This window comes from Lissotriton vulgaris, chromosome 3_1, assembly GCF_964263255.1.
Source record: "Lissotriton vulgaris chromosome 3_1, aLisVul1.2, whole genome shotgun sequence".
NCBI lineage: Eukaryota > Metazoa > Chordata > Amphibia > Caudata > Salamandridae > Lissotriton > Lissotriton vulgaris.
Window position 1 is genome coordinate 1,155,978,046 of NC_141689.1, and position 72,089 is coordinate 1,156,050,134.

At 45.9% G+C, this 72,089-nt stretch overlaps 1 protein-coding gene across 1 annotated transcript; it reads right to left on the reverse strand.

Moving 5' to 3' along the window:
* Positions 1-12,488: 12,488 nt before the first annotated feature.
* Positions 12,489-56,315, reverse strand: LOC147727605 (thioredoxin-like). Its single transcript, XM_086961640.1, has 5 exons — positions 56,222-56,315; positions 48,679-48,783; positions 26,682-26,741; positions 25,408-25,473; positions 12,489-12,955 (listed from the first exon to the last, which is right to left on the reverse strand). The coding sequence occupies exons 1-5, from the start codon at positions 56,243-56,245 to the stop codon at positions 12,893-12,895; spliced, it is 318 nt and encodes a 105-aa protein (XP_086817766.1). The 5' UTR covers positions 56,246-56,315; the 3' UTR covers positions 12,489-12,892.
* Between the last annotated feature and the right edge of the window lie 15,774 nt (positions 56,316-72,089).

A 72,089-nucleotide genomic window follows, 5' to 3' on the forward strand; every position in this document is an offset into this window, starting at 1 on the left:
GGCAACAGCTGATATGTTGTCCATCTTGAGGACTGATTTCCCTCGAAGGGATTGCCTGAAACTCATTAGGGCATAAAGTCCGGCGGTCAACTCCAGAAAGTTTATATGGTGTAAGCTCTCCGAAATAGGACCATAAACCCCCGGTGCTCTGATTCTTAAAACAAGCACCCTAGCCATGAAGGCTGGCATCAGATTCCAGTATGTAATCCGGGGAGGAACCAAATATAGCTTTCCCTTTACAAACATCTAGATTCTCCAACCACCAAGTCAGTTCTTCTTTTGCTTCTAGATCTAGGTGAACCTTGTCTCCGTACCAAAATCTGTAGCAGAGGGCTCTGCCTTTGAGTTTTTGGAGGGCTCGGTAATGGAGAGGGCCCGGAAAGATCGCTTGGATAGATGATGACAGGAGGCCCAGGAGTCTGGCTAGTTCGCTTAAGGTTAGAAGATCTGATTTTCTCCTTGCGAATCTTGGATATCTTCTTGTTGGGAAGTAGAAGCAGAGACTTCATCATCTCCACCATGAAGCCTAGGAATTCTAAAGACCTGGAGGGAGTCATGATTGATTTTTCCGTTTATAATCAAGCCTGTACTCTCGATCAATTCCACAGTGGTGCATAGGTATTTCAGAATAGGAGTGGACCTGAGACAGGATTAGAATATCATCTAGGTAGATTATCAGGCGGACACCTCTTTCCCGGAGGACTCTGGTAATGGCTTTCATAACTTTGGTGAAACACCAGGGGGCCGAAGATAGGCCAAAGGGAAGAGCTTGAAATTGGTAAAGACGGTTGTGCCATGCAAATTAAAGGAAGGATTGAGATTCCTCTGCCATAGGAATCGTGAAATAGGCGTCTTTTAGATCTAATTTCACTAGCCAGTCTTTCTCTAAGAGCATGACCTTGAGGAGATGAATACCTTCCATCTTGAAATGATTGTAAGAGAGATACTTGTTTAACTCTTAAATTTATAACCGGTCTCCACCCTTTGTCCTTTTTTTTTTTCGACCAGGAAAATATTGCTTATGAAATTCTTGCATTCCCAAGGAACTTCTAGAATGGCACCTTTCGATAACATTGAATTTACCTCTTCCGCGATGATAGAGTGTTGTTCTACAGTCAGGTTTAAGACCTGGGGGGGACTTACACCTGGAAGGGTCTTTCCGTGAAGTCTATTTTGAAGCCTTGAACTGTCTCTAAAACCCAAGGATCGTGTGTGATTTGCTCCCAAACATGTAGGAAATGTTTTAGGCGACCCCCCACTCTTTGAGTCAAGGAGGAAGAATGAAGAGGAAGGGTACTTACTTGTCGAGTTAGTTGTTGATGCCTCTGGCCCTGAAGCCTCTGGAGCGGAAGGAACGTCCTCGTTGTGGGAAGAATGAGGAGTTGTGTTGGTAAGCTCGATCGAAGCCTCTTGATCTTGAAAAGGGTCTCTGGAAAATGCGGCCGGCAAAACGACCCCTTCGGCTGGCCCTTGCAAAAACATTAGGGTTGAAGACTCTGCGCATGTTGGCTTGCACCTTATCAAGAGCGGTAAACTTTGCTACATATTTCCCCAAACCTTTAATTGAATCTTCCTCAAAGAGTAGGCCGTTAAGATTAGAAGAGGATTCTTTCTCTGCTATGTCGCAGAGTTTGGGGTCATTTTTTGACAGGACTACTTTTCTCCTCTCAGTATTGAGAGATGCGTTAGCATTACCCAACAGGATAGGAGTTCTTTGGCTCCAACCCCCGTAGGAGATCAATGTTAGGATGTGTGCCCTTAATATAGCTTTTCGAAATTAGATCGATCATACAGCACAAGGGGCTGAGCATGTCCAGCATGTGGTCTTGGCAACTCCTGAGGGAGCGTTCCACACCCTTCCTAGGGTCTCTGCCCAATTTAAATAAGAACTTTGTAATTCGGGGTCTAGGTTAGGAGTAAGGCAATACTTGTCTTGGATGACGGGACGTGGGCATTCTGCCCTAAGGATGTTCCTTGCTTCTCTTTCCAATGGATGTTTGATCCATCTCTTAATTAACCTGGCTACATGATTTTGGGGCCGCCACTGGGAACTCCTAGGGTGCTGAATGTTATCTGGTGAAAACATTTCTCCGCCAAGTGGGTCATGGATAATCTGGTTAGAGGAGGAGGGGAGTTGGTCTTCGGAAAATTCCATTTCGATATCATAGAATACATATCGGAGTCTATATGAGAGTCCGCGCCGTACCTTTAGCGAGAGGTGAACATCTTACCCGGCAGAAGCAGGGGACGAGAAAAAGGAGCATTGATGGACGGAAGCGAGACGTGAAGAGAAACATGGCGCTTCCGGAAAATCAAGGCATTTAAATAACTACAACCCCCAAAAACACGGTAGGATCACTCACAGGCAAACCAGCGTTAGCAGCGCATACAAGAATAAGAGGAGGTCAAAGTCAGGATAAGACTGACAAATATTCGAAAGTTCAAAGATAAAACACTCAGAGGGATATAGGAGATGATATTACTCGAGGGAAGTGAGAAAATATAAAAATAAGTGATATCGAAATGGAATTTTCCGAAGACTACGGAATGGGAGCCCAATCTGCTCCCATTCCGTAGGCTTTTAAAAAACTCTGCTCTTCAACAAACCTATATAGTTTCTAACTATCCCTGCACGTGTTTTCTGCAGCGCTAGGATGCCTGAGGGTAGTTATCGCACTTAGCAATTGGTCTTTTAATTTCAGGGAAGCAGAGGGAAGAATTTAGAAAGGTTGCTTGGGAGATCAAATTATTTAAATAAGGTTTGGAGTGGGATAGAGGAGGAAGAGTCTAGAAAGGGTTATTTTGGAGATCACAGTAGTAGAATTAGGTTTTGGGGGAATTAAAGTGGAGGTAGTGATATATTGAGAAAGGTATAGGGTAAAATATAGGTCATTACATTATAATTGCATGAGCAATGCCACACAGGGGGTAAGAGCCCCCCACAAAATATTCAGACTCTTACTTCTTTAGGGAACACTTTACACAAGTAGTCCTTTACAAAATGAGGTTTTGAGCATAGGTTCAACATAATCTTTCAGTGTTCATCCGTGTACCACTTCTACAAGTGGCAGCACTAGATCGTGCATTTTTCTACATTGAGCATCTCTGAAACTCCCTTAAAGAACAGCTGGTCTGGTTGCAGTCCAAGTTTCAGGAAATCATCTCATGCAACAATGAAAGAGTATGATGCTGGAGAATTGACAGTTCTTTTGAGAAGTTAGAGTTTTGCACAGCGCTTACAACAGTTGACTAATATATAGTCTTGTGTGCTCTTTCCAGGAAGTCCCATTAGATGTGCACTGCCACAATCTAAGCATGAGATTACAATGAATAACTGGAAACTCTTCCTTTAAATTGCAGACCTAAAAACATTAAAATTAAGTAGCTTGAAAATGGAATAACCTCATTGCCTGATCTTTTAAAGTGGGTGTCAAGATTATGTTTTGACAATTAGCTTGATCAATCAAGGAATTTATATAGCGCGCTACTCACCCAGAGGGTCTCAAGGCGCTTGGGGAGGGTGGGTCCGCTACTGCTCGAACAGCCAGGTCTTGAGCTGCTTCCAGAATGCAAGGTGGTCTTGGGTCAGGCGGAGGTGGGTCGGGAGGGAGTGCCACGTCTTGGCGGCCAGGTAGGAGAAGGACCTTCCTCCTGTGGTGGCTCTTCAGATGCGGGTAACGGCGGCGAGGGAGTGGCTGGTCGATCGAAGCTGGCGGGTGGGAGTGTAGAAGTTGTTGAGGTATCTTGGTCCTTGGTTGTGTAGGGCTTTGTGTGCGTGGGTCATCTCTTGATACTGTATCTTCCAAATATATTGGCACATTTTAAGTGTAAAAACACCAAATATACTGTTGTTTTACCTACTTCATATACTGCATGTGTACTTGGATGTTCTGTTTGCTAGGAAATGGTTGCGCATCAGGCACAAGCACTTTTATTAAATGTAGACAAGCATTGGTAAATGCATTAGGTTTCACCTGGATGTATGACAGAGTTCCAAATGCCATTAGAACGAATGGTTTTACAATGGAATCTCTACACAAAGGAAATACAACGCAAAAAGGATATTATACCGTTTTGAACGGCCAAGATGGCTGTTTTCAGTCAGTCTATAACAGTTAATTTTTTGGATCTTCATTTTCTCATCTGGGTATATAGATCTTGCAGTCCTTGGTGAACGTTAACTAGAACACTTGTAGTTAACAGGTTTATCCCCATCTTGCACTGTTTATTGTTCATGGATACAACATCCATGTTACATACCATATTCCCCAGCCTAGCTTCACACAGTTGCGAGTCAGCGAGTAATTCCTGTCTGAGAGTCTGAAGTTCTTTTACCAATGCTCCCGCTTCAAGATAGCCACAAGTACTATGTGCCTGGCTTCCTAGATTAGATAGATATAAACATATGCAAATGAAAGGTAGACATATAGGTTTGCACCCATCCAAGGATAAGAGGGGAAGCAGGCAGATCGGTCTACTATCTGATTTAAGAAGTTGGTGTGATAACTGTCAAGCATGTGATAGTTCTGTTCAATATGAGTGGAAAGCTCTGGTGTCTGCACGGAGCAAAGAATAAGCCTGTTGTGGCAAGTATGTACAACACTTATTTCACCATTCTTCCTATGAGCAAGTCTACGCCCGGCCCAAAAGATGGAGCATACTCCGATTTCTTCCTTAGTGGACTGGAGGGACAAGCAGACAAAGCCCACCTTGCTCAGTTATCCTTACCGACAAAGACGCACAGGGCCGTTTCTACCATTAGGCAACACTAGGCAGCCGCCTAGGGCGGCAAAATGGCTAGGGCGGCAAAAGGGGGAGAAAATGTACTTAATAAGTATTTACTTTCTTTGCCCTGAAGCTGCCCTTGTGCGCGCACGAAAATGGAGACTTCTGTAAAGCACAAATTATTAAAAGCCAATCCCCGGGAGAAAGATTGTAATTAAAAATGTAGTGCTCTCATAAAAGCGATGGATAATTCTGCTTTCTGTGACCTCGACCCTGCAGTGTTGGTGGCGGGAAGTGGGTGGGGGGAAGGGACTGCGCTGCACAGAACTTTAAGTGCAGTGAAAGGCTTGTTTCCTTTTACGCACAAAGAAAATCAGTGCCTCTCTTTGAAGTACTTCAAAAATTGCACCATCAGTAATACATGTGTGCACACACACGTGCATCATGTGCAGTGAAGCATAGCAATGATGATGTAATTATAAAGCGCCTACAGCCAAGGACCTGCATGTTAAAAGCGCACTGGCTCATGGGTTTTTATTTTGATTCCCACAGCTACCTGTTACATAAGTTAGCTGCCCAGAACGGCTTCTAGTCTGAATAGGCCCTAAATGATCCATTGCTAGTACATTCAAGCTATGCAAGCATCCAGCAGCCGGTGTTGAACCCACTGGACTATCCTTAGCTGGTGGGTTGGTAGAAGGCTAGAACTATCAAGTGTTCTCTTAATTTGTCATTTTTTACGCATAGCAAATGATTGGTATTTTGGCAAGCTTTACTTTGCACTTGAGGCCGCACTAATGGAACAATATGCATGATGTAAATGACTTCTAGCATAAATAAAAGGGAGGCGGGGAATCCTTTATATTTGCCCTTTCAACTAAACACGCATTTTCAAAGCCATTAGGTTTCACCTGCGCGAGAGCTATTGGCTATGTCAGTGTCTTTTAGCCATGTTGTACAGCAGCGTGGAATGGAGAGGAGGGGCATAGAGTGGTGTGGCGTGGAGTTGAGTAGATTGGAATGACATGGAGTAGAGTGATGTAGAATGGCTTGGCATAGAGTAAAGTCACGTGGTATAGAGATGAGTGAAATGCATTAGACTAGAGTGGCGTGGGGTGGAGCAGAATATATTGAGTGGAGTGGCGTAGATTATAGTGGAGTGTTATAGAGTACAGTGGCGTAGAGTAGGGCGGTGTAGTACGGTTCAGGGTAAACTAGAGTGGCACTGACGTAGATTGCAGTGTTGTGGCATAGAGTGCAATGGCCTTAGAAAACATTGAAGTTAGAAGAGAGAAATTTAAAAACTAAATAAAATATCATGAACAGTGCTTATTTATTTAATGTTTGATGTGTTATATTGTTTAATGTTGAATACAAGTTCTTTTATATCTAATGCATTCATTCTTCTGCCCTGGATGACAAGGTGAGAGAGTGTGATGGTAGTAAAAGGAAGGGGGCGGCATTTTTCAATTCTCGCCTAGGGAGGCAAAACACCTAGAAACGGCCCTGAAGACGCACTACACATAAGTAAATTCCAACTGGTTTATTGGGGTTCAAAACACAGAGGTGCTCCCAGCTTGACGGCTTTCTGTCAATACAACATTCTATCGCTGCCTTCAGGTGACAGCACGGGCTGAACCAAGGGTAGGAGAAGAGGGGGGAATGGAGGGGTGGGAGAAACCATTGGACAAGTTACAACACATCATCCTCCCTAGGGAGACTTAAAGGAGCGAGAGATCATGGAAATAACCGGAAGGAATAGGGTGGGCAAGAGGAAGAGCGGAAGAGAGAGAGAGCGAGAGAGAGCGAGAGAAAGAGCGAGAGAGAGAGAAAGAGCGAGAGAGAGCAAGAGCAAGAGAGAGAGCAAGAGAGAAAGAGCGAGAGAATGAGAATGTAAGGGCAAGCAGGTGGGTGAAGCAAGGGGTGGTAAGAACAAAGTGAAAGGTACAAAACCATAACCTTGAGTCCTGCCCAGAAGACTCTATTCTAGGTCTAAGCCTAGATTAACCAATATAAAGTTCTCATGCACCCCCCTATCTGGGTGACAGCTGTAGCCTTTACCTCATGCTATACTGCCTGTGCCAGGATGGGGTGGTTCTTTTCCTGTGACTTTCCCTTCTCTGCCCCCTTTCGTGCCATCTGTCTCCTGACTCTGAAATCCCCTCACCCATCAGATCTCTCTAAATGGTAACAGGGACAACTTGGTCTTGACTCCACATTTTTCCGTCCTGCATGACTACCACATTGCTCGACTTCCTTTATTTTCCCAGGGGCGTAGAATCTGTCCTCTTTTTTCCCCATTCTGTCCGGCTTTCTGATGTACACCATCTGTCCTTTGAGGTTCTTCTCCTTTGCACCCCACTTTGTCGTACCAATCTTTGTATTTGCTTTGCTTGTCTTCAATTCTCTTTCTCATGACCTCCTGATCTACCTCCAGATGACCCCCTTTCCCCATCCACTGCGGGGACAGCTTTTATCCAGCCTTTCTTCCTCTCATCAGCTAGAACGGTGTGTGTCCAGTAGTGGAGTTAGGGGTGGTATGATAGGCCCACAGAGTTTCCATTATGGCGTCCTCCACGTTTATCCCAGACTTGCTGGCAAGATTGATACATTCCTTCAACAAGCGATTCGTCCTTTCCACTTTGCCGTTCGCCTTGGGACAATACAACGGAGTGCAGATATGAGTTATCGAGCAGTCTTTTAGAAACTTTCATTTCATCAGAGATCAGTTGGACCCCGTTGTCCGTTATCATGGTTGAGGGAATTCCCTCTTTAGAGAATACTTCTCTGAGAAATCCTATCAATGACTGTGTTGATATTAACTACAACCTTGTGAGTTATCCAGTTGGAGTAAAAGTCTATCATTACCAATCGGTACCAATCCTGTGAGCCCCTTCCGTGAATGGGTCCAGTTATGTCGAAGCCCAGTTTTTTCCAAGGTGCCATAGGTACTTCCACTGGAATCAAAGGAGAATGCTTCGATACTTTGGATTTGTCGCTTATGCTACATGCGTAACAATCTTGTACCTTCTCCATCTCTCGATCCATCTCCGGGAACCAGTAGTCTGCTCTTAATCTTGATTTGCATAAGCTTCTGCCCAAATGACCTTCATGGGCCAAGGTGATCACTTGCTGCCTCATTCCCTCTGGTGGAACAAGTTTTCCCGACTTCATGACGAAATTCACGTCCACCGAAAGGTCATCTTTTACATTCCAATACGGTTGAATTTCATTACTCCGCTCCTTGCACTTCTGGGGCCACCCTGTCACAATGCACTTCTTTACCTTCCTCAATGTCTCATCCTTTTCCATTTGCTTCTCCCACTCTTCTTTTGCCACTGCTGCTAAACTTATTTCCAAAATGGTGTCCTCCACCTTTTCTTCAGACTCGCAGCGGATGGGAGACCTTGAAAGAAAATACGCCACTCTGTTTTGTTGGTCCGGTATGTATACAGCTCTGAAATTATATCCTTGCAGGCCCAACACCCACTTTGCTATGCGCGGGGTAATTTCCTCCATGTTCTTCTTGGTGAACAAAGGCACCAGCGGCTTGTGGTCCGTATGCACCTCGAATTGTACTCCCCAAATGTAGAACTTTAAGTGTTTGATTGCCCAATAAACAGCTAGAGCCTCCTTCTCCACCGTGGAATAGTCAGCTTCCGGAGAGGTGAGGGTTCTTTAGGCGAAAGCCACCACCTTTACTTGCTTCTCCACTCTGTGATAAGGTTGCGCCTATTCCACGGTTACTTGCATCTGTGGTAATTATTATGTCTCTTTAAGGATCAAATTTTCCAATAAAGGGTGCCTGTAAGATTGCATTTTTTTATCTCTGAACGCCGTCTCTTGTTTTTTTCCCCAGTTGAAAATGCTGCCTTTCTACACCAATTCTCTCAAAGAATAAGATCTGGTGGCAAAATCTTTAATGAATTTCGCCATAGACTCCGCCAGACCAAGAAATGACTCCACCTCCTCTCTGCTTGTAGGTGTAGGAGCATCTCTAATGGCAGTGACCAGGTCACATTTAGGTTTGATACCTTCTTCTGAAATTGTGTGGCCCAAGTAATCCACTGAGCTCACCCCCAATTTGCACTTGCTCACTCTGGTGAACCCTACCTCCTTCAACCTCCTTAGCACTCCTTTTATGTTCTCACTGTGTTCCTCTTCATTTGAGCCTTAAATCAGGATGTCATCCTGGAAGCACATTGTTTTTCTGCATTCTTTTAGAATGTGCTGAATCACACGCTGGAAGGCCGCAGCCGCCAACCCAAAAGGCATCCGTAGAAATTTGAAGTTTCCAAAAGGAGTTGTGAATGCCGTCAGAGACTGACTCCGGATGCAGCTCTGATAGTAGGCCGAGGACAAATCCAACACGCTAAAGAATCTGGCCCCTTGTATAGTGCTCAACACCTCTTCGATTCTCGGGAGGGGGTATCAGTCTATCTGAATGTTAGCGTTCAGGTCTCTCAGGTCTACACACAGCCTAATGTTCTTTCTTCCATCCTTGGTCGTGATAACCGGAGCCAACCATGCTGATATCTATCTCCTTGATAACTCCTTGGCTGACCAATATGTCCAACTCGTTTTTCAAAGGCTCCTTCATACGCAGAGGAATGGAGCGCGTTTTATGTACTACCGGTACTGCTCCTTCCTTGAGTGTTATTTTGTGCATATAGTTCTTTAACACACCCAGCTTTTCATTAAATACCTCCTTAAATTCCTGGGTCAGGTTTTCAGCAATACTGGGTGGTTCTACTAAAAGCACTTGCTCACTGTTGGGATATAGCTTAATCCCTAGTTCCTTCTGATGCTTCCACCCCAGGAGATTAGAACCTCTTGTGGTGATATACACTTTTCCCACTGTGTGCCTATCCTTAAAGGTTATCCTCATTTTAGCCATACCCTCTAATGGTATTCGTTCCTTGAAGTACCCTACAGGATTTATGTCAGCTTTCTCTAGTTCCACCCCATGTTTGGCAAACTTTTCTTCAAACACCCTTTTGTATATTAGCGTATAAGGGGAGCAAGAATCCGCAAAAACTTCAATTCTCTCCATCCAAATTAATTTCACATTTGGGATATTTATTACATTCATTTCCTTCACCATCTCCCACCTGGCATATAAAGGTTTTCTCTCCCCCATCCTCACTTTCAACATTTTCCACCATGTGTACTTTAGGATTGAAATTCTTACATACTTTTGAAAAATGCCCCTTTTGTTTCATTGCCTACATAATACATCTCTTGCAGGACACTTTCAGTTGTTTGCCAGGTGATTAGGACTACCACATTTGTAACATAACCCTTGGGGATTGCTGCACTGACTGACCTTTGTCTTCTCCCCCACTTTACAAACAGTCTCCCATTCATGTGCCCCCTTGCTCTCATTTTTCTCTCGTTGCCCCCTCATGTATTTTCATCTTTCATGCACACCGCAGAGTGCTCTAACGCTTTAGCTATACTCAGAGGCTCCTCCAGGTCAGGATTCCTTGTAAGGAGTTCCTCCTGTATCCTAGGGTCATTAGCGCACCTAACAATCTGGTCTCTTATCATTGAGTCAGTCAAAGCCCCAAATTCACAAGTGGCAGATTAGCCCCTCAGGACAGCGACGTAATTAGTGACCTTTACATCTTCTGTGCCCTTTTGTAAAATGTGTGCCTTTCAAGTACCACATTCAGTTTAATTTTAAAATGTTCCTCCAATTTCATTAAAGTATACTCCTAAACATTGATCCCCTCTACCTCTTCTTGTTCATCATCTACCTGCCTGCCAGTTATGTCCTCAAACACTTTCCTTCCATGAATGCCAAAATTATGCAGTAAAATGTGTTGCTTCCTCATGTTGTTGTAATTGCCCTGCCCCCCCCCCACCCCCCCAATTGCTATGAGGTAGGACTTGAATATACCTTCCCATCTTTTCCAGGGAATGTCCGGCTCATCAAGTTCATTTAAAAAGGGTGGAGGCTGGCTCATTCCTGCCCCTGCCATGGCCATAAACTAGAAATCCCTCTAGACTGCTCTGGTGAGTATCCCTAAAAGCTTCTCCAATGGCAGGACGAGTTACATGCTATTTTAACCCTCCTTAACCAATTTTCCCTTCCTGAGAAATGTGACACAAATGTACCTGTGCTTTCCCCACAGTAAAACGAAATAAACCTTATTTCAATCACTTTTCAATATACATTAAATTAGTAGGAACTTAGACTGAAGAGACTAAACGAGTTCTTACTTTTTCCTTGGTTTTTCCTCAGTCAATTGCTCTGGGCGGGAACTTCCTGTGGAGAGAATCGACGCTTTGTCAGAAACTCTGACCTCGTTGACTTCCTCACTGCAGTCCGATGCCTCATACGCCGTGCACACAAACCGCCAAAAAGGAGAAAGGAACAAGGCAGTCTCTCCACACAGTTAATGCTCGACGAACTGGGCGGAGCGGAGTCTCCAGATATCAAACGCAGCGTCGCGAACACCAGGCACTTCTCCCGAACACTCCTTCGCTCCTCGTCAGCAAGCACGCCAGCTCCCCTGCTTCTCGAAACCCACTGCACACTCAATAGCGGAGTGCGCCTCAGGAGTACCGTCAAGAAGAAACTCCAGCACAGCTCACCACAAGTCGCCAGACACCTCGGGTCTTCTCCCCCTCACAGCACCGGCTCACCGTCGACCAATCGGCACACCACGCGGAAACTTCCACAGGTACAGCAGAGAGTTGGCCCGCAGGGGTAAGTCAATTACCAATTTTCTTTTTCCTCCGTCCAAGCACCAACAACTCCAGGGGGGATGCACCACGCTGACCCTGGCTCAGCTCCTTGTCCAACATCGCCAAAAAGTGTAGTAAAGACGCACTACACAAGTAAATTCCAACTGGTTTATTGAGGTTCAAAACACACAGGTGCTCCCAGCTTGACGGCTTTCTGTCAACACAACATTCTATCGCTGCCTTCAGGTGACAGCACGGGCTGAACCAAGGGTAGGAGAAGAGGAGGGGGAATGGAGGGGTGGGAGAAACCATTGGACAAGTTACAAACACTTATTTCACCATTCTTCCTATGAGCAAGTCTACGCCCGGCCCAAAAGATGGTGCATACTCAGATTTCTTCCTTAGTGGACTGGAGGGACAAGCAGACCTTGCTGATCCATGTTCACCAAGTAAAACATACCTGCAGCCCACCTTGCTCAGTTATCCTTACCGACAACACAAGGGTGGCTGCAGAGGCCTAGACCTCCTAGGGTTTGTGACCCAACATACTAGATTGATAGGTTTGAATGAGTCTTGTTAGTTTATTTAATGTGCCATGATATGGGTGGTGTACATTTTATAATGGTGCAGTACGATATGGAATATAGAGCTGAGGCAGGCTGTGGAAGGTATGTACTTGCACGTTTTATCACATTGTGGTATGCTATCTCATGCTATACTTTGCAGTAAGGAATGTAATGGTATTGAAGGATATGGGTGAAATATAAAGCTATGTTGTGATATTGTACATCAGGCTACACAATGGAAGATGAAGTTAAGGTATGTTGTGGGGTGGCATCTTGTGACATAGTATGGAAGCTGGTCACACACAGAATGGTTTTGCTGGATATGGTCTTTTATAGTTCATGTGAACTACCAATCCCCAATTAATCTGATCACTTTTACTATAAATATCACTGTTGGGAAACCAATAGATCAGCCTTTATAAACTGTAGAGAAAGAGCACAACATAGACATTCACTTTTGCAGCCCACACTCCTCAACTAGTCAGCATAGACGTAGAAAGCATATAAAAGTGTACATACTTATTTTATTTTCCTTTATTATCTGAATATCAGGTATCAAAGAGTAAGTTGCACTTTGATGCTCGGTGCCGATAAGGTATGATGAAAAAGCTCCAGCAAAGAAAATTACAAAGCGAAGCACGCACCATATTCTGGGGCAGTACAGAGGAGACAGTGGAAGATCCCTGAACACAAGACAACACTGGGCAGATGCTAGCTCCTACTGTAAAAAAAATTATAATTTACATGATGCAGTAAGATTCTGGGATCAGGCCAATACATGCATCCTGAGAGCTACATAAGTTTCCTACATGGGCAGTTCCGCCTGATGCTCTCCTGTATTTCCACGCATCACTTCCAAAGTCTTTGATCAAAACCCGAAGATATAATGTAAAAACACAAAGCTCAAATCACTTTAAATTTTTCACTTTTTCTTCCAGAGTTGCTTGATTTGCTCCTGAAAAGTCGTCAACCTATAGGAATAAAACAAAATTATTGTTACTCCAGGTGAACAGTGGCATGCAAAATTCGAAACTTACTACAGCAGACCATAATAGAGCTTTGTGCTGCAGGCACTGCGCAGGTCATTGGTGGTCAGCCCCCAAAAAACTCAAATACGATCCCATCACTTTTGTGCAGATAGATGCCTGCTCACCAGTTCTCAAAGAATTTAATAAGAACCCAATGATGAGCGAGAAGATAAGAATTGATGGTCTCTCAAATCCTTCCCCTCCATTACAAAGTGAGAACAATCCAGGAGTTAATTAAGACCAGTTTTCCCCACTTAAGGATGCTGGACCCTTGCCCACCGAAGGGGCATGTTTAATCACCCAGCGGATGAGGGTATAGCATCCTCAAGGAGAGTAAGCAAGCCCAAGTGTAGTATGACCAAGTTTATACATTTTTTTATTTACTTAATTTGGTAATACATTTTTTTTAATTCAACCATAAAAAGGTACATAAATAAGATGTTACAACAGCAATATTAAGTTGCAACTCAATGCTTAAATTCATGTCCAGTATAAAAAGTTAAAATATTATAAAAGTGCATTCACACGTGATCAGTTAAGTAACTGCCTTAGGTTAACAGCAACTACTATGAAACTAGCAACAGAAAAAAACAGATCTGGCAATAATTGCAAATACATCAGGGCTGGCCTCACTTACGCAAAATTCAAACTTCTTTAAAGAGGCACGAAAAATTAATGTCAACGTTTTTTTTAATAACTGCAGAACCTATGAAATGCAAGGTGTCTTGGGGAGAGTAACCATCACATCCACATGACCCGGGTTAGTTATTAGACTGAGTCAAATTGACAATCCTTAAAAAAAGCAGTGAAGTATATGAAATCTAGGTGTCAATAGAAAACGATGGTAAGAATTAAAACTAGTCCGAGATGTGTCAAAGAAGTTTGTAATGGGACATTTGTCACTACTGTGGGTTTATTAAGCTCCGTCTGTTCCCTAGTATTGTCTCCACCTGACATTAGTGCAAACCCACAACAAATCTGCCTCCACAATCTTATCCGGATTGTCAAAAAGCTTTCTTCTACCCAATTCAGAGAAGCGACTACTTACCTGCCTGAACGATGCTATAGTCATCTTATCAAGAAAAAGAACATCTTTCAGTACCAACTTATTTAGCTTACATTCTGATCTAGTAGTAATCCACCTGATAAAGGGTTGCAATTCAATGCATCAGTTCTATAGTAACGCGCTAGGTATCACGGGTCTACCCACACTCTGTTTCTAAGAGGTGTAACCTGACTGAGTGCTACAAGAAGCGATATTATGGACAAAGAAGACCACCAACAACTTCAAATGAACGGTCCTCCTGCACCCAGTCAATTCAGAAATAGAAAAGCAGAATGACGAAAAAGCAGTATTTAGACTTTATAATACAATTACCATTACTGCGAATGCAAGAAATAGTGGTGAACAATGGACGACAAAAGTAAAATAAGCATTAACAGCAGAAATGTAAAAAAGGACAGATTGTACAGCAAAAAAAAAAAAAAAAAAAAAAAGGAGGAAAGCTTGGTCAAGGGAACAAAATAAAAATATACGAACTTGGGTAAAAGAACAGGTTAAAGAAAAGGAAACGTCAAAAGAAAGGAAACGTCAAAAGAAAGGAAACGTCAAAAGAAAGGAAACGTCAAAAGAAAAACGTTACGATGGACCTTCACTAATGCTCTTACTGCAGAAATCTCTATAACCAGAGATTCCTCAGCTTAGAATGTACTCCAGGTACCGGACTTGTTCCAGAGGATTTCCCAGCAATGCTTCCTAAGAGAATTGCCAATGTGCGAGTCAGTGCTGACTCCATACCACCCCAGATGTGACAAGAGTGGAGCTGCATGTAAGCACCACTTAACTTTTCCGTTTCCACATCCTTAGACAGACGTGCAGCGCAAAACAACTGTTGGTAACAGTGTGCAGATCACTAACTTGAGATCCTTTAAGATGCTAAAAAGAGGCCACCCGATAGAACAGAGTTGGAAGAGCATTAAGGAATTTGGGGTTAGACCAGAGTATTCAGCAGAAAGGATTACCAAAGGTAACCAACTGGTTCTTCTGAGGGATACGTCTATTTGCAGATTCTTCACCTTTGAACAGATAAAGTAGCAAGTCCCAATAGTCGAGGAACTGTGGAGAGGATTTGAACCAAAAAATATTGCAGATACTAGCTGAGAAGGCATTATTGCTTCATGAATGTATACATGCACCGCTGGCCAAGTTGCAGCATAGCAGATGTCAAAGAAAAGCACCCTTGTGCCAACCCAGTTGCAGCATCCTTGGCTGTGGTGGAATGGGCTCTCACTTTCTGGGTGCTTCTTGACCAGCACGTAGCAGATCTTGATGCAGAGGACTATCCACTACAACAGGGCCCTCTTGTGCACAACAATCTTTCTTTGCTACAGAAAGCCCCACTAAAGCACATTCCAACCAAAAGGAGTCTGTCCTCTTTCCAGAGGCGATGGACATAAAATAACCCCAGAAGAGTAATTGACTTCCTGAAGTGAAAGGAGTCACAGCCAGAGTCAAAAAGTTGCACAAATTCTCAGCACCAAATTGTTGGATAGGAAGTAGTGCCTAGTATAGAGCAGTGGCATCGACCGGCCCTGCAGTTTACTCATGAGACGAGCTGATGTTTCAAGACTAGATTAGCTGCCAGCGGCTAGGCAAATGAGGTATGTCATGCACAAGTTAAGGTCCCACTGGGTCATCACAGTTTGGGATGGGATGGGTTTCAAACTGTTGCAAAGTAATTCTGTGCCCTGGGCACCCCCCAACTTTTTGCTGACTGGAACTGGTGGTAACTGACTGACCCTGGGCTCTGTTTAACCCGGCCCAGGGCCAGTGCCAAGCCAAAAGGAACACATTAGAACACAGTTAAGACACCCAACCTACACTAGGGTACACTTTAGTATGGTGGGGTACCCCTGTAGTTGGCATGACCTACCACCTAAGCCCCTAGTATGTAATAGGGCAGGGGATTGAAACTACCTAGAAGTCTCCAGTATCCTGGGGCATGGCAGTTTAGAGGCCAGCAGATTCTCTGCACCAGCATGTGTGCAGTGCTGAAGCCCGAGGTCAGTTTAAAAGCTGCACTGGTGGCCAGGACAGTTTTTAAACCTTAAACTGTGCCCAAACTCTACTTTGGGGTAGGGGCCCTTAAAAATTAAAAACCTACCATGTTTTTGCATATTAGGGATCCCCAGGGTCACCCCTAGGTATTCCAGGGGTGGGGGGAATCAGTTATCTATAAGCAGCGCCCTTCTAAAACGAGTTTAGAAGCCTGGTTAAAGTGAAATTTTACATTTCACTCCCCACATTGTCTTAAAGAGGTGCTCAAATTCGACTTTGATGCTGGAAGAATTGGGTAAGGGTGATCTGCAATATTTCTGCAGATTCAGAACCCCTGAAGTCTCCCCTAGTTGCACAGGGGGGTGGGGGTCCGGTAGAAATTAGGGAAATACTTATAAAATATGGTTTTATAAGCCCTGGTGCTACAAAAGTTGGGCAAGTCATTTTCCCCATTGCAAACCCCATGGCCCATAGGTGAACATGGTAGTAAGTGATTGATTAATAAATATTGATAGGAGAGGACTAGCCGGACCATTCAAAGACTTCCCAGAATGGTTGTATTAAATCCAACGATATACTGTTGAATTTCTCCTAAAGTGTACATACAATAAGTTATGAGACTTTGTGAGTCCAAATTCAGCCTTTCAGTGGTCTGCCCTGATTGGTCAGAGTGAAGTGGATTAGCCAGGCTGCTGGGAGTGCAGTGATCTGTTCTATAAGAATGCCAGGCCAGGAGGTGGCGTCGTAAACTACCTCTTTAGAGGCAAGAGGGGAGGCCTGGGTTTTAGTCCACTTTGACTGTAGTGACCCAGAGTCAGGACTAGGCTTAAGAAAGGAATTCGCAGATGTTACTGGGATGGTCCATGGAAATGAGATATCCCAGGGGGTGTGTTTAGCCAGCTCTTACCTCCTTGCTGGAAAATCAGCCATTATGGATTTAGAAGGATGATGCACTCTGGGACAAACTAAATGCCACACTCCACCGGATGTGGTCATAACTAGGAGGAGTTGCCCTGCTCTCATTGGTCAGCAGTAACCTGGTGCTTGACCTAGAGAATTTTGAATAAGTATCTGAGAGGGGCAGAGCCCTCCAGATCTGCGGCTTGAAACTGAATGAAGCAAGAAGTGCCCTGCTGACGATTTTGCTGTGTGCAAGGAACTCTAAGGCATGACCTATGAAGACTGCACCCTCTGAAACTACAGCCCTGTGGATTACCTTGCTGCCAAAAGACTCAAGAGTGGAAACTCCCTGAAAGCTACAGGTTAACAGTGCTCACCTGAACAGCCCCACAAACAATTCAAAGCCTGGAGTACCAGTGGATTTGTAAGGGTTTAGTTCAACTGGATTGCGGAGGTGTGTCCCTGACAGAGAAAACGAAATGACTTAAAGGGGCACGGTTGGTTTCTAAGCACTAGAAAGTGACTAATCTGTAAAAATTCATATCTCTGGTTCCCTACAGTGGATTATTTTCGTTTTGGTGTCATTTAAAAGATAAAAATATTACCTATTTTTATAAATTGGTGTTGGATTTTTATTTTGTGTGGCGTTTTAATTATTTACTGAAATGGTGTTTTTAAATGCTTTACATACCTGTCTTTGAAGTTAAGCCTGTCTGTTCGCAGCCACGTTACCAAGGGTTGAGCAAAGGAATACTTTTCTAAGACTTATGCGGAGTCCTATCATGTGTTAGTGGCCTTATTGCCAGTGGCAGACCTACATTCGCCCCTACCAATAACCCACTTTCCAACACAAATGTTTAGATCTTTCACATACTTCTGGTGATCTGAACAATGACAGTTGGTCTGGCAAATGTATCAAGATCGAAAAGGCTAATAACCTTTTACTGTATCCCCTGCAAGGCCTTGCTGGGATAAAGACTAAGGGTCTGTGTTTCAAACACCACACCACGTTAGTACTTTGTTCCAGCATAGATTGATTTCCTGGAAGGGGAATATGGAATCTATCGCTTCCGACGGCAAATAAAATGCTGTTTACTGCTATTGCTCAATCTATATGAATAGCGATGAAAATTGCAGCATTTTGGATGTGAGACCCCCTCCCTGTTGCAGAGAGAAGGGGCTCACGTTTGTCTGATAAGTCACAAGCTTTGGTTATCGATCTCTCCATGTCCAATAAGGAGGACTTTGGCCCAAATGTTCTTGGTCTTCAGAACTCTGGGCAGAGGTGGTAGTGATTGGCAGGGGGTATGGGAACCATGTAAGCCTTCCAGTGTGAATTAATCTCCTAGAGTGTGCTTGCAGAAACTCCAAAGTGGTAAACTGGATACTGTGCGCTTGCCATTGGAAAAAGATACATCATGGGATTTTACCACTGATCGAATATGTCCTGTACCACCTTGGGATGTAGATGCCCCGTGATCTACCAGAAGTTATCGGATTAATTTACCAGTTCTGGCATTCAGGCATTCTGTCAGGCAGCAGGCGACAAGAAAGATGTTCTGTTGTTCAAGCCACCTCCACAGGTGCCATCTCCAGAGGAGTATTGAATATGCTACTTACCAGTATGCATCTGTTCTTGGCATGTAGGGCTGCTGACATTCATATCTGTGCATAGATCGCCGCCTAGTGTTGGGTCCGGATGATCGCACATTGTTGTCCTGGAAGAGTCGAAGTATCACGAGATAGGTGGCTCCTCCCCTGGACTACAGTGCGCATGGGCATCGACTCAGATTGTTTTTAGCCATTGTGGCCAAGATGGAGTGAAACTAAGTGCATGATGACCATCCTAAAAGTATGTGTGAATGCTGCAGCCGCTACAGGCGCCGGGGAGGAGGGTGGGCAATATGAATGTCAGCAGCCCTACATGCCAAGAACAGATGCATACTGGTAAGTAGCATATTCGGTTCGAGGCATGTGGGCTGCTGAATTCATATCTGTGCATAGAATACATAGTAGTCCCTCCATTAACGGCGGCCGCCCGTGCCAGCTGCAGCAGTTTGGAAATGTGTTTTTAGAACAGCCTGCCCTACAGCTACCTGCTGTTTGGAGTGCACATCAGCACAGCAATCTTTTGTAAATGTGTGTGTGGTAGACCATGTGGCTGCTCTACATATGTCTTCCAAAGGAATATTTCCAAGGAAAGCCATGGAGGCCCTCAACTTACGGGTGGAGTGGGCCCGTGGTGGAATAGTGAGAGTACGCTTGGCTTTCTGATAGCAGATCTGAATACATTTAACAATCCACCTGGCTATGCCAGCCCTGGAAATGAGGTTACCTTTGTGTTGTGGCGCAAAGGCAACAAAGTTGTTTAGTCTTCCTAAAATCCTTGGTCCTATCGATGTAATACATTAGGGCCCTTTTGACGTCAAGTGTGTGGAGCATTCTCTCCGCCAGTGACTCTGGATTTTGGAAGAACACAGGTAGTTCTATAGTCTGTTTGATATGGAACTGAGACACTACCTTAGGAAGGAATTTAGGGTTAGTGCGAAGCACCACCCTGTTAGAATGAATTTGAATAAATGGCTCTTGGATAGTTAGTGCCTGGAGTTCACTAACTCGTCGTAGCGACGTAATCGCTATAAGGAAAGCCACTTTCCATGTCAAGAATTGAATCTCGCAGGAATGCAGTAGTTCAAAAGGGGGACCCATCAGCCTGGTGAGGACCACATTGAGGTTCCACTACGGAGCTGGTGGCGTCCGTGGAGGAATGACTCGTTTGAGTCCTTCCAGAAAGGCTTTAATGGCAGGCACCCTGAAAAGTGAAAGGTGCTGTCTGTTTTGGAGATAAGCAGCCATTGCGGATAAATGTATGCGAATGGAAGCATAGGCCAGATTACATCTGTACAAATGTAGAAGATAACAAATGATGTTTTGAATAGATGCATCCAGCGGGTTAATGTTGTGGCCTGCACAATAAATGACAAACCGCTTCCACTTCGCAGCATAGCATGCTCCCCCGGATGATGTCCATACAGTCAGGAGGTAAGTTGAGGTAGCCAAACTCTAAGACCTCAGGAGCCAGATCGCCAGGTTGAGCTGTTCCCCTGCTTCTGCATGTAGTACATGACTGTCATGTTGTCCGTCCGGATCAACACTACCTTGTTGCACAGATGTACTTTAAAGGATTTTAGTGCCATGAAGATCGCCATCAGTTCCAGAACATTGATGTGCATCTTCCTTTGCTGTGGTGTCCATAGTCCCTGCACAGTGTAATGGAGTACATGAGCTCCCCATCCCTGGAGAGAAGCGTCCGTCGTCAGGATGATCTGTGGCACAGGCTCTTGGAACGGTCGTCCCTTGCAAAGGTTTGTGGATTCCACCAATACAGAGAGTTGTATGCCCGACCACTCACCAACACTAGGTCTTTCAACTGTCCGTGAGCCTGAGTCCACTGACGTGCCAAGCACTCCTGAAGCGGACACATATGTAGTCTTGCGTGCAGGACTATGGAGATTCAGGAGGCCATCATGCCTATCAACTGCATGAACACTCGCGCTGGAAGCGAGTGTTGGGGTCTGAATCGTATCAGCGATTGAATGCTGTTGACCCTCACTGAATTTGGCTGTGCTGTGGCTGCCAGAGTGTTTATCGTCGCACCCAGATACTGCTGTATGTGGGCAGGCTGCAGGTGGGACTTGGGTAATTCAGTGAGAATCCCAGATCGTGAAGAAGGTGAATGGTGTAGGACATGTGGGCAGCACACTGCTGGGCTGACTTTGCCTGGATGAGCCAGTCATCCAGATAAGGGTAGACGTGAATGTTTTGTCTCCTTAGGTGCGCTGCCACCGTCGCCAGGCACTTTGTAAACACCCTGGGTGCCGTTGTGACCCCGAAAGGCAAAACCTTGAACTGGTAATGTTGGTTTTGGATGGTGAACCGGAGGTATGTTCTGTGTGATGGGTGCAGCGAAATGTGAAAATACGCGTCTTTGAGGTCTAAAGTTGCGAGAAAATCCCCCTGACTGAGCAACGGGAGTACTTGCTGCAGGGTCAGCATATGAAAGTGCTCCGATAGAATCTACTGATTGAGGGTTCTGAGGTCCAGTATGGGTCTGAGGGACCCGTCCTCCTTTGGTATCAAGAAGTACAGTGAGTAAACTCCTGTGCCTCTTCTACAGGCATAAGCTCGATTGCCCCTTTTTGCAGCATGACGATGGCCTCCTGCTGCAATAAGTGCAAGTGCTCGTCGGACATAGGACGGTGTCTTGGGGGCAAATTGGGTGGAGTGGATGTTAACTCCAGACAATAACCGTACTGTATGAGCTGTGTGACCCACATGTCTGTGGTGATGGATTTCCAGACCGGCAGGAACTGCTGAAGTCCCCCCCAGACCGGTGTTGCGTGGTCGGGGGGGAAGTGACAAGGCGTCACTGTTTGTTGGTGGCAGAGGATCTGGAGTTGTTGATTCCACGACCCCTGCCTTTGGCGCTGTTACCACGATATCCACCTCGACTTTGTTTGGTGTATGTGGATTGCATGTTGCCTTTGTAGTGTTGCGTGGTTTGGGAGAGCTGGCCTCTGGAAACACCTCTAGTGCTTGAGCGACGAAAAGACCCACCCCTGAATTGCTGGGACTGCAAGGCCCCCATGGACTTAGCAGTTTCAGTGTCCTTCTTAATCTTTTCCAAGGTGGTGTCCACCTCTGGGCCAAAGAGATTATCTGGATTTACTGTCTGATTAAGAATGGTGGTCTGTATCTCTGGCTTCTGAGCCAGGCATGTCGTCTCAACATGACACTAGTGTTGACAGCACTGGCCGCGGTGTCAGCCGCGTCCAGTGCACATTTAATTGAAGCATTGGATATCAGCTTCCCCTCTTGAATGAGCATCTCAGCTGCCTCCTTGTATTCGTCTGGCAAGTGCTGCAACAGGGTCTCCAGTGTGTCATAGTGTGCCCTGTCATACCCCGCTAGAAGCGCTTGTGTATTGGAAATGCACCAGATATTGGCCGCTTCGGCTGCCACCCTTTTCCCTGATGCCTCAAAAGCCTTAGATTCTTTGTCAGGGGGAGGAGCATCACCCGTTGTTTGAGAATTGGCCCTCTTCCGGGCATTTGAAACAACAAGAGTCCAAAGGCAACTGTCCTTGGTCTAAGTAGGATCAGTAGGCGCTGGTTTATACTTGTTCTCAATCCTAGGGTTTATCACCCTAGCTCTGGTAGGCTCCTTAAAGATCTCCCGGCATGTTTTAAGACACCTTTTAACATAGGTAGAGTTTTGACAGTTCTTTCTGAGACTGAAAAGGTATCAAAAAGAAAGTCCACGTCAATGGGATCAGCATGGAGCTGGACGTCATGGTTTTTAGCCGCCCGTTCAATGAGGGCATTAAACGCTGCTGAATCCTCTGTAGGCGACGTTTTCATAGAGTGGAGTGTCTGGAGCAGAATGAGGATCACCTGGGTCAGCACCAGCAGCCCAGGGTTCAGCTCAGCTCGTCACGAGGCACAGTGGTGCTGTGCTTATGATGAGCTGACCTGGTCATGAACAATGATAAATCTTACTTTCCAGCACAGGAGGGGAAAACCACTAGCAGACAACTGGTTAATGTAGTTTTGCAGCCCAGGCAGGCTTATTGGAGCACTTTGTTCAATGAACCCTTCCCAAAATGTAATGGGCACTTGGTCTAATTCTTGTTCTTGCTCGCCAGGGACTAGGTAAGTAGCTTGGCGCTACAAACCAGTGCCAATCAATGCAGATTTCCCTATATACCATCTTGTTAGGGTTTCTGGTGGTTTCTACAAGCAAGGTAAACTCAAATTAATTTCCTTCAACAACCTGAATATGAAGCCGAACGATTGGAGCATTCTAAAGCAGATATTTTCTCCAGCTAGCACTGTGGTCCATCAAAGCATTTTGTCTACTGGGCAGGTATACATATGCCTTCTACAACATGGCCAACAAGATTTTGCTGACCGTTCTGGAAGAACAACGATTCTCTGTGGCTCAAGTCATTCCAGATTGTCAAGGTGTGTCTAAATGTGATTTGTGCTGAGCTTCATCCTACTATTATCTGGGGCGAGCAGTTATTATTATGTTTCTTATATAGCGCCTGAATCGACCCCCGGAGGGGTATCTCCGCGCTTGCCTTGGGAACCCGTCCTGGCTTTTCCCTGTGAGATAGCCCCTACAGGGCATCCCCAAGGTGAAAGCCAGGCATCCCGCCGCGGGGGCCGTTGTGGTGATTAAGCAAGCTTAATGCCCAGAGTTGCAGAGTGTGAACCCATGATTAGGTCAGGCACCGAAGCGAGAATTATCGAGTCCAGGGACATTTGAGCTCAAGACCCTGCCGCGTCGGGAATTGAACCCTGGTCCCGGGTCTGACCTCTGCTTCAGGGTCTGCCTGCTCTAACCAGTGAGCCACACTTCTCCACCGTGTGGTCAACCATCTGCAAGCAAGAATGAAATCAGATTTATCAGGAGATGTACAGGCATATCTTAGGGGTGTGCCTTTCGAAGGCTCAAACCTATTCAGCAAGAGAGCAGAAACTTAAGAATATGGCCATGGCTAGCGTACATGGTCTTCAGCCACTGGCAAACCATTTTTTCACTGGTTTATTAACTTCAGAGTCTACTTAGGGGAATGGTGTACAGGCACTACCAGTTTCCTCAGTTCTTACTGAGGCCACCCTAGTCCTTTTGGGGCAAAGAGGTGATCTGACAAGCAATGCACAGGTCACTATGGGCAGCAGCCCTCCCAGACCTTTCCAAGCACGAACAGCCTTCAAGTCAATTTAGCGATACCAACGGGGATGATGGACGGAGCGCTTGAGCAAATCAAACACTCACCCCCAGTCAACTGATCTGGGTTTAATCCATCATCATTCTTTAGCTCACTCCAGCACCCCAGTTCAGACATGGCCATATGCAAATCAGTCTGACCCTGTGCCTCATGTGAACAGTCCAGCCCGAACTGCCAAGCCATGTCTTCCCTGGACCGGAAACAAGCATCCTGGGACCGGTTTCAGGTTCATAACCCTCATCAGCCAGGCTATCTTGAATCCAGTGGCAAAGTGAGCAAGGGACCCACGTCTGGGCATACCCTGCCAACTTAGGGCGACAAAGCGATACCAACGGGGATGATGGACGGAGAGTTTGAGGAAATCAAACACTCAGCCCCAGTCAACTGATCTGGGTTTAATCCATCATAATTCTTTAGCTGTCTACCACCCCAGTGACCTGTCCAGGGTATGCCCTGCACAGGTCACTGTCGCTCTGGGGTTGGGCTGGATCTGAAAATGGATGTGTTCTATGGGAAGGTGGGGGCGAGGAGCCGTAAGCGGTCTTACAGGGTCACATGCAAAATAATCAACTTGAATAGAGTTTGGTAAGTGTACTCCAGGCAAAAGACACGGCCATAAAACCCAGCCAGTCGCAATATTGATTAGGTTAAACGATTTAGCTTCAGACAAAAAAAAAAAATGTAAGTATGTACATACTTTCCATCTTCAAACCTCTCCCCTGCCCCAAGCGACCCTGTAGTCCACTCCCTGTGTGTTAACTCCCAGAGTTTATGGCCCAATTTTATAAGTCATACAGGTCTAAAACTGAGGAACACGGAAGCAGGCAAGGGTTAAGTGCCAATGAGTTCACCTCATTTACAGAATTCTGGTGTCAATAAATAAGGGTATGGATGTTTGGGTTGCTCTGTCATGTTAATCCTCGCCCAAAATCCAATCAGCTGTGGTCAAGAATAAAATCCCACCAAGCTGTAAAAAGTCAGTAGGTCAACCCTCGCAATAGCAAACAAAAACTATCAAACTGGGCAGTGTAACAGTATCTGGTACGAGGTGGTATCCATTTAGGAATTCTGTTAAGATCAGCGGAATGTTCAGTATGTGAAACCTTTCAGTTGGCGACACCGCTTGACTGCAAGGAAAGAATGTGAAATTAAATGGCGAGGGTGACTAGGTCTTTAAATTAACACAGGTCACAAACTTCAATGAGATTTTGGACAGCCATTATCGATATGGAAATAAGTAGATTCTCCGGGTGCAGTAATAGGTGCGAATAGAGGCGGTTTGGGTCTGAATGCCAATACTTACAACCTAATGCAAAATTGAGTCCTGTTACCCATTAGCAACAGTTGATTTTACTTTGTAAGATCTTACCAGTAACGCTCCCCTCTGCAGCCTTTACCCCTCCCAAACCTGTGCTACGGTAAAGAAATCAGTAACCACTCAAAATGTAAATAGCAAAAATCCAGTTGATAGGACAAATCTGTGGCAGACAGTAAGATGGTTATTTGAGGCAAATTTACTATGTATATATATTTTTTTTTAGCAAATGCTGGAGTTTTTCCTTCCACTTTAATTGATTTTGTCACAAAGCCGATATATCATATCAATACATGGTTAGCACAATTATTTACAGACATGCATACCTTCTGGCTGTCCTTGTAGAAATGAAATGTCGGCATGCACTTAATATCGCAGTGTTGTGCAACGTCCTGCAAGGAAAATGAAGAAATAAGCAACTGACAAGTTCGAACGAGACCTGGGCCAAATTTTAATTATGCTGGTGTAATTTTAGGAATCTCGCTTATTATGCCATTTTTACACGATATTTCTTGTAAAAATTAAACCGCGAATGGCTCATTCGATGTATAGTTTACTTGGAATGGATGCGAACCACAGGTAGGTTGTGGCTACTGTTCGTGGTGCTTTTGTTATTTGCCATGCTTTAGCATGAAACACGTCCTGGTCTCAAAAAGTGACACGAGGATGCATTAGTGCTAAAATATACGGCTGGGTGATGGCTTTGACTTTAGGAGTAAGGCCACCAAAATATGCACGAATTTTGCACACCCTTAGTTAGAACTCTAGCAACAATGACTTTACTTGATTTAGCACAAGAGTTGCAATATTTTAAAGCAAAGATTCATCCACAAGTGTGTCCTTAATTCCGTTGAGGTCAAGTAAACAAGAGGAATAGACCAAAAATAAAACCATGATCGTGAAAGAATTACTAGGAGACATAGTGGCTAATACTTTCACCAACATTATACGATATTCTGATGGAATAAGAGCAGAATCTCTTACCCATAAAATAACAGTTTGAAGCCTATTTGTATCACAGGGTCCAAATATTCCAAATCCATTCAAAATATTTTTTTCTCTTAACTGAAATATGTTTAAAGACTGTGCCGCTCAATAGAATAGGTGTATCATAATGCTGGACCGTTTGCACATGTTCATGTGGTCCATTTCAGGCTGTTCCACTCAATTGAGGACTCGTCCCTATAAAGGGCCAGTAAGCACCAAGACTGGTGCCTCAAAATTCTCTGAGATTTGCTGGTCCCATACCTCCCACAACTGTAATTTAGAATAAACACTTCCCATATAGAGGTGGCCCACACTTCCTGGGTACAAAAGCTTATTTTGGGGCACAGTTGATAGCATGTATATATGGTTTCAGAGCATAGACACATACTATCAATATAGAGTTATGATGCAAAACCAGTCTGGGCCACACTGAAGTGAAAGGCAAGTGATAGTTTGTTATGATCTACAACCTCTTGAAGTGTACCAGTATACTTATTTGGAAAGGGATTACCACTTTTATCTAATTAGGCCTGCTGCAGACCACTCAAAAACATCAATTTATAAACTGGGCGGGGGCTCTCGAGATTAAAGGAAGAACTATTGAGTGCCTTACCTGAGCATCATCCACATCCACTTTTAGGAAGACTACATCCGGATAATCGTTGCTGAGTTTCTGCAAAAGTGAATGTCACATATTAACGTTGTAACTCAAAGCCAGCAAACATCCTTTGGAATTCAAACACAATCGCACAACATGGAAATGTACCACTCTTTGAACCTTAAATAGATTACCAAGGGTTCAATGACATGGTGTCACAATTTTGTACACTGAAAGGGAAGCTTGGTATTTGGCAGATTTGTAACCATACCTGAAGAGACCAGCTTCAGCTTAACAAGTGTGGACATCAGTTTCCATAACGGATGTGGTAAAATTCTTGTTGAAATAACAGTCGGCCTACTGCAGAAAGCTACGGTACACTCAGAAAAAGAGCCAGGGGCTAGATGTATGGAGCTTTTGCGATTCGCAAATTGGTCACAAATGGTGTTGCAACTTAAAAAGTGGCTATTTGTGATGTATGAAAGCCATTTGCAATGGGATCCTTCTACAAATCGCTCGTTTTTGCGACCTAAATTTGTGATACACAATTATAGAATCTACAATTGTGACTGTTCAAGGTTGTTACAATCACAACTCGTCGCAAAAAGGCCAGTTCCCACAATCATGCACCACCAATTCCTTTCAGGCTGTAACTGCAAACTATAAAGCTGGCCCAGAAAGCATTGGGGTTTACACAATGGCTACATTATACGTAGATGTACTTTATTCGATAAAAAAATTCCATCACAAAGTATGCAATTCATACAATACAATTAAAATGATTAAAAAAACAAGAACCCACCAAATTCTAAAATCAATAAAATATACACTAAAAACAGATACATGAGAACCATGAAAACATCTTACCAGGGGGCCATATGGCAGTTAGGTTGAATGGGGGGTGGGCTTGGCCCTCCTCAAACGTGTCTGCCATGCACTACCCAAGTATTTAGCTACCCCACACACCATAGCAGTAGAGGACGTGTCGGTGCAGAGGACCCGTAGGGCCATTTTATGACACCTAAGGCCCAGCCCCTTGCATAATGGTTTTAACCATATCTTCATGGCAACCCTATATGCCGGGCAGGCAAAGAGAAAATGCGCCACAGACTCGTTGGGGGCTGCACAACCAGGGCAGGCTTTTGATAGACCACCTAGATTATTCCACCCGGAGGTGAAATCATTCACCGGGAGGGTCCCGTGCCTAAGTTTTAGATAAAGTGATCTATCCAGAGGTTTCCCTATGAAGTCTAGGAAGAGTTAAAGTTTCCTTGTCCATTTGATCAAGAGGAACCGCTCAGAGAGAGGACCCCCTGCACCTCTGCATGTGGCCATCTCCTGGACCCAGTCCCAATAGAGCTTCTTGATCACTAACTTGGGAGGCGGTGTTTGGCTCATCTATGATTTACTCAAGCCCAGTTGCACAACCAGCTGCCTCAGATTACACAGCCACTTGATCTTATTACCCGTATTGAGCAGAATAAGTTCATCTAGAGCTGCTGCATAGTTGTGGAGCGCCCGGGTCCTTCTCAGTCGCACCCAAAAAAGTAGTGGGTGCAAGCGCACCATGTCTTTAAGGGGGCGCCTACCCAAATCTAGCTGTAGTGGGATTAGCGGGGTGGAAAATGGGAGGGCCACCAGATCTCATGAACTTGTTTTCAGATGCGACTAACTCCATTGTGTTCTCGAACCCCCATAGCTCGGAACCGTATAGGGCAGCCGGTAATACTTGGTCTTCATAGATTGCGATAGTCGGTGCCACAGGTTTACTCGTCGACTCCCGCTGTTCCCTCAAGACCACCCCTGAGACTCTTTTATGGTTTAATAGCATTTTGGCCAAGTGATCTTTCCAATTCATCCGGCTATTTACCTTAACACCCAAATAGTCGAAGGAATCAACCAACTCCAAGGGGACACCATTAAGCGAAATATTGTTCCTAAATCTCTTGGAGGGTGTGATGGCCATGAGCTTTGTTTTAGAGGTGTTGATGGTGAGGCCTCTGTCAGTACAAAACACACTAAAATGGTCCAAGAGCTTTTGAAGGCCTGTGGGGGATTTAGAGATCAAGATGGTGTCGTCTGCGAAGAGTAGGGTAGGTGTTTTTCCCCCCGCCAGGGATGGCGCATCTGCCGCTTCCCCCTAAGGTGGTCCACCACTCCGTTCACAAAGAGGGAGAACAGGGTCGGCGCCATAACACATCCCTGACGGACTCAGCTCCTCACGGGCACCCTCTGTCAGTTGTCCCTGGGTGCCCCATCTAATCCTCACATAATTCCCCTCGTGGAGCTTCACAATAAATCCCAAAAGTAGCCCTGGAAAGCCCATCTTCTCCAGGATATCCCACAGCCTTGCACGAGGGACCAGGTCGAACGCTGTTTTGAGATCTATGGATGCCAGGTAGGGACTGGACTGCCCTTGTTGATGGTCACAGCCTTCCAACAGATCGCAAAAAAACTGAAGACCTGGTCCATTTTGCCCACCTTTTGTCGAAACCCTGCTTGGAAAGGAGAAAGGACATGCTCCTCTTCCATCCAGACACCCACCCTGGAGAGGATTACCCTGCCAACCACCTTCTGGATCACGTCCATCAGACTGATCGGTCTAATTGGCAGGGTCATCTCTGGCGCCCTTTTTATATACAGTTACCACCTCTGCTCCCTTCCACGAGTCTGGCACAGGGTAGCCCTTGGAGATCAAATTCATTATTAAGGCAATGAGTCTGGCCCAGGCTACAGGTTCGTCCAAAAGGAGGTCCTCTGGTATCCCATCAGGGCCAGCTGCCTTCTTCGGGGTCAGATGTCTAATGGCCAATGATACCTCAGGGGGCAGAAATGATTCCTCAAACAACAGTGGGGATTGGGCCCTAATATCGGGTCTAAGGGAGGTGAACATATCACTTCTATCCCGCCATACAGTGCAGAGAAGTGGGAATACCATTGTTGTTCTATTATGTGGTTAACGATAGGTTGCCTGCTTTGCTGCCTAGCCTTGTTAATCAGTTCCCAGAACAGCGTGGCATTCTTATTGGCTGCGGATTTAAGATCCTGCCAATCTTGTTCCTCCCACTCTCCTTTGGCCAACACTTATTCCCTCCCATAATCCTTCCTAGCCACTCTAACTAGTGAGGGATTCTTTTTAAGCAGGGCAACTGTTAACTCCTTCCTTTTTACCTTACACTGGTCCGAGTACCACAGGTTACTGGATTTGACCAGTTTATTATTCACTCTACCACTTTCACCCTGGATTAAAAAGTATTGTCCTACTTTCTCTATTGCGTTTTTATAAGCCAAGGAGAAGGACGGCCCCTGGCCACTACCATTTTCCAGTTAAAGATCCTCCAGTTCTACAGTCAGATCTGCTACGTGCACCCTAATCCTCTCAAGATTCCCTTCCTGGAATTGAACCTTATCCCATTTCAGCCTGCGATTGCAGTTATAGGGGGCGACCTCATTGGTTGTCCTCAAGGAGACTTTATTCCCACTTCCCTTTGATTTACCCCACCGTAGCTTCATACATAAGGGGTTGTGGTCGCTATCCTGCGAAGGTACTACCTCCATGTCTATTAGATCGCACCACAATGTGACATTCAATATGTTGTAGGTATTCTATACGGGCCATTAAGCCTGTAATGGTTATCGCTCCAGCGCGGTCAGAGGTTGTCCTGCCATTTAGCGCTCTTAAGTTGAATTCCATTGTCAGGCCATTGATCTGAATTGCCCTTGCTGACCATTTTCTGATTGGGGCTAATGACAGGGCTGGAATAGACCATCTAGAATCCTCCTCCTCTATGCCCAGGGGATCGTCCCTAGTTAGGGGTTTGAATGTACAATTAAAATCCCCTCCCACTATGATTTTAGAAGTTGGGGGTATTTGGCTAATACCTGTTCTAGGGTCGACAATGTAAATGAGGTTAGATCCCCCGGGGTCCCTCTAGAGTAGATATTAAATAGATCTATCCTACTCCCCTTATTGTGCCCTGCAAATGAAAGGTGTAAAATATCCCTACTCGCTGATTCGTGGGTGGTAACATCCCAGTTCAATCCAATTTTTACCCAGACATGTAAGCCTCCCGCCGGTCTGCCCTTCCCACAGCTTAATGCAGGCAAGGAAAAAGGTTGCATAACCGGATTTGTGCGCTGGGAGCAAGCTCCAGGTTTCTTGGAACATGCATACATCGAACCTCGATAAACACATTCCATTCCGGTAGGACCATTTTTTTTGCAACCCAGCCACATTCCAAGATAGCAAATGGATAACCCTATGGCCTGTGACGGACAGGTCAGGGGTATCCCCATTATTCCCACCCTGTGCACAGGGAATAGGCTCGCTAATAGCTTCTAAAGAACTAGCTAATTTTGGGGGTAAACTGCTGTCTCCGTTGCCCCCCCAAGAACTTTATTTGTATGGTAGTTGTAATCCCTCTGCTATCAGAATTGTTGGCAGATATAGGGTCCACTTTCCCATTATCCCATTACTGGAGTTTGAAAGGAGGCAGAGATAGGAGAGGATTTTTGGAGTCAGGCTGACCATTTTCAATCAAACTGAGGAAGTTTTTGATAAATCCAGGCTAAGCAGTGCTGTAATATTCAAGATCATTGCTCTTTAAAGTCACATCTAGAAAGCAGTAATCTGAGGCAATTCTATCTCCACCCATGTCCAGATGTTGTGCTCCTTATACCTTTTAGTCTCTGGCGTTACCAGGGTGCGATTGAAGTTGCTGGTGGGGTTTCTGAAAGTGTGCTTTCCGTAGATTTCTACATGCTATGCTTCTTCACATCAGCTGCTACATATACTTAACCAGAAATGCAAAATAAATTCAAGGCAATAAAATGAAATTTACAGGGTTGCTAAATTTCCAAGTCATAGCGTGTATAGATAAGACCCATGTTCCAATTAATCCTCCATCAAATCTAGAATATTTGTTTAGAAACGGGAAACACAAATTCCCTCAATATTCAAGTGGTGTGTGATGCAAACTAATAAATGACCAATAGGGACATAATACCCAGGAAGCACCCATGATTCTATGGCAGGACCGAAGGCTCAGATTATGCTTTCTCTATTTCTATACTACTCAACAGCAGCCAATGAGAAAAAAAAAGTAAACACAAAACTACATTTCCCATGAGGCTTTGAACCATGCTTCCTTAATTAACCAATAACATGAGGTTAACATAAAACATAATGAGGCACCATCTTTGCTTCCTCTATTTGCAGCTCCGCAGTCAAGATAAGTGGCTTATTATTTTGCTCATGTTTTAATTGTGTTTCTAGTATTGAGAGTTCATGATTTATGATTTATTTGATCTAATGTTGTGTAGGATTACAATCTGTGCCTAATTGTGCTGTAGCGCTCTTGCGCCGCGACCGGCATGCACAATCATGCTTTTCCCCCCAGCGTGTGTTGCACTATACTTAGGCATTGGTTTTCTGTGTTTAATTTTGTCTCGTTATTGCTAAATTTTAATGTTTTTGTACTCCAGGCGCAAGCTTTGCCTGGGAACACTTCACACGCTGACGTGGATTGCGCCCCCCCCCCCCCCACCCTTTTCAGGGAGTGAGGTGCACGCTGGAATCCCGATCAGGAAGCCTGCGTGCGTCTCAGGGGCCTGCATATGTGTGCACGCGTGCAGCCCCTCACTCAAGAGCTGGACAGACGCATATCCCGGGCTGGCTTCTGGAGATAATACTCCGCAGGCAGTCGGCGGAGCCAGTACAGGCCCATTACTTCAGGCAACCTATTTTCCTTCAGCGCTGGTTGCGTATATTCCAGAGTTCCCAGATGCTGAGAATTTTAATTTTTGGAGACCCTGTGCTGAAAAGGCATACAGGGTTTTTACACCCTCCATAAGTCCTATCAGCAAGGGTTATATTTGGTACCCGAGAGGCCCCCTCTGCCCTAGCTTTGCTCCCGACCGACACGTGTTCGCATGGAGAGTTATGGGTTGTAAAATTTGGCTTCTCTCTGGAGAAACTTTGAGATATAAACAGGATTCGCCACCATCAGCTCCTTCATGCAGGAAAAGACGAAGTACTGCTCATTTCACAATGCCTGGAACAACTAGTTAGTAATACCCCTGCTCCCTCTGATAATAAGACCACCCCCCCACCGCTTCCCGACCCAGAGCCACCTGGCCTCATGTTTACGTCTGTTCCAAATTGCGTAGTTTCAAACAACAGGCCAAGGGGGATCTTCCTGACCCTTCTCCCGTTCCTACCTTCTCAATCCCTCCACCTACTGCTACTGACACGGCATGGACTCCTGTCAAGACTCCCGACCACGCAGACGCGCCAAGAAGCTCAAACACTCTTCCCCACCAGTCCAACCTTCCCCCTTCTCTTTTGACCATTCGGACATTGTCCATCCCCCGATGCTCAGACTGGGCTCCCGCTCCAGAAGTGGCTGAATATATGCAGACACTTGCGCAAGAGCGTTGATAAAGAAGTTAGGAGCTAAATCCAAATGTCCTCGCCCTGACTGGCTCACAAGTTGGCCATTACTCCGATATTGACACTTCTATGACCACTTTTTTTAAAAAAGAAGAAGAATCCAAAGAAGGGCATAGATCGCGCCCTCAGGGCATGCCAGGATAAGTTATTGGATGTTGCAGGTCCCCTGGCAAAAATCCTTGAATTGGTCCTTCAGGCACAAGAGACTGGGGATGCTATTCACCCAGAGGTCCTGGTGGGGTGGACTCTGAGGGCGATTGTCTCCTGGGCAAAGTCAACTGCGCCCTCTCGTCCGAAAGGTGCAAGTCTGTTCATTTGCGCATCGACCCGCAACTAGTTTAGTTGGCTGCGGCCGAACCAGGCCCTCTGGCCGAAGGTCAGCTTTTTGGGGAGGGTTTAGTCAAGGATATAGTGAAATTTGTCAGCACTTTTGCATCCTTGGAAAAGTCACAGTCATCGCTCAAAAGGGTTTTTCACCCAGTCTCTGGCAGGGCCGGTCGTGACAGGGGACGCTCGACTGTCCGCTACACCAACCCAAGTCCCCAGCGAGGATTCACCCCATGGCGCAGAGGGTATACCCAGGAGCTGGAGCAGGCAGGTTTCTACCGCTCCATGTCCCAAGGCTTCCGTGGATGATTCAACAGAGGCGTCAACAGGGGTTATAAGAACATCGATGCCCAAACATAAGGTATGTCCGACTGTCTTTCCATTGCTTCCCCCTCAGGGGCAGATGGTTACATTTTGTGATGAATTGGACTAACCACAGATGCGTGGGTCATCCACACTGTTCAGGGTTATCAGATGGAGCTAATAGACTCCCCTTGCCAGGTGGCCCCTCCATTCTCTACAAGAGCGAGCTTTTATCGACTCCCAAGCTTCAGGAGCTTTTGGCAAAGCAAGATGTTGCCGTAGGATACTTCATTCCCGGCAGGTTTTGCAGCAAAGTTTACCTGGTACAAAAGAAAGGAGGAGGTCAGAGATTAGTTTTACATGTCAGGGAGTTCAACCCTTTTGTGGTATACAGACACTTCAAGATGGAAGGCATCCATCGGTTGAGAGATCTTTTGGAGGGAGACTGGATGGTCGGGCTGAACCTGAAAGACTCATCTCACGGTTCCCATTTGCCCCTCCCAGCAGAAATGTGTCCAATTCTACTGGAAAGAGCAAGGGTACAGGTATCTTTCCCTTGCTTTCGGTCTGTCATCAGCTCCTTGGTTTTTTACCAAGCTACTAAAGCCTGTGGTCACTAGTTTGCGGTAAATAGGGGTTCGCATGATAGTCTACCTCGACTACATGCTAATTCGGGCTCAGGATCTGAACCTTCTGCTCACACATCTAAGGTAGACTACCTCCTTGCTCCAGGAGTTAGGATTAGTGATAAATCTCAAGAAAATCGGTGACCACCCCAAGTCAACAGATGGACTTTCTGGGGTTTCAGATAAATGCAGCCACCACTCAGTTACTCCTGCCCATGACCAAGATCAAATCGATAAAGAGAGAGATCCGATCCACTCTGTCGAAGCAGTTGATCTCGTTGAGGGTCCTAGTGAGGACTGTAGGGCTTCTTGCCTCTTCTATTCAAGCCATAAATTCCCAGGTCCCCTTCACTAAAGGACTTTAAAGCGCCTCAAGATTTATTATCTTCAGAAGAGGTTTTCGTACGACCACCTGATTCCCCTGTCCCTGGATAGCTCAAGACAAGCTTCTGTGGTGGTTGGAAAACATGGAAGTATGGAATGGCAGAGCCATTTTCTGCACCTCTCCGGATGTCATTATAGAGTCCGACGCCAGCAGTTGGGGCTGGGGTGCAAGATGTGGCGACTTTACCACTGGTCGACCATAGTCCACAGACGAGTAAGGTTTAACATTAACTGCCTGGAGCTGCTAGCGGGCTCCTTTGCCATAAAATAGATCTCCCCAGTAAACAACAATTGTTGCATCCTTCTCAGGATAGACAATTTTTCAGTGGTATAATCAATCACCTAGGAGGGAGAAATCCCGATTGTTGGCTAACATTGTGAGGGACTTTTGGCATTTTTGCCTGGACCACAAGATCAGTGTAGTAGTAGTAGTAGAATATCTGCCCGGCAAGCTCACTCAAATAGCAGATTGGAATTCCAGGTTCCTGCGGGACTTCAGCGATTGAAGACTCCATCCTTCGCTTTTGTAGAGATCATGAATATGCGAGGTCCATGGGGGATAGACCTCTTTGCCTCACGCCTCAATGCTCACCTCCCATGGTTCTTTAGCTGGAGGCCGGACCCAATGGCGATGGAAACGGATGCGTTCCTTCAACATTGGGGAGCACAGAGGAACTATGCCCCCCCCCCTCTCTCCGATTCAGAGAGTGGCGTCCCAGTTCCGTGGACAGGAGACTTCTGTAGTCTTGGGCACACCTTTGTGGAAGACTCAGTTGTGGTTTCCGACACTGTTGGGAGTTATCAGTGGATCTTCCTTTTCAGCTACCCAGTGTTCCCGTTGCTTCTCCAGGACCCAGTGGGATCTCATCCTCTGGACCCAGTGGGATCTCATCCTCTGGTCCTGCAGAAGCAGTGGTCTCATGGCGTGGACGATCTCAGGAGGCATGAACGAATTGAGGGACTTTCATCGGTGGTTGCAGAGTTTATACATCAAGCTTGGGCTCCATCCACCCGCAAGCGATATTCTGCTTCATGGAAGCGATGGGTGGGTTGGCGCCTTCAACGATAGGTGGATCCTGTGGGATCGGACGTAATGGATCCTGTGGGATCGGACGTAAAGAAAGTATTACATTTTCTATCTGAATGTGCTGAATCAGGTCTTGCATACAAGTCTGTTATTAATTTCAGGTTCACTCTCTCGGCTGGACACAATCACATCGAAGGTAAGCCAGTGGGGATGCTTCCCCTAGTGTGTAAGTTGCTAAAGGGCATCAGAGTGGCTTGTCACCTCGTCCCAGATACACTACTTTATGGGATGTTTCTAAAGTTTTGTCTTTATTAGACTCTTGGCCAGATAAGGATTCATCGTTAAAACAATTGTCTGCTACACTTACTGTTACTATGTTTAATCTCCTGTAGGTGAGTTTCTGATGTGCCTGTGCTGGATTTAGCAGGGAGGATGTGCTCTCTACAGGGTGTGTCATTTCTAGGAGGACTAAGACCAGGTCACGTTCGGTTGAGCATCCAGCCTTTCCTCACAATTACATGTTGAGTTTTGAAATGTTTAAAGGTATATGAGGAATGCACATTAGCTCGTAGATCGGACCCCTTGGGTCAAGTACTGTTAGCAATACAGAAGCCTTTCCATCCAGTTTCAGCAGCCACCATGCCGCGTTGGGTCAGGTGGGTTATGTCTGAAGAAAGTATTGACATTTCTGTTTATGGTGCACACTCCACCAGAGGAGCTATGGCTTCTAAAGCGTATGTTCTAGGGTCGCGTTTAGAGGACATTCTGAAAGCTGCAGATTGAGCCAGAGGACCAATTTTTAAAAGTGTTTTATTATAAACCTAGCACGCATGTCTCTTCTGTGGTTGGTCAGCTTTGAACCAGCATAAACTGAGCTTCCGGTCCTGCCATAGAATACAACATTTTCCAGCTATCGCAACAAGAATTTTCGATTCTGTTAAGGACACAGGAGAGGATTATCTCACCCATTCGTCCAGGTAAGTTGTCAACTGTCCTGTTGCTAGACATTCAACTATGCAATGTTATTTGCCCTAAGATATCAGACCTTTGCGGTTCCCTATTTTCAAACTTTTTTCTGATTCAGGAACGGTTTCCAAACCGACTTAAATCTACAATGCTTATTGGGATGGATTTCCTCATCGTTGGATAGCTGTCTTATTCAGGATGCTGGTGACTTACTCTCCGTTGAGAGTTGGATCTGCAGTTTTTTGCTCTCCGTTGAGAATCAGGACTGTTGTTGGTTGTTCAGACACTTTAAGGACTGTTTTTGCAAAGAAAGAGGAAGCCAAGATGTACCTCATTATTTTGTATGTTAACCTCACATGTTATTGGTTGATCAGGGAGGAGTGGTTCAAAGCCTCAAGGGAAATATAGTTGTGTAATGTTTACTTTTTATTCTCATTGGCTGCTGTGGAGTAGTAAAGAAATAGAGCAAGCATAACTCTCACCTCCTTGCCCTTAATAGACTCTAAAATTGTCCCGATAGCTGGAAAATGTTGTATTCCTTCAGGTTTAGGACCAGGGGAACATACAAATGGCTGGAAAGAGGAGAGTTTGAGGATGGCCATTTGTTAGGTAAGGATATTAAATATAATGAAATGTTTGTGCTAATCAAATGCAAAATGAAAGAAAGCAGTCATTTGTTTGTTTTTATAAAATAGTGCGTATGCCCTACATCCATGTATTTTGACATATCTATCCCCCACAACCCAAAATTAAAAGTGATCCACAGCACATGGTCGCCCAAGGGGTGTAATTGAGAGGACATTTGGCTTGCTGAAACCTCGTTTCCGGTGCCTACATAAAAGTGGTCTTGCCTTACAGAATAGCTTGAGACACTGTGTGCAACATTGTGGCAATCAGGAGAGGCCTATATATCATTGTGACTGACTTAGACAAGATACTGAGCCGCTTATTCAGCAGCCAACAGAGGACAGTAGTGCGAGGGGGGTGGGGGGGGGGGCTTTTGGAGTGACAGATGGGACCACATTTATTTGTTCAAAAACAAATTGTTAACTTTCATTGAAATTGTACATAAGGTCCAAATCCAATGTTGGTTACATTACCGAAAGTGAATACAGAGCACTATTGTTACTTCCAGTACTGTACCCTTCACTGCTTCTTGCGGTGGAGTCCCAAATGGGTTGTGCTCATATGTTGTGAAGTAGTAGTACAGCTGATGCATCACCGTGCCGTGCATCTGTTGCAGAGATGCTGCTGACACTGGAGAGGTCCTCACTGTCTGTAGTGGTAACTTGCCCTAAGCCCCTTGAGACGTCCCCACTGAAGTGTCCCATTTCCAGTTGCAGATTTACTGTCTCAATAAGGTTGGAGAAGCATGTGCCAATCTACCACTTGAATGGGTTAACCAATCCATTCAGGCTGCAGCGATTCTCTCTACGCCTTTTATTGGCGTTCTCCTCTGCCATTTGTAGGCATAGTCTTTGAAGGGCATTGGGAGGCTGTCTATTTTAGTGTCCATCTTTGCTTGGTTTCCAGCTAATTGTTTACAGTATGTGCAGCAAGATATTTCATTTCCCTTCAATAATATGGCCAGTTTCTTTTGTTCACTATTTAACTGCTGAAGCTGAAGAAGCTGAACTTACACCATGGAACCCTCAAGGACACAAAACAACTGGGTATTTGCAGCTGTACCTTCCGACAACGATGCTAGGTTGCCCTGAGAAGACCTATGGCATAGAGTGGTAGCATGTATTTGGACACGCTGCTGTTGTGGCCTCACAGCTGGCTGCAGGATTGGACTACGAGGCAGATTTACACGGTCCCCGTCCAATGATGGTGGCTGTGGGAAGTATGAAGCACTGCTAGCGTCATGGGTGAAGTGAGACTGTCAAGTTCAATAGGATCTTCCACCATCATGTTTGAGTCACCCTCTCCATCCACATATGTGCCATCATTGTCTTACTCGGGTTGATCTGTTTAAACAATGGACTTGCAATTAAATTTGATATGAGGGAAACGTCTTATATTTTGCTATCATTCGTTTAATACCAGTTCTAACACTGAACACGGACTACAGTGAGTGAATTTACGATATGTCCCATAATGCACTATGAGCATTTTACAACTTCTTACAAAAAACTCTACTATGTTACCTGATAAAGGCAAGTAGAAGACCGTCTTGGGGTAACAGAAGTTAAAATGAAAAACTTATTTCGATATGTTGCAGGTGCTGACATATCAATAGTTGCAAAACCCACAACTGTCTCTGGCTCCAAGGTAGTCTCTACCATCAACTCCAGTAGAGAGGCCCCATCTGCTGCCTGGGACTGACTCACCCGCTTTGTAACTTTCACCTGTGTGCGCAACCCAAGGTCATACCACCTCTTCCTGAATACTTCGATGGAGAGCTATGCGTTACTACAGCACTGAAGTTCTGCTGCATCTCCAGCCAAATTATCTTTTTTCGAGCCTCCAGGACAGTCATGGATGATTTACCACACAGGGGTCATGGCTCTGTTAAAATCTCAAGTTAATTTTCTGAGAACTTGAGATTTCTTCTTTTTTTATTTTGCGATTACCCATATTGTGATCCTTGTCACAAATCGGTCCCAGATTCTTTCAGGTGGCTGATGACAGCCAGGTTTATTGCTACCTGCTCCAAAAGCATTACTTTACACAAAGGTGGCATCTGGAAAGCAGACTGGAAATGACATTCGGCAAGGAACCAACCCAGACCAGTTCTGAAGCTTAAGACCGTGGATCCACCAATACCCAACCGGAGATGGAGTAGGAATGTTGGATCAAACTAGAACAGTTACTTTCAATTTAAAATTCTTCATGACCAATGAACGGAGTGGAGGGCTCCACAGTCCTCTAAGGACTGCTGTGTGATCCAGGTTGGAGTCTGCCTGACAGCCACTCTCCCAGAGGAAAAATGCATCACTTGACGTCTGGACTTTCTGCTGGAGAGGCAGCGGTTCTGCTTAGTGCTTAGATATTCGCCTGCCTTCTGAGAGAGGGAAGTAGTCCACCTGGCATTGCAAGAGCAGAGATGGTCAAGGAGAAGACCAGCAACTGGCTCGCTTCAAAACACGTAGTGCCCACACCCTAGGCCCTGCCTTTTTCCTTGTGTGCTAAGTGATTCTGTAACCACTAGGATCCACATTCAGACTCCATGATGCAGACAACACAGGACAGCAATTTCACAGAGTACAAGGCAGACCATGTAGTCAAATTTGTGGTCAAACTAGAAACTACTTGGTCTGCCTCCATCCACCCTAGGTGGAGCACCGAAGGCAGCCCTTTAGGAGGCCATTACAGACTCTTAATGCACTAGGGGGAGGAGATATGCACTGCAGCGGACATTGGGAAATGATAGGATGAGTGGAAGCAGAAGAAAGAATGTATCTGGGATTCCTTAAATGCTTTTTCTGGTGGTGCGCCATGATTAAGTCTGACTCACCCATCTAGAAGCGTCTGATCGCTAAACAACGCACATACTGCAGAATAACCCCAAGAAATAAACCCATTTCTAACTCTGAAAGTTAAACTATCAACATTTTTGCAACTCTGTCCTTCCTCCAAACAAACATTTTATGCAATGATCAAATACATATACCTCAAACACCTTCTGAAACACACCTTTAATTAAGACGTTAAATTAATTTACTTTTATTCTTCCTTTCAGTCGTCATTATAATAAACTGGTTGCTTTAACTGAGGCAGGAGTACTTACTCCTGCGGCTGAACAATGCACAGGGCCGTCTTTCAAAGCAACCTAACACACAGGGGGATGTCATAATATCAATGATGCTAACGCGCTATACGGACTTTCTATACCTTTGTTGCACCCTAACAGTTTCACTTATTAGTGTTCTAGTTGAGAAAAGGGACTCAAACCATACCATACATTGTCATCTTTACCATTAATACACACATCCACTTTATTGAAAAGTACTTTAAAGCCTGTGTTGTCCCCATCCTCCACCTCTACATCCGCTACTAGAGCTGCACCAAATCCAGGACCGAATATACAGAACAGACATATGGAAAAGTCGACCATTTGGCTTTAAAAACATAGCTTTGTAAGTGATAGAAAACGTATTTCTAGGAACCCGTGGGCATGACTGTGCACTGGGAGTATCATGTTAGCGCACTGTGTGGGGGATAGCCATGACATGAGGCAACTCTCCCAGGATTGCGGACCATACTATAACGACTGCCTCGGATAGTTGACAAGCAGATCCATGACTTGTTTAATGTGAAATGTTACCAAGACATGGCAAAGATGCACAGTGAACATTTAATTTGTTAGAGGGAAGAAGTCTGCAAGGCAACGTGCTTGCACTACGAAAATGACAGAGGCAACAATTCAGATGTGCCAGCGCCAATCAACATGGTCAAAGCAAGCACAAGAACCTATGAGGCCCACACCAGTCAAAAAGTTCAATGTAGATTCTCTTGCAGCACCCACAAACATACACCCTGTCCCCCCCAATATTATTTTTTCACAACTCAGTTAAAACCACACAAAGTAACATTTGATGTACCAATTCACAAATCTACGCTACTGAACAAAACTAACCTAAGTAGTGTATTTTATCAGAGTGGGTGGCCTAATTATAAAAACGTGTTGGCAAATGTCAGGGATTAAGTCTACGCATGGGGGGGGGGGCATACCATTGTGCAAAAAATGCAGGCCAAATATGTTTAAAGAGTCCTAAGTGTTCATAAGTGATAATCATTGCTTCATGCCATATCAGAATCAGGTTTGTAGCAGAGGGCAAAAATGTCCTGCCCATCCTTTGGTTCGCTCTGAATCACAACAACATTTCTAACCGCCTATGGGGTGAACTTTTATGGCTGGCGGAGACAGGACCAGACACCTTCTGAAAGAAGAGATAGAAGGGTCACATGGGGAAAGAAGTAATAAACTGGGAGACCTGACTACAGGGGGTGGGTTGTTGTGGAGGCAGATGACACGTCCTCAAATCAAGGCATTGATGAGATTACATTGAATAAGAAGTTAAAATCTCTCAGAGAGTTGAATAGCTGGATCACACAACTGCATAAACTGACCGCTCTAGGACCCACTCTGTGACCTGGATGTGCCCTTATATGAAGAGGTAAAGTCTATATGAAAGCCAGATCGCTGTCAGTGTTGTGTAGTACTCTATAAACTACTATTACCTTGTATTCTTATGGGGAGTAAAGCAGCACCCCACGTACCATCAAGACTAATGAAACAACTTCAGGATACCAAAATTGCATTTTTTGATTGACTGAGTATGCGTGCAGTACTGTACCTCTGCTGAAGTAGTGTGTTTAGACATCAAAATGGTCAAGATATGGGGAGAGAAAGCTCACACGGAGCAACACCTGCAAGGCACATACACCTCAGTGAAACAGTCCCTAGCATTGCAGGCAGTATGCCTGGTGACCAAGTACAGCGGGTCTGTTCCGCCTCACCGAAGTAATTTTTGCGCATCATTTGTCACATGGGAGGAATCAATGGCATCAAGCAAATGAGAGAAGTGGGCAAAGTCATACAGTTCCCTTACTACCAGTCTTTCCGCCCGACACTTTGGCAAAGGAATAAACTGGTGCACTTTTCTACTTGCATGTCAATACCTGATGCAAGCATCGAGAGCGGCTTGCCAGTGAGATGTTTATGTTATCAGAAGTGACCCTCAGGAAAGATCCATTGGCCACGAAATGGAGTGCAGCCAATATTTGGTATAGCCAGGGAGCAGAAAATCAGTGAATTAAGGTCCTGCTACCAGTCTGAAAGCATATCGGTATCTAGCAAGGACAGTTTATCTGAACATGCCAAAGATGTTGATCCTTTTTATGTAAACCCCCTATCCCCTCAAATAATTGAGGTTAAAGCCAGAAAGACAGTCACCAACACAATGAAGGCAAAAAATGTTATTTGGTATGCAAATTAATTTCTCATGTGGTCAGCTTGCACGTGACTGGATGATGTAATGAGTTTCACTCTAGATGGGTGGAACAGTCACTAGTACCTCCTTGTTGCATTAGCAGGTGTGTTCTATATGTTGTAAGCAGTGTTGCACTTTTATATATATATGTGTGTGGTGGGTGCCTCGGCGGAGCTGTGTGGTGGGTGCCTCGGCGGAGCTGTGTGGTGGGTGCCTCGGCGGAGCTGTGTGGTGGGTGCCTCGGCGGAGCTGTGTGGTGGGTGCCTCGGCGGAGCTGTGTGGTGGGTGCCTCGGAGGAGCTGTGTAGGTGGAGCTGTGTGGTGGGTGCCTTGGTGGAGCTGTGCCGGTGGAGCTGTGTGGTGGGTGCATCGGTGGAGCTGTGTGGTGGGTGCATTGGTGGAGCTGTGTGGTGGGTGCATCAGTGGAGCTGTGTGGTGGGTGCATCAGTGGAGCTGTGTGGTGGGTGCATCAGTGGAGCTGTGTGGTGGGTGCATCAGTGGAGCTGTGTGGTGGGTGCATCAGTGGAGCTGTGTGGTGGGTGCATCAGTGGAGCTGTGTGGTGGGTGCATCAGTGGAGCTGTGTGGTGAGTGGCACTTTTTATAAATCATTAGTAAAAGAGATCAATGAAATTCAACTAAAACCCATATATAGCAGAAGAGGAGAAAGCTCTAGTAACGGGATGCAGGATGAATGTATTCCTTTGAAGCAAATCGCCAGCATGTGAAAGGTGTAAAATAGCAATCAGCATAAAACGAAAATGCCAGCATAAGACTTTATAAAATTCTGTGTGGCCCTGATAAAATAATTAGAGTGTTTAATTATATCATGACTAACAACGGTTATTGTTTCAAAAGCAGCGTGCGATATGGTTAGGCTGCAATATAAACAATCCCTCGGCATTGCTGTGGTGGGAATGGGGGGGCGGGGAGAGGCAAGAAGGGAAGAATAGGGGCCGGGAGCAGCAGCCTTTGATGTGCCGGCCGGCCGTGCAGTGAATAATTAGGGGAGGAGAAATGCCGGCTGGGGGAAGCTTGAGATGCCCGAGGAGGCTGGTGGCTTTGATGTGCACGCGCTTCGGGCACTGCAACAAATCGCCGAGTTGGGTAAACTCTGTTTAAGCTGCAATATAGCTCGCCAGCTATGCGCAAGCGCATCAGCAGGCGAGCCCTAACAATGCCTGAAGAGTTTGAATCTTAACCTGGAGAGTTTACACGTATTGAACGTTTCCCCTTCGGTTTACATTGAGAAAAATGCCTGAAGAGTTTGAATCTTAATATGCAAAAAATTCATTAAAACGATACAGCTCACATCTTGCTGTGCCTAAGTGCTCATGTTGGTCTTCGAACCAGAGTTTCCCATGATGTCTAGCCTCCTACAAAAATGTAATCTTCATTTAGTCTCAAATAAGTGAAAACTCACTCTCCACATAAATCACGTGATAAATGTAATTTTATTCTCATGCATTTCATTAGTTTTAACTGAGTAGTTTCTCCACACTAGCATAATTTGTTAAGTACATTTTGAGTAGAATTCCTATGTTTTTGCACTTATATTATTAGTAAACACAGTGAATGGTACAACCTTTAAAGATTTACTTACATCTGCTTCTACACCCGATTCCCATTTCCTTGTAATGACATATGCAGACAAGTTTCACACAGGTTGTGGTTTTTTTTCCAAGGCTAGCTCAAACAGTGTTTTGATTAATGTGTTTACGTTATATGAGCTTATAGTAAAATTAACGAAACTCCCAAGTGTACAACTGAGCACTGAAACGGGTTTTCAAAAGTTAAGGACTAATCTGTTGTATCTATGCCAGCTCATAAAGGTAAAGTAAATTGGTTGCACAGACAGAACAATTTATCTTGCAAGGAAGTGCAATTTACCCCTGAACTTGCAGGCCAACTCAAACCGAGGTGTTATAAATCTGGGCTCTAGTTGGCAGAGGGTAAGCACCCTGTCCAGGTAGGGACCACAATTCTAGTCAGGGTAAGTCAGTCACATTTAAATCAGCCCATGCTCACCCTCTGGGAGCTTGGGCTAGAGGAGTCAGGCTTAACACAAGAGGCAATGTGTAAACCCGTTGTGTATACGTGGATACAGTAACAGTGAAAACACCACACAAAAAAGACTCCACAATGAGGTTTGAAAATAGTTTACTTTTCAAAACAAGTTCAAAACTATAAGAATCTGATAAAAGCATCCCAAGTGTTGTTATCTGCAAGGGGTGTGGGGTGAAATCAGTCCTTTGTGTGAGGACAGGCGCCTATCTATTCAGGTAATAATCTAAGCCACTTCCCCTACTTTTGCCCAGGAAGACCCATCAGTATGCGGATGCAGCCAAGTGTCCTGTGCTTGTGGCTGTCTAGAGGGAATGCACAAGGAGTAGCTATCACACCACCCCAGGCATGTATTGGAGACAGGCTGTAAGGCACACAAGAGCTAAGAGCAGAGAAATGTCCACTTTTCTAAAAGTGGGATTTTAGATTAATAATACCAAATCAAACGTCATCACTAGATGATTAGTCATTACCAATCCAATGACAAAACAAAACACCTACTTCTTTGCAATAAGGAATTACACTTACAACGGGTAATTAAGGAATTCTCAATGTTAGCCTATGGAAGGAGCACAGTAGTTAACCCGAACTTGGGTGGCTGTAACTACCAGGACATGTAAAACAAAAAAGGTACATGTCCTACCTTTCACTTCCACAGCACCCTGCCCTTTGGGCTAACTGTGGCCTACCTTAGGGATGACTGATATGTAAATGAAAGGGGAGTTTAATTGACAAGTAGTTGGAGATGCCAAGTCGAGGTGGCAGTAAACAGCATCCACAGGCCCTGCAGTGGTTGGCCTGAGTTAGGTTTGAAAGGCTACGTCTGTGGGTGGTACAATCAGTGCTGCAGGCTCACTAGTAGTATTTGTTTTACAGGCCCTGGGTATATGGTACACCCCTTTACTTGGGACTTCAGTGAACCAAATATACCAATCACGGAGAAACCAATTATCTCATTCTAGATAAGAGCACATGAACTTTAGGACTTCACGAATCGATCAACAAATGCGCAGTTATGCTCGCCCCCCCTCCGCAACCGGACAGACAGTGCCCCAGGAAGGCCACCTGGCTCACCGCTTACCTCCAAGAATCCAGACGTACCAGCGGACGTCTTGAGAAGATATGGAGAAACAGCAAAACCCCAGAAGATCTGACCACCTACTAGAACGCCATAACGGAATACCAGCCAACTCATCAGATCCACCAAAAGGACCTTCATCCTAAACGGAATCCACGCCAATGCCAGCAACTCCAAGGAACTCTTGGGTATCATTCAGGAATTTATCAAGCCCCCAGTGAAGCCACAGACGTAGCGCCCTCCCAAGACCTCTGCTCCTACTTCCACCTGAAGATAAGCTCCCTCTGACAAATTCATCGAACAGACTCCGGACACCCAACCCCTTCCTCCCCCCTGCAATGACAGCTAGCCTACTATATCCTCCCAGACCCCAGTCACCACAAAAGACACCGCTTCTACCATGGAAAACATTCACACAGGAGCCCTTACGGACCCCTGCTCTTCGCACATCTTTCACAGAGCCACCGACGCCATAGCACCGGAGCTACGACGCACCATCAACGCCACCTTCGAAGCAGGCACATTCCTCGACGACAGGAAGCATGCTAAAGTCAAGCCCCTCAAGAAGCCCTCAGCAGATCAGATGGACCTGAAGAACTAACATCCCATCTCTCTCCTCCCTTTCACGGCCAAAGTCACAGAGAAGATAGTCAACGCCAACTAACGAACGTCATGGAAGAGAACTCCATCCTCTATTCCTCCAAGACCAGATTCTGCAGCAATCACAGCACCGGGACCGCCCTACTCGCTGCCACAGACTACATTCGCACCCTCCTCGACCAAGGCCACACTGCAGCCCGGATCCTGCTGGACCTCTCTTCAGCCTTCTACACAGTCTACCACTGCACTCTCACCGCCAGACTCCAGGACGGCCTTATACAGGAACCGCCCTAGACTGGCTCTATTCCATCACTGGCAAAACCCAAAGAATCACTCATGTCCTTCCTCTCTGAACCCACATAAATCACATGCAGAATGCCTCAGGGATCATCGCTTAGCCCCATGCTCTCCAACATCTACATTGCCCCTCTCGCCGCCATTGTCAGACAACACGGTCTCGGCATAATATCCTACGCAGACGATACCCAGCTCATCCTCTCCCTCACCAAGGAGCCCCTCACCACCAGACTCAGCTTCCAGTATGGAATGAAGGACATTGCATCCTGGATGAGCAGCAGCTGCCTGAAGCTCGACTCTGAGAAGACAAGTCCCAGAACCCTCCCACACTGCATGGGACAACACCTGGTGGCCCACAGCTCTCTGCAGCACCCCACCCCCACGGACCATGCCCCGAGCCTCTGCATCATACTCAACTCCTCCCTCACTATAAACCAACCGATAAATGTCATTGCCTCCACCTGCTTCAACACTTTGCATCCTTAGTAAGACCTTCAAATGGATTCCCACCACCGATTCCAGAAAGCTTGCCACTCACTCAAACTGCAGACTGGACTATGGCAATGCCATCCACGCCTAAATCAACATATCCCTGCCCTGCAAGCTCCAGGCCATACAGAACACCGCAGCCAGACTGTTCCTCTGTATCCCTTGACATGAACACATCACCCAACACCTCTATTGGCTCCCCATCGAGAAGAGAATCACCGTCAACATACTCGTCCACGCCCACAAATGCCTCCACAACACCAGACCCCAATATCCCCCCAAAAAATCTCCTTCAACGTACCCAAGAGAAACCTCCGATCCTCTGACCGCACCGAAACCCCGTGCATACGCATTGTCAGAACGGGTGAAAGCGCCTTCTCCAACATCGTGGCAAAGACCTGGCAAGATCTCCCAATCAAAATCAGACGCACCCCCACTCTGCACACCTTCAAGAAGAGCCTCAAGACCCGACTTCGACTGACAGAGTTGCCCCCGCGCCTTTAGAACCTCACGGGTGAGTTGCGCGTTTCACAATTCCCTGATTACACACTGGTCAGCAGTGGTAAAGTACTCCGAATTCTAAAGCCAAAACAGAGGAGGGACGACAAATCGTTTGGGGTAACCCTGCAAAATCTTTCTATGAGCATCACCAAGACCCTTGCATGTCCACACAGGATTAAGTGTATTTTAGTAGTCTAGCATGGAATAAGATAGTTCGGGCAGTGAAAAATCTCCATGAACAAAAAGCAACTAGTGTCCTTTAAGGACCTCCAGCACTCAAGGGCATCTGACCCAGAAAAGAGGAGGAATGGGCATATCTTAAGTAAATGAAGCTGTTCAAAACAGATAATATGACGCGTATGTGAAAGGAAGCTCTTAAGAACGCTCTAGACACTGATACAAGGACAGACTCACCACATCAGAGAGCAACTTATACTGCCAAGAAAATTCTTAAGAGACTGGTTCAGCTCTGTAGTTCGTAAGATACCTTGCTTTCTTCCAGACGTCCCATTTAAAATCTTACAAAGTGGCAGAAGCAAGCACACCAAATGCAATCAGTTTTGATTAAAAGTAATTTAAACAACCCGCATTGCTAGTGAAAATAAATATTCTGTCTACAAAATGGGTTTTGCGAGGTAACTGAATATTTTTTTTTTATTGTTTAATAACACATGCCTGCCATGGCCAAGTGCTGCAAATATGTTCTGCTACTGTTAACCAACTTAAATAGTACACAGTGTAACTAACAACTGTGGAAGGATGAACGTAGTTAGACTTACCAGGAGGTTTTGAAATGCATATAAATCGCATGTGTCCGCTATAAGACATCCGTCCAGCACTAGATAATCAACATTTTGTGTTTTGCCTACAAAGGTGCACCACGTAGTTTCCAACAATTCATGCTGGATCACAGTTTCCATGAAAAAGGAAAGGTACAGTATATCTATTGAGACATCTACTTACCTCAAAAAAGGGTGCAATCATTTTGCATGGTCCACACCACGTAGCTGTAAAGTCAACCACCACCAGTTTGCCACCTGCATTCTTCAAGGCTTCGTTGAATTGATCCTATCAAAAATAAAGTTGGATGCAATAGATGTTAAATGGAGTCTGACGGAACTGAACTGAGGTTTAATTTTCCTACAGCTGAGAAGCTTTTAGTCACTCTGAAATTCACTTCAATGATTACCTTCAACAGCTTACTTAGTCTTAAGAGCCGCATTCGGGGGAAGATAGAGTAAAAACAGAAGCTGGTACAAAGTACTTCCGAAATTGGATACAAGCCTGACACTGGTACAACAATACAACAAACCGTCTGCTCAATATTCTCACCTGATTTCAACATCTACACTTAGGTTTCCTAATTAAAAAATATATATATACTGCACCATGAAGAAACTAGACTTGAGAAACTCAAAAGTATAAGTTGGTCAAACTGACAAAGCCAAAAATAAGAAAATCTTGTGATTAATAAAAATAGTTAATTAACCTTGGTAACAAATCCCTAACTTTAAATGGGGCAAGATTCTTACAGATCCTAAAATACAAGAAATTGTACAAATAGACACATTAGGTAGAAATGTACACAAGTAGGAAAAACAAAACTGCTGTTATAGCGACCAAACTCCTACCAGGAAATAAGACTAGGATACACCCAGCCTAGCCTGCACCCCCACACAACCCAAACGAGGCACCATTAGAAGTTACAGGGATTGTGGCATTGGTGAAGCAAATTTTATATGTCAGGTAGAAAATTGGCTTAAACGCCAAAATACACTTATGTAAGAACATTCATATATCAGAAAGTATTAAGAACGTGCAAGAAATAAAACCTCACACGATTAAGCAGTGGATAATGTGAAATACTATCAACATCAGGGCCACTCCACAATCCATAAAGCCATCAGACTACACAGGTGCAATGAACTGAATTAGTGAGGGGTGGGCCTGCCTCACAGTGCCATTGTCCTCATTTTTGGGCACCACCCATTAAACAACAAGCTGCCAGAGAGGGTTTTTTTGAGGTGGCCACGAGCTGCAGCACTGTGCTCACCAGCCTATGATCTGTGCGCCATAGCCCCCAAGCTGGTGTGTACGTCCTCTGGTTGTCTCAGTACTGCTGGACCTTACCTGTAGTGCAGTCTTGGGAAGTCTGCTTTTGGATGGCCCCTCTGCTAGCTAGGAGAGAGTTGGGGATTCTAGATCCCACGCATAAACAGGGTCAGGCAGGAGGGAAAATTGCCACCGGCCGCCCATCGCTGCTGCGATGCACAGGTCCAACAGAAAGGCAGAGGCCATTGCATCAGTGGAAGTGAAGAGAGTCCACTGAGACTGTACCACTTGGTCTCCTGCTGCATCTCGTGAGGGGAAAAGACAGGAAAGGTCCTCAGCCAACACATTGCCAGATCAGAGTAGGGCCTGGGCCATGGTGTCCCTGGGTCCTAAACACCAAGCCCCTGGAGGGGAAGGGGGGGGGGGGGGGGGGGGACTCTGGCCATTACAGAGGACAACTTGCCAGATGAGAAGGCACAACATTTAAGAGGAAAACCAGTGATGGGCCAGGAAATTGAAGTTACCAAGAGACTAGTTAGTTTAAAAAATAAAAAAGGGGGAGGAGGGGACAATATTGCAGTGTGGCAATAAGAAGAGGAAAAAACAGAGGCCTAGGCATATAGGTAATGGTACAGGCAATCAAGAGCTTTGGAGCTGTAACAGGTTTGTGCCCTCAACTTAGTTCATAACGTTGTGCAGATCGATTCTGAAGAAAGACTACTTTGGAAGGTGGAGTGGTATCAGGTTTCTGCAACCTGTCGATTGTGAGCTACCAGTAGCTCAGACACCCGAGTAGCTCACAGCCTTAAGTTCAGTTTATAATCAGCACAGGTTCACATTGTCCTTTTAAAGTTAAGGGAAGCTTGTTTATTTTGCATAAACATATCCAGGCTACAGATAGCAAAGTCTGATAATGAGCAGTGCTGGAGTGAGATTTATTATGACCCAGGGTAGAGGTGAAGAACTGAAGGACATGGAGGTATATAGATCTTAAATAAAAGCCCTTGTCAGCGTAATATTGGAGCAGGAGAACAAAATGGTTTCTGAATGCTTTTAAAGGAAGAAATTTAAAATGAAGAGTTAACTGAATGATTAAAAACTCTTCATTTTAATGTTACTCTATTTCAGTGTTGAATTACAAAAAGCAGGTGTCCTGCTCCCAGTGGCCAGTAGACAACCCATATTTATAACTGAAAACTACTGTCATTCATTTGTTTTTAAATGGGAGACATTTAAAGTGAGTAAAAATATTTCTATGTAACAGAGTCAATGTTTTTTCTCTGCTTTTAATTAAGCTAATTATATCTTAATATTTTATAAAGCATGTTTCTTCAATTTAAATTCCTATTTAGCCCATTGGCTGCTTCCGCGATTTTGCGGCAGTGCGGCCGTTTTAAAAAACTGGCGGGGCTGCGTTGGCCATTGGCAGCACCAGCGAGGTAGCGCTGCCGTCGGCAGCATGGAAGGGTTAAACAAAATGCTGTTTTTTCTATTTTAATCATGGGATCAAGTCTAAAGGGGATTCACACTAAGCAGGCATCTTGCTCTCAATAGCTGGTAGACCGACCGTGCCATATTTATAAGTGAAAAATAAAATCATTTTTTGAAGTGGGTGAATTTTAAAGTGCAGAAAATGTTCCATAATATCAACGTTTTTTGCAAAACATTTTTGCCCTTTAAATTTTTTCCAATAAAAAAATGGTTGTATGTTTGCATTAGACAAGTGACGGCCACATATGGCAGAACGCATGTCTTATGCTACAAGTACATATGACAGACTCATCCTACCATATACATTTACCATTCAAATGCAAACATGTTCATAAATCCCCAAAGACAACGCTTTCACTGACACATGGCAGCCCCGTCGGTGTCCTTAGTCAAAGTATTTTGTTCAAACCATAGTCTTTGGTTCTATGGACATTAGGTTTAATGAATGAAACTGGGCGTGGGGGTGTCTGGTAGCATCGCACGAGTGGCTTGGTCTTCAGTAGCTCGCACTACAGAAAAGGTTGGAGACCACTGAACTAAATTATGGCATACAGGAAGTCCACCCACAAGAAACTAGAGTGCTAACCAGTTGGGAACCTAGACATCCAGCCCATAGCTGGGAGAACCCCCACCCGATTAAGTAGTTGTGGTGAGAGTAGTAAAAGTGAAGAAAGAGCTACAGAAGAAACGGCAGATACCCAACCCACCTTCTAAACAATGTTTCTCCTAAACACATGCGAGACAGATCCAAGACCACAAAAAACAGACATGCTGACACGAGACCTGAAATGTGATGAGGGGCACAGAAAAAAAAATATTTCGCCTTCTAGGGCCTTGGGGTGAAGCCATATACTGACATGAAATGCACACTTCTTGCTCGATAAAAACGCATATTGATTGAGCCTTAGTCAGAACTCATGGAATGACAAGTTTTCACTGGGGCTGCCACTGCCAGTACCCTGAGCCAATCTTTAAAACTAAAAAAGAGCAACATACATATGCCAATGTACGTACCATTTATAACAAGTTAAAATCTCATACCCCCCAAAAAAAAAGCCAAGCAAGAAACTTTTCGCCCCGCCACAATTTAAGATAGAGTTGCACACATCCATGAAATGCTGTGGGCAGTACCAAAACGTGAAACTACACGGAAATCCAAAGCTCAAGGGGGCTCCACCAAGCAAAACAGTGGGTGATGAGGGATCACCCAAAGCCAATGTGCTTGGATAAGGTCTGTCACAAAGCCCACTAAAGCGGTTTGTCACAAAGCCCACTAAAGCGGTCTCTAGCTAGACCAAAATATGCAGTAGCAAAATAAGGAGTATGTATAACTAAAGTAGAGTAAAAGAAAAATACCTTTAAAAAAAGACCATCATAAGCATATGTAATAATTAAGCTGAACACTACATCAATAGCTTCGAGGCTTGCATGCAGTATAAGGCGGCCACGCCCAAAAGAAGCGCATCTGTTTATCAGCTTACTTCCCAATGAATCAGCATTTATATGCTACAGCATCACTGGTGGCTGCGACAAACTGGCTGATGTTTTTGCAGTCCTGACCAGAATTTGCTCTGTGCATTTCGTAGAATCAGGAAACACAAAGACAGACGATAAAGTATTTTTGGTTACCGAAGGTTAGTAGTGTTCCATTAGAGGTAATTTGTACTGCCAATTGATGGACGAGTGGTAATTATTACAAATCTCAGCAGGGTCTGCATTCTGAGATTAATAAAAACCCATATGCAAAGTTCACAGATCTTGCATCACTCAACTACAGCATCACCCAGCTTGAGTAAATAGGTTTTAAAAAATTAATATTCGACATCTTGTATTAAATCAATGTTCATTTTTATCGATAATAACCACCAGGAGAATGAACGAGGTTAGAGCCACAAACACGTTGCTAAGAGATTGTCCCCAAAACACGCTGGTATTTTTAGGCGCGCCATGCGGGTCAAAGTTAAACCCTCCCGCCTCGGGGCAGTTTCGAAACCCTCCTTCACAGGGACAGCACGTTGCTAAGGGATTGTCCCCAAAACACGCTGGTATTTTTTAGGCGCGCCCTGCTGGTCAAAGTTAAACCCTCCCGCCTCGGGGCAGTTTCGAAACCCTCCTTCACAGGGACAGCACGTTGCTAAGGGATTGTCCCCAAAACACGCTGGTATTTTTTAGGCGCGCCCTGCTGGTCAAAGTTAAACCCTCCCGCCTCGGGGCAGTTTCGAAACCCTCCTTCACAGGGCACAGGGACAGTTTTGGTAAGAGTACCAATTCAAAGAGCGGATTAACCGCTAAAAACACGTAAACACTTGCGATTTAAAATTCATGTATAAACACTAGTTAGTTGATAAGTAAAGGAAGATAGTACGGTTAATGCCTTTTAGTCAGAGTTGATCTGGCTTGAGGAGTACCCAACTGGGACCAACGCCTGGTTTAAAACACCAACGGCAGAAGAACACGACTTTAGTTTAAGCTCTGCGCGTTCGTTCTGCTTTGGCAATTTCACTAATATTATAATTCAATTATAATATTTGTGTTAATAAGTGACTTGTTCTGTGAACACCCTCGAAGCACGAGCCAAGCCTTGCCACGCCCTGTTCTTCTAAGGAATCAAAAGGCTGCCAGTTCACTAGACAGAAATGAGGAAGGGCGGATTACAGGCCTGTCCTGTTCTTGTTCCGAAGAAATCTGCCAGGAATGTTAAAGGATGACTTGCACGTCTTTCCGGTACAGTGCCACTGGGTAGGTGCAGCCCTCGTGCAAATGTCCAGCGCGTACACCAAACACTGTAGGTCTTTTGTTTTACATCATGTGCTTGTATCGGCTTTACAAATAAATACCTTTGATAGGTTTCCAAAATTACAAACCCCGGAGATTAACGTTCGCGTTGTAAAAAGGGACAGGCAACGGTTTTTTCTTGAAAGAAGTGAGGGGGCAAAAGATGGTTAACTCCATACTAACATGCCGAGAAATCGACCACGAGAGCATGCTTTTGTTGACATTCTATCTGCAGCAAATATAGAGGGGAATGTATACGTTATAATCCAGGGCTGCACGATCGACAAAGACCTTGAATTTGACCTGTATTTACGCCATACAATATATTTCAATATATTTAAATATGTGGTAGGTTACCCTTTTACGATCCATAGAAGTACAACATTGTTGATTTTGGGACGATGACATGAATTTTTATTTTGTAAATGAAAATCCGCTATGCTTTGAGATGAACACAAACTGGCTTTGCGCCAATGTGGCAGTAATCTGTTTACTTGGGTGCATAGTATACTGAGTCACAATGCTGGAGTCAAAAAGCAGATCATTCAAAGGGAATAATTACCTCAATGCAAACCTTCATTACTAGGTGGGGCGCGATTCACTTTGGAACGATGTAGAAGCCCATATTTACTTTTGAGTTAAGGCTGGTGAGCCACTGTAAACTCGAGCTTCTAAGCCTGGCTCTGTTTGAGGTCCTCTTGGAACCTCGAGCTTAAACGAGCCGATCTTCCAGGAAGGGGTGTTTTCTAGTGGCTATAACTGCCGCCCATACATGTTGAACCAGGTTCGAATGTAAAAGTGCTAAAGATAAAATGTGAATTCAAGCAATCGCCCATACTCTAACTCAGCCTCCAAGATTGAAGGCCAAAGCATTAACTATTGATGTCGAAAAGTGATGCCCATTTAGTGACTGAATTTTAGCGTAAAGTCAGAAAATCGGGAATCAAGTCCAGCGTATCAAATTGTGATCCTGGGAAAATACTTTATCTCACGTAGCAGGCCTCAGAGCAAGCATACTCTGTTTACTATCACGGGAGCACCTTCAAATTCGTAAATTCTTGATGTGCGCTGTACAAACATGTCTCCAGTTCGATTTAATAGCCGATACTGCTGATCCATGCATAATAATCGAAGTCACATACAACTGATTTGCCTCACTCATAGCAATGACAGCAGAAATGTTCTACGCGCACGTTTGGAAACTAGCACTTAAAATGCATGCCTCGTGATGGAGTGACGTAATCTGATACACTAAGGTGAACTGGTTCATCGTATAAATTGAAACACTGCAATGAATGCTGGAGACACCTTATCCTATTCTAACATGCGGTTTGTTGTAGAATTTACATGCCACATATTTTCAAAGCACGGCTCATGCACGGGCTGAAAGGGCTCTCAGTTAATCTGTTGGCTCTCCCATCCCGACTTTTAAGATCGACAGCACACATTCACCTTGGCTGCCCCGATGTATCCGTATCGCGCAAAAGCGAACTTGCTATTTGAATATTCCTATCAAGGGGACAACTATTAGCATATACGAAGTGTACAGTAACAGATGGAAGAAGATTCTGCCTTGCCATCAAGAATCCTGCTGTGAGAAGAGCACTATATATATATAAAAAATAATAGGAGGCAGTTTCCAACTTTGGGTTAAACGAAGCACTTCCGCCTCGTGATCTTCTTCCTTAAGAAACACTAACTCCGCCTGACGTGCCCACGGCACAGAGGTGTGGCACATCCTTGAAAGAAAGTGTAATGATGTAATCTACTGTATCCCGTTATACGAAGTTAGTGGGCTAGCAAACATCACGAGACGGGTGCACCACCGGGGACAGGCTCGTGCTAGCGTGCCTGAGGCCGCCCACAGAGTGAAAGACTGATACTTTTACACAGAAACACAGGTGTTGAGCACAACTTCACTTTCTGAATGCCCCTATAGGAGAGAAGCCTGCAACCCCACACTTAAATAACTCGCTCTAACACAGATAAATGGACTTTTATTCTGTGGCCGGTCTTCCAAAGGCTGGTGCTGAAGGGCCCATCAGCAAACCCCATGGAGCCTCGTGCAACCACGGGGCTCGGCAGGTGCTGGCTGGCGAAAAACATCCCATGCACACACCATTACCCTGCTTCCACCCGAAACACCTCCTTTACCGGACTCTCCGGCGGCGTGCCCCGCCGAACTCACCAGATTGCAGATGTGGTGCACCATCTTGAAAGCTGGCTAGCTGACGTTGGATAGGAGCAAGCTGTGATCGCCTCTCAAAGTCCAAGCCCAGTGCGCGCACCCGCTGTCCTCCGTAGTTTATAGGTCTCTGCTCGCCCCCGCTCTCGCCCTCCCTCCCGGGGGCGGGGCGCGCGGATCCTTCAGACGAGGAAGGTCAGTGGTTGGTGCGGACGGGGACTGGAGCGGGTGGGGCGGCTGCTCGGGCGGCTTCTTCCTGCCCGCGGCGTCCCTGCTGGGCGGAAGTTGCTGCAGGCGCGGCCTGACAGAAGTGTTGTATGAGAGGGATTCCCGCCTCCTCCAAACAGCGAGCGGGAGAGCGCAGTGGGGTCGGGGAGGGATTGACTCAGTGCATTCTGGGATAGGTGGTGGTTCTGCCTTTCGTTTCAGCTGTCGTGTCGTCCACACAAATAATTCTTGGGTACAGTCCAGTGGCTCTTCTGGGAAATACCGTGATCTCTGAGCACTAAGTGCTGAATCACCGGGGCCCCGCCTCTCCCTTCTCCGGAAAACCCCGGGACAGCCTGGGTATATGAATTATTACTGATTTTAGATGTGCGCCTTTTGGCGCGGCAAATTCAGGATACTAGCCAACAGCCGTTTTCCTTCAGATTTTGAAGTAGTCTGGTTTTGCAAAACATTAGAAAAAATCAACAAAAAACAAGCGTTTGTAAAGCGTATATACCTTGGATATCTTTCTTAGGTAAATCTGATATTTTTTTGAAAATTTTATGGATTAGCTGAGAGGTGGGCTAGCAAATTAAAAGCAGAGAGCCAATGAGCTGGCTTGCCCCTAAGAGGCAGAGCACGATTAGTGTTAATAAAATAGTTGGCACGTCAATAGTGCTATATAATATAGCTATGTGTCATGTAATACTGAATTGAAGGTTGTTTATCTTTCTTGTTTTCATTTGGATACTGTGTTTTTAAAAGGTTCTTGGGATGTCATCTGTTGTGGGAGTGCTGTAAACGTGGGTGAAACCACGAAACCGATCATAGGATGCTTGTTTCCTGTCCAGGGAGGACCTGACCTTGCAGTTCAGGCTGGACTGATCCCATTGGTGCAGGGTCATGACTGATTCGCATATGGCTAACTGGAATGGCATGGGGAACACAAAAACAATATATTTAGGCCCAGATCTCTGTACTGGGGTGAATGTATGACATTGCTCTACATTCTGTCCATCAATTGTTTTTTAGATCTCGCTTTCGAGACCTATTGTTGTCGAGATGCCTCTCAAGGGAGACAGACCGGGGCACGCGCAGATTCTTTGCAGATTCTGCTTTGTGGACGCGCACGTGAGACGTGCCTGCCACAAAGCGTGCGCGGGCGGCGCAGAAGCTTCACTCTACATTTACCTCCGGTGCCCGACAGCGCCACTGACCATCTCCGCACCCACCACCGTCCTGTCCCACACCAGCACGCCCAATTTAATTTCTTCATTACTTCATTTATGCGTTTTTTGAAGGTGTCGGAGCGCTTCACAAAAGGAACAGGACTGATGTAAGAGAGCACGGCAGCCTCTGTTGACGGCCCATCAACGGGCAGCAAAGCACTCCTCCCCTCCCCTACCACTACAGTACACCCCGGCATTCCCAACAACACCCCCGAGCACAGTAGCAGTACCTCTGCGGCTCCCACCTCTGAGTCCTCTGCAAACCTCGGCACGCCATGTGTCCCTGTCCCGGCGGCCCCCTCCCTGGGCCGCACGAGCTGCGCAGCACACACCGACCTCAGCACGGTGAAGCCTGCAGGCGCCGCCACTGGGCACGAGTCGCAGACCACGGCAATGGTGCACGCCCACAATGCATCCACGGCACTCCCACCCCTCCCCATTCAAGCAGCAGGCTGCCCATTGTATTCTTGTCTTTTATTTTGGATCCATTTCACAGGGGAGCAAATAACATGAGAGGAGGAAAGAGAAGGTAATAAGAGTTTCTTTTTTTTTTATTGTAGCGTCCCACAATGCTACAGAGTTCTATGTGTCAGTAATACTTAGGGAAATCTAGACAAGCGCAGACTCAGTTGCTGGGCTTTGAACACCTACTTTGTTCGGTGACCGAGAGAACTGTCTGTCTCTCGTACTGTCCTGACCCTGTAAGAATAGTCATCTTTGACAATGTACTGTCCCCAACATCTGCTTATTTGGGAGTGTCGTGTTATCTTCAACTTGTTCTGAGAGGCTAGAACATACTTTGACTAACTTTCAGAGAAGACCGGTTACTGAGTCTCTCCTCTATTCAATCTAGGATCGTCTAGATTTCACTTTCTATTAAAAACCTAACCCGCAGCACTCTTCTGATCCGTCTATAATAATTATCAGCACATGCAGGAATGTGTACTCAGTCACACTGCAGTTCTCACTACCGATTCACGTGTCAGACACTGGATGGGCCAAAACGTTGAAGTATTCTTTCAGCAACCAAGAGGCCAAGGACGGAATGGGCATTAATACAACTGTTTTCTACATCTAGATTTTTGTTTTCCTCCACAGTGACTAAATCAACCATTTTAGTAAATGTTTCTTTGTGCCTGGTTAACTGCATGTTTGTGAGTCGGTGTTCATGAGGTAAATGCATGCGCGCTGATGTGTAAGCACGTGGCCTGTCTGGAGGGCTGTTATTTGTAATTAAGGCTCTGTTTTCCTTTTTTACTGATTTTTTTTTACAATTAAATGCAGACAGAAAACAATGTGTCCGGTCTGTATTTATTTTTAAAAGCGGAAAATTGTGCTTCTTGTGGGCGACTTTCTTGTGGTCCTGTCTTTTGTCAAAACTGGATTAATCATTAAGCAAATAAGCATGTGCTTAGGGCATAGAGGTAAGGGGGGCACCACAGAAATTTCCCATTGTCAGATTTACCATGGACCTTATGGTGCAAAACTACGAATGGTGCAACTGAACATATAATTAAAGGAGAAGTATGCAAAAACACTGTTTCATATTACTGTACGTTTTGTTTCACTAAAAAAAATATTTTCATTTTATGGCTTAATGTTTATATTTTGAATTGGATATATATCGGGGCACAAAATCTTAAGTGATTAGGACCTATATCTTAATCAGGTCCGGTCTTTCGTGATTTCCTGGACAACAGCTGAATAGATAGATGGCACTGGAAGTTAAACAAGCATTTGCAATGCAATAGGTCTCGCATTTACCAGAGTTTGAGTTATTGACATTGCAAATGACAATGCCTTTTATTTTTGTTTTTATAAAACATAAATAAAAGGCATTGTCATTTACAATGCCAATAGCTTAAACTCACTTAAATGCGAGACCTATTGCATTGCAAATGCTTTTGTTGCTTTGGCGGCCCCCTCCCAGGGCCGCGCAGCACTCCTCAAGCACAGCGGCGAAGACTGCAGGCGCCGCCACTGGGCACGAGCCGCAGGACATGCCGGTGTGCACACTCACGGCGTGCTTACAACGCGCGCATCGCGTTCTTCCACTTTCCCTCACTTTTCCTTTCGCCGTTGGCTACGCGGAAACATCCTGTGCACACTACTGAGAACATCACTTTGCCTGCAGCGTAAGAAACATTCTTGCATGTGGGCTGGCTTCGGCTGCATACCGCTTTAAAAGAATAAACAACGGAGCTCAGGAAGCGGTTTTCAGCACTGCAGCCGAGAGTTCCAACAGCATGGCCATATCGCCCTGACAGGAGACCAAGAACATGTTGCGATTCCGGGCACCGAGACCCCACCAAGAGCGTCGTGGGCAACACCCCAGGTAGAGGTCACTGCGCAGTCAAGCTCGACGGCTCCTACTGCTGTTCTAAGTGTTGCTTGTTAACTCTGATGGTGTTTCTCTGAACGGGCCTTCATTGTTTGTGATGATTGAGTTAAAACTGACTCAATTACAAAAAAAAGTGTTGTTGCTCTCATAGCAAAAACTGAAGTTTTTCTTTACACGTGCAGTGTTTGTTTCCAACAGAATGTAGACCGGCCTATAATGAATAATAGCATTCACAGACTTTCAATATAGCCATATTTATTGTGTTGCTGTCACTATTGTGCTGCTATAATTACCAAATTCAATGTCTTCAATGCATCGACCACAGAAGTATGAAAGTCTGAGTCAGTCACCCTTCAGGCTATCCCCAGCTAATTGAAGTAGACGGAGTAGTTCAATATGTTCATGTTCTGTTAGGTAACATTATTTTATGTCACATTATGTGACACTATTAGCACTTGTAGAACGCACTACTTGTTTTATAATTTCTTTTCAGCCCGGCGAACCCTCTGGCATGTCTGGTATCATAGGCTCTTCTCTTGTGCATGTAGGCATTCTTTAATTTACACACTCTGTGATAACATTATACGTGGGCCTATCTGGTATCGCTTGCTTTTCTCCGGCGCACATAGACATTCAGTGAGGCCTGTCTGATATCCCCAGCTCTTCCCTTGTAGATGCAGGCATTCTAACGCCTCCAGTGCTCATTACGAGGTCTTATACAATGTTTACATCTCGTACTTATGCTTTAGTATTACACAACTGGCATTTCATTGTTTTGATTCACTAATAGCATATACCTATAATGGTGCAGCTGTGAATATCTTCTTTTTCTCACCCAAGCTCGTAGGATGCTTCCCACGCTTCTCCCGACAAAGAACGGGCAGGTGAGCCTCGCGCCTTAATCACTGCATAAATTACTGCTTTGCGGTCTAATGCGCGAACATGGACTCCTACAATTACATGTAAAAAAGAGCATCCATGGCAGAGCCAGTCTAACCCTAGGTTTTGAATACTGTTGTGAAGCGCCAATCACGAGTTCGGGATGCGAATGCTAGGTGTTTACCCACAAGTGCCAGGGCGCATTCTTATTGGTCCCTTGTATCGCCTCGTGCCACCTAATAATGCTCTGCACTTTGATATTTGTAATTATTACTGGAAGCCCATAAACTGGACATTTTATTTTCAGTCATAACCTGAATTAAGTCATATGGTCTAAAGGAAGCCTTACTCCATTGTTGGACATTTAACTAATCTTAATTCTACAGAAAACACGTACAACTACTTCCGCTGTGGGATAAAATACTATACTTTTCACACATTGCCCTGTGTTTGTAGTCCATCTCTGGGTCATATTTCGTCATTCCACAGCCCAGGACATCACCCCAAGGCTTGCACCTCTCCCGTGGCCCCAAACTGCAGTCTGTATATGCTATGTTAACTGAGAAAAGCATATCTTTGTATCTATTTGCATTGTAAATGACAGAGCTATTAATTTCGCTATTTTCAAAACCAACACATCAATAAAAAATTTGTCATTTACAATACCAATAGCTCAAACTTTCGGAATGCGAGACCTATTGCATTTCAAATGCTTGTTTTGCTTCTAATTTCAGGCTTTCACAGCTGAGGCATTTCACAGAGCAGTCTTGGGTCGTTTTCCTGATAGTAAACCTACCTAGGTTTCCCAACTACTACGTGTGATATGGATTTTATTTGGTGGGCAGCTGCACTCTACAACTATTTGCATAGCAACTGATAGAACGTTTTCAAAAGGGGCATTCCTTTAACATTTGGAAGTGTTTCACTTTAGTATGCTAGATTTTGAGTGTAATTTATTAGAAGTCATACTTCAAAAACACGCACCTATTGTAATTTTCATAGCATTTAGATAGTGCTTGCTGCCCCTGCTGAGGCACTGAAGCACCTTGGAACCCCCCCCAATTCCCCCCTCCCCGATGAGGATGTCATTAGTGATCTGAGAAGCAAGTCAGATGTAATGTGCCGCCTATACATGGGCAGTATGTTTTTATAGATGGCAAAATATAATCTATTAAACTATATGGAAGAGTCGTTTTTGTATAGCACACAGCCTGAACTGAATTACTTCACATTCCTCTTAGACGTGCTTTTCAAGGAAAAGGAGACACTGTCAAGTAAAGTTATTCACTAGGATCATACAGCGTGGTCAAGCAGGAAGCATTGGATAGAACCCAGGTGTCCTGTTGACACACTGCAGTTCAGCCACAGGGCATGTATGTTCTCTCTCCTGTTTAACTCAAAAGGGAAATGGATTATGTTTATTTTTTAAGGAGCTATAGCACTGTGTTGAATTAATACTAGTATTATGTTCTAAATCAAGCTTACACAGAGTCTTTCTCTAAATGTGGCTGTTTCAGAAGAGGCTTAACACCTCAGCAAAGGCAGCAACATGTGTTAGTAGAACAAAGAGGTGTGAAAGATCCTATGTAGTTACATGTCTTTGAAACACAAGTAGATTTCAGAGGTCAACTACAATTAGACTTTTTATACAGAGCCCACAAGGTAGATACAGGGACGGTAACGTGGTGTGAGGAGGCTGTGAGAGTGATAGAGGGTGCCCTTCTCCAATCTCCATTTTTCTTTTTCCCTGCAATCTCTACTTTAGATTTTGGTAGAAGTCTATCTTTTGTGATCTCAGGGCCTCATTTACTAATTTTTGGAGAGGGGCAGTACTGCAAGCCTTCCTATTGCACTGCCCTACGTCAAAAGAAAAGGGCAGGAATTCACAGTATCTATAAGATACAACGCATTACTGTTCTCTTTACGGTTGTGGCACACAAATTGCTGCCTAGTGCCAACGCAGGCACCCTTGCACTATAATGTAAGGGTGCCTGCGCTGAAAACAGGTTGTTTTTGTGCAGGAAGGAATACCATCCTGCGCAAAAAAAAATGCTATGGGAGGTGTAGGATTTACCAAACGTTGCGGGAGGCGTAGGATTTTGGCGCATTCCCAGGTTTACATCATGTTGTAAATCTGGGAATCTGTCAAATGCCATGGGTGTTACATGGGAACACCGACCGTAACACCCATGACACGCCTCCCTGGGGCAGTGTGAGGAAACGCAGCGACTTGCGCTGTGTTGCCTTACACTATATCTACGAGGTCATGGAAAGCCATGCAGGGTGGCTTTTCGTGGCCTCACAGATATGGCTAAGTTCTGTGCACCACAGTAATGTAAAAAAAGTGATGTTCTGGCGGCTTACTGGGCCTGTAAGTTAGCCCCTCAGTTTCTGTCTTTTCACACAAGCACTTCTTCACAGGTGGTTGTGTTAGATGATTGATTGTTCAGTATGTGTTGGAAAGTAGATTATTAGTAGGGGGAAATGTATATCTGCTGCTGGCAATAAGGCCACTAACACAGTATAGGGCTCAGATTAAGTCTTAGAAAATGATTCCCATGCTCAACCCTTGGTAGCTTGGCTGCGAAGGCAGGCTTAACATTCAAAGACAGGTATGTAAAGCATTTAAAAACACAAATTCAGTAAATAATTAAGACACAATGCGCAATAAAAATACAACACCAATTTATTAACATAGGAAATATTTGTATCTTTAAAATGACACCAAAACAGAAAAAATCCAATGTAGGGAACTGGAGATATGAATTTTCAAAGATTTAGCTTTTTATAGCACATAGGAACCTATAGCGCCTTATCGGGACATCTAGTGGCGATAGACTGGGTCAAAGTTTCAGGCAGCCCGCAATGGAGTCCTACGCGACTACCCCTCACGGTAGTTCACGGTCAAAGTTTTTACTTCTGACTTAGAAACTTTTGGGGAGTTTTTCTTCCAGGGGTCTCTCGAAACTCTCAGCCAGTTCAGATTCGGTGTTGGTTTGCTGATTGCCTTGTGACAAGCTCCCGGTAAAACTTATGGAAGTCTGACCTCCTGAGCGTTCCAGCGGGACGAACCAAGGATCGTTGCTTGACCTTCGGCGTTGCTCCCAGTCACCTTTTTTTTGTTCAGACTGAGAAACGTTTACAGAGCTTTTTCTCTCAGGGTCCCTCGATGCTCTTCACCAGGTCGGATTTGGTGAGGGTTCACCGGCCTCAGATTTCACCTACTCTTGGTCAAACTCTGGGATTAGGACCTACGGAGCTTTTCAATGGGACGAATCTGGACGGCAGGCTGACTGGCGGTTGAAGGCAGGCGGCTTGGCTGACCAGGTTGAGTCGGTCCACTTATGGAGTTTTTTCCAAAGTTCTCCAAACTTCTAGAACGTCTTCCTGAAGTTCCCCAAAAGGTCTCAAAGTGTCTCAAACTCACTCCAAAGGTCTGGAATCTCCAAGATAGTACTTGAAAGTTGAGGACTTCAGTTCCCACAATCCACTTGGACAAAACCCTTACAAATCCACTAGTAATTCTCCAGGTTGAGAATCCTTGGTGGTGATTGTCCAGGTGAGCTCTGTTAACCTGTTGCTTGCAGGGAGTCCACTCTTTGGTTCTTTTACAGCAAGGTAGTCCACAGGGCTGTAGTTCCAGATGGTGCAGAAGGTGCAATCTTCAGATTTCAGCCCTTGAGGAATGTTCATCAAACTTCTCAGCATGGCCCTTCTTGCTTTCTTAGGTTTCAAGCAGAAGATCTGAGAGGCTCTGCCCCTCTCAGATACTTATTCCAAGTTCTCTGGGTCAAGCAGGAGGTCACTCCTGTCCAATGGGGAGTAGCGTACCGCCCCAAGGTATGACCACTTCCTTCATAATGGGGCAATAGTTTGTCCCAGAGTGCACCAATTCTTCCAAATTCATAATGGCTGCTTTTCCAGCAGGGAGAGAAGAGCTGGCTAAACACACCCCTAGAATGGCTAATCTCCAAAGACTCTCCCCATTGCATCTGCTCATTCTTTCCATAAGCCTAGCATCTGACTGGCTTCAAAAGAGTTGAGTTGTTCCCCTTCCCTTGAAGTCCATTGTTTATGATTTGTCCCCCTGGTCTGGCATTCCTGTGTAACAGAAAACTGCCCTCCCAGCAGCGCTGGTCAACCCCAGGGGCTCGTTATCACCTCTTCAAAGCAGCCTGGCTGTTAGAAACGGGGTCCCTGGCTGGCCAGGGCTCACGCCAAAGTCAGTCAGAGACCACCACTCCTAAGTCAGGGCAAGGGAGTTACACGCCAAGATAACCCCTGCTCACCCTCTAGGCAACGTGGCGCGAGCAGCAAGGCTAAACTTGGAGGCGGTATGAGTTAAGTATTTGCACACGCACCCCAGCAACAACACCCAAGGCCCACCACAAAGGAAACTCCACACAAGGTTATATAAAAAATAGCCTTTGTATTATAGTAAAAACACATTAGATAACACACAAACTTTACAATGTGCCAGAGGCACGGTCAGAATTTACAAGGGATTATGTACAGGACAGGGCCACATGGACCACTGTCAGGGGTAGGCACTTGTTAGAAATAATACTTGTAGGTATACACTTAGCACATAAACATATAATGACTAGCACCAAAATAGTACATGTAGCACACAACCAGTAATCACTGGTAAAGAGTAAATACCGCCTACGCAACCCTAAAACACTGTAGGAAAATCACGCAGGGAACTAGGACCTTATCATCAGGACCTAAGGAAGGAATACCATCACCTAAGCAGGTCACTCTTAGCAAAGGGAAGGAAACCTAAACATAAAATGGGACATCAACAATCCTCTAAGCAGGTGGCTCTTAGCAAAGGGGATAAACATAAAATGGGACATCAACAATTACACATGAGGCATTAAAACACATTCAGAGGTGCAGGTTAGAACTTTTGCGCAAGAATCACATACATCAGTAACTTACAATGCACAGGGTGCATGTAGCACAACACTAGAAATTGTCCCTCAGGCCAACTGGCCTCGCAAGGGGCTGAATGCCCTGAGTCTCAATGTCAGGGGGTCTGCGCAGGCAGCACAAACCACAAGCCTAAATGTAGCAACTGTGCACTAAGTGCTGGGCAGTTGTGAAACACAACTGGGCAAACGTTGGAGCCTCGTGGGCTCAAGAACACAGGTGACTGGCACCGAAGAGCTTCAGCGCTCTAAACAATGGAATGCCCCCAGAGCCTCTCTCAGGGCTCTAAATCAGTATGGGCAGGAGCCTCGTGGGCTCAAAGAATAATGAATGCCCCCTCGAGCCTCGGGGCTCGTAAATACACTGTGGGCGCAAGAGCCTCTCAGGCTCGTAAACAGGACTGCCCCTGAGCCTCCCGGGCTCTAGAACAAATGGCGCCTTGACCCTTCTTGGCTCTAAGAACAATGAGGCCGGGTCTGAGCCTCGCAGGCTCTCAAAACAAATATGGGCGGGAGCCTCGGGGCTCTGAATCAGCTGTGGCCCAAGAGCCTTTCAGGGCTCGAAGAATAAATGCCCCCAGCCACGTAGGAGCCCCGCTTGGGGGCTCGACACAGAGATATGCCGCCTTGAAGCCCTCGTGGCTTCACTCTAGCAATGGGCGCGAGATCGCGCTACGGGGGGGGGGGGGCGGACATCCGACAATGTGTCCCGGCACCCCTCCCTTTTGCCTCACTCACCGGGTCTCTTCAGCGGGGGCTCCTCTCTCCTCACGGGAAGCCTCGGCGAGACGCGGCAAGCTGCTTCCTGGTTCTGCTCTCCTCCCCTGATGACGCAGCGGGAGGCTCGACCGCCTGGGCAAATCCCAGCGCGGCTGGGCTATGACGTGGCAGGCTGCTTTCTCTCGGCCCGGTGCTGCGGGGGTGATCACAGGGCAATGCCGGGTGGCACCGGCTTCGAAATAAATAAAATAACACGGGGCAATGCCGGGTAGGCACCGGCCTTCCAAAATGACAATAATCCGAGGTGGGCACTCGGAAGTCAAAAAACGGCAAATCCAAACGGGCAGATGTCGGGTGGGCACCGGCTGCACAACGAGCGCTCCCCAGCGCTCAGGGACAAAGCACAGTGCTCTCAAGCGCCCAGAGAAGCGCGCTCAGCGCTAAAAGGAAAATAAAGCGCGCCTAGCGCTATAAGTCAAATAAAAGCGCTTCCAGGCACAGCAAAGCTCCAGCAAGGTCTGGAGGCAGGCAGGGGGGCAAGGCAGGGCCAGAGCCAGCACACTGGGTCTCCAGGCAGGGAGACAGCCAAGTGGCGGTCCTCTTGGCCCCAGCAGCAGCAGCAGCCCCCTCTGGCAAGGATCCACAAGCAGAACCAAGGACAAATTGTATGGGGACACAGCCCCTTCTTATACTGTAAAATCCCTTTGTCTGTAGGTGCAGGGTGGGGGAAAACCAGTTGCAGCTGGTTTTGAAGTACTCTGTGTACCTCAACCACCCATTTCCTTCACTGGCAGGGCTAGGGACATCAGTCGCACTACAGGGGGTGGAGCCAGCATTGTGTGGGGAAAGTCCAGGCCCATCAGGGACCAGGTGCACTCCTCCCAAGCCATCAACATGCTAATCTCACACTCACCACCGGGCAGACCCATCCAGCCTTCCTGGAGCCAGGCTCACCAGCCAGCTCCAGCCAATCACACGGCAGGCATATTTTACATTAATATGCCAAGTCCTAGAAGTGGCATTTCTACACATGATACACACATGCCACATACACCATTGCGAAGCATTCATTCCCACGAGCTCGCACATACCAAATTCGAGCATGCACTCCCCACGCATCAGGAACTACTAGGGACACAGACATTCCCCATGCATCCCTATGGGAGAGCAGGCCAGCCTAACTACATGCATGCACTTTACTCTGGGACACAGGGAAAAAGTGCGCACAGACCAGAAAATCATCCATACAGATCACAGATTAGAAGCAAAAAGATTAGGGGTGAACCTGCCTTAAGGGCCAAGTCCAACACAACCCCCTTCCAGCCAAAACGCAGGGCAGACCAATCACCACCGTGATGGGCTTCCCTGCTTGGGGCGATAAAACACGGACGCGGGCCCGGAACTGCAGGGACACCCTCCTGTTTTACGCCACAGTGAACCCCTGGGGTTCTTTCTAAAACTATGGTAGGGACTAACTGGACTACCCCACTGGTACTCTCAGGCTGCCCTCGGCCAGGACCAGGCCCTAGGCCACCCAGGTGCCACTGGATCCTGCCTACTCACAAAGTGGGGGGTGGTAACCCCTGCCACATAATATCCATGCTCCACTCTTCCTGTCTGCAAGACAGGGCTAGACTGCCACTGGTTCTCCAGCCTAGGGTCTACAACCTTAGGTGAACCAGGAGTCTCAGGGAAGGCTCTCCTCCCCTTACCTCTTCTCCTAGGGTTCCTCCTCCTGCGAGGGGTACCCTCTAAACACCATTTTCCCAACCTAGGGTTTAACCCCTCAGGTGTTACCGGGGTCAGAGGTGGGCTCTCCCACCCTCTGCACCCTCTTCCAGAGTCCTGCTCTCTCCCAACCGGGGCGGTACCTCTGGAGAAAGAACTGGTCAGGACACTGATTACAGTATTCCCACCCTTCAGGTCAGGCAAACCCTGAACCTGGACCTCCAACCTCCGGTCTAGGACCTTTGGTGGAATCACTGCCTGGCACTCCAGGACCTCTGGGGACTCACATCCTATCCCCCAATCACTCTTTTCACTGGACTTCTGTACTCTCCCTACTGGAGCAGTACTGCCAGACTCTACAACCATAGAAGCTCCGCTTACAGATGCTCCAGGTCCTTCACACACTAGGAGATCTCCCTCAAGTGGACTAACAGGTAAGCTTAGGTCCTCACCCTGGTGTTCCCTAAAGAAACCATCCAGGCTCTGAGGCAGGGCTTCGGGCGTCTGGGGACTCTCGGTCTCACACTCACTCCCGCTCCTCTGAGACAGCCAGTAAGCCCCTACACCCTCCTCACTATACTGAGACCTAGCTGGGCTACCCTCACCCTCCTCCACCACGCTGGGTTGGAGAAAACCTGACCCACTATTGTTGGAATCACTCACTAGCGATGCTAAGGAACCTCTTGCACCTTCCCAGCGCTCTGCTTCTTCTGCAAGGTCCCAAGGACAAAAACACTTCAACTTCAGCAGGTGCTGGCGCAACTGTGGACAAACAACACTGAGCAACTGCTCTTTGAGGAACATATTCACCACACCGTCCACCTCATCGTCCGAGTTAGCCCTCAGCCAGTCCCACATTGCATCTGAACAGTCATCCACAAAATACCCCCACTTCTGGTGAGACGGTTTCTTAAGGTTCCTAAACCTCAACCTATTCTCCTCCTCTGGGGAAACAGGAACCATACTCGGGGAACTGGGAGTGGGACTGTCTACATTTAAATTTAAAAAGCTGCCACCACTGGACTCCACCCTCCCTGGGGAATCCAGACAATTACAACGGCACTCAGGGGGTAACCTACTCTCTTGGGCTACCTTCTCCCTGAACAAGGCCCTCTCAGCCTCTAGCTTGGCAAGCTCCAACCTGAGCTGTTCCATCGCTAGCTGATGCTCCCTCTCTTCCTTCCTATCCAACCACTCCTCTGGGGACAGGGAAAGGGATGGGGCGCTGGTCCTGACACTGGACCCAGCAAGGGACTCCCTATCTATGGGGTCATCACTATCTGCTGACATCCATCCACTGTCATCACCATTCAACTCACATTCTTCATCAGAATCTTCAGGGCATCCCACAGACTCACCACCCTCATGGCGTGCGGCCCGGGCCCTATCTCTCTCACTGTGCTCAAGATCCCACTGATCCTTTTGCCATAGGATCAGGCTGTCCCTAAGCTGGGACTGAGTATCCAGTTCACTCACCTCTATGCCTCCCTTTTCACAGAATCTGACCAGCTCTAATCTACTGTACCGAAAAAGACCACAGAGATCAAAAACTGGCTCCATTTTGGCGAACGTTCTCAAGAAAAGTTTGACACAGGGAACCTGGGGTCTGAGCTAAACAGGAGAATACAATCAACAAAATTCAGCAAGATTCCTATCTCAGAGAACTTGCACTCCACTGTCCAGGTAAACACACACTCATTCACACACAACCCTCCCCTCGGACTGGTAAGGCAGTTTCTACCACCCCTGATTTTCTCAACCTGACCACAAGCGACACAGGTACCAAACTCTGGGAGCAGGGCGGGGAACAAGGTACTGGACAAAATACAAAATGACACCTTTCAGGAGAAGCAATACTGATCTTCACCTAAAAAACAATAATCCCCAAAATGTGGTTATCTAAAAATGTAGAGTTTTGAAGTGTGGCCTGTCGCCACTGTGGTACAGCGCAAACACAAATCCTTATCCTCACCGCTTGCCGCCAATGTTAGAAACGGGGTCCCTGGCTGGCCAGGGCTCACGCCAAAGTCAGTCAGAGACCACCACTCCTAAGTCAGGGCAAGGGAGTTACACGCCAAGATAACCCCTGCTCACCCTCTAGGTGACGTAGCGCGAGCAGCAAGGCTAAACTTGGAGGCGGTATGAGTTAAGTATTTGCGCACGCACCCCAGCAACAACACCCAAGGCCCACCACAAAGGAAACTCCACACAAGGTTATATAAAAAATAGCCTTTGTATTATAGTAAAAACACATTAGATAACACACAAACTTTACAATGTGCCAGAGGCACGGGCAGAATTTACAAGGGATTATGTACAGGACAGGGCCACATGGACCACTGTCAGGGGTAGGCACTTGTTAGAAATAATACTTGTAGGTATACACTTAGCACATAAACATATAATGACTAGCACCAAAATAGTACATGTAGCACACAACCAGTAATCACTGGTAAAGAGTAAATACCTCCTACGCAACCCTAAAACACTGTAGGAAAATCACGCAGGGAACTAGGACCTTATCATCAGGACCTAAGGAAGGAATACCATCACCTAAGCAGGTCACTCTTAGCAAAGGGAAGGAAACCTAAACATAAAATGGGACATCAACAATCCTTTAAGCAGGTCGCTCTTAGCAAAGGGGATAAACATAAAATGGGACATCAACAATTGCACATGAGGCATTAAAACACATTCAGAGGTGCAGGCTAGAACTTTTGCGCAAGAATCACATACATCAGTAACTTACAATGCACAGGGTGCATGTAGCACAACACTAGAAATTGTCCCTCAGGCCAACTGGCCTCGCAAGGGGCTGAATGCCCTGAGTCTCAATGTCAGGGGGTCTGCGCAGGCAGCACAAACCACAAGCCTAAATGTAGCAACTGTCCACTAAGTGCTGGACAGTTGTGAAACACAGCTGGGCAAACGTTGGAGCCTCGTGGGCTCAAGAACACAGGTGACTGGCACCGAAGAGCTTCAGCGCTCTAAACGATGGAATGCCCCCAGAGCCTCTCTCAGGGCTCTAAATCAGTATGGGCAGGAGCCTCGTGGGCTCAAAGAATAATGAATGCCCCCTCGATTCTCGGGGCTTGTAAATACACTGTGGGCGCAAAAGCCTCTGAGGGCTCGTAAACAGGACTGCCCCTGAGCCTCCCGGGCTCTAGAACAAATGGCGCCGTGAGCCTTCTTGGCTCTAAGAACAATGAGGCCGGGTCTGAGCCTCGCATGCTCTCAAAACAAATATGGGCGGGAGCCTCGGGGCTCTGAATCAGCTGTGGCCCAAGAGTCTTTCAGGGATCGAAGAATAAATGCCCCCAGCCACGTAGGAGCCCCGCTTGGGGGCTCAACACAGAGATATGCCGCCTTGAAGCCCTCGTGGCTTCACTCTAGCAATGGGCGCGAGATCGCGCTACCGGGGTGTGGGGGCGGACACCGACAATGTGTCCTGGCGCCCCTCCCTTCTGCCTCACTTACCGGGTCTCTTCAGCGGGGGATCCTCTCTCCTCACTGGGAGCCTCGGCGAGACGCGGCAAGCTGCTTCCTGGTTCCGCTCTCCTCCCCTGATGACACGGCGGGAGGCTCGACCGCCTGGGCCAATCCCAGCGCGGCCGGGCTATGACGCGGCAGGCTGCTTTCTCTCGGCCCGGTGCTGCGGCGGTGATCACAGGGCAATGCCGGGTGGCACCGGGTTCGAAATAAATAAAATAACACGGGGCAATGCCGGGTAGGCACCGGCCTTCCAAAATGACAATAATCCGAGGTGGGAACTCGGAAGTCAAAAAACGGCAAATCCAAACGGGCAGATGCCGGGTGGGCACCGGCTGCACAAC

Bases quoted from the DNA above. Each gene is read 5' to 3' on its own strand.
- LOC147727605 (XM_086961640.1), bottom strand. From the start codon at position 56,245: ATGGTGCACCACATCTGCAATCTG. The intron at 25,474-26,681 runs GTAAGGCACTCA...TTTTCCTTGCAG, and splicing joins TGGATGTGGATGATGCTCAG to GACGTTGCACAACACTGCGA. The intron at 12,956-25,407 runs GTATGCATGTCT...TTATTCCTATAG, and splicing joins TCTACAAGGACAGCCAGAAG to GTTGACGACTTTTCAGGAGC.